At 28.5% G+C, this 70,774-nt stretch overlaps 3 protein-coding genes and 3 non-coding genes across 10 annotated transcripts; 1 reads left to right on the forward strand and 5 right to left on the reverse strand.

The window, feature by feature from the left end:
• Positions 1 to 8,865: 8,865 nt before the first annotated feature.
• On the reverse strand, positions 8,866 to 20,791 carry LOC101489365 (lysophospholipid acyltransferase LPEAT2). Its single transcript, XM_004510836.4, has 14 exons — positions 20,238 to 20,791; positions 18,749 to 18,929; positions 18,580 to 18,639; positions 17,738 to 17,901; positions 17,581 to 17,644; positions 17,411 to 17,476; positions 12,647 to 12,742; positions 11,763 to 11,807; positions 11,288 to 11,358; positions 10,283 to 10,349; positions 10,048 to 10,098; positions 9,821 to 9,931; positions 9,684 to 9,731; positions 8,866 to 9,482 (listed from the first exon to the last, which is right to left on the reverse strand). Exons 1-14 carry the CDS (start codon positions 20,648 to 20,650, stop codon positions 9,321 to 9,323), a joined length of 1,599 nt encoding a protein of 532 aa, XP_004510893.1. The 5' UTR covers positions 20,651 to 20,791; the 3' UTR covers positions 8,866 to 9,320.
• A 16,350-nt stretch (positions 20,792 to 37,141) lies between these two features.
• LOC101498806 (subtilisin-like protease SBT4.14) lies at positions 37,142 to 42,796 on the forward strand. Of its 5 annotated transcripts, none has more exons than XM_012718745.3 (11): positions 37,142 to 37,383; positions 37,560 to 37,651; positions 38,587 to 38,687; positions 38,790 to 38,933; positions 39,051 to 39,165; positions 39,758 to 40,274; positions 40,554 to 40,651; positions 40,729 to 40,953; positions 41,116 to 41,224; positions 41,340 to 41,553; positions 42,075 to 42,796. In XM_012718745.3, the coding sequence occupies exons 1-11, from the start codon at positions 37,270 to 37,272 to the stop codon at positions 42,605 to 42,607; spliced, it is 2,262 nt and encodes a 753-aa protein (XP_012574199.1). In that variant the 5' UTR covers positions 37,142 to 37,269; the 3' UTR covers positions 42,608 to 42,796. The 5 variants fall into 5 exon arrangements, with proteins under 5 accessions (XP_012574199.1, XP_004510915.2, XP_027192257.1 ...); XM_004510858.4 differs by having other exon boundaries at positions 38,590 to 38,687; XM_027336456.2 differs by having other exon boundaries at positions 37,231 to 37,383; positions 37,538 to 37,651.
• A 9,739-nt stretch (positions 42,797 to 52,535) lies between these two features.
• Positions 52,536 to 54,175, reverse strand: LOC101498461 (F-box protein CPR1-like). The gene has a single exon (XM_004510857.4). It carries the CDS (start codon positions 53,900 to 53,902, stop codon positions 52,691 to 52,693), a length of 1,212 nt encoding a protein of 403 aa, XP_004510914.1. The 5' UTR covers positions 53,903 to 54,175; the 3' UTR covers positions 52,536 to 52,690.
• An 11,543-nt stretch (positions 54,176 to 65,718) lies between these two features.
• On the reverse strand, positions 65,719 to 65,802 carry LOC113787900 (small nucleolar RNA SNORD24). The gene has a single exon (XR_003474419.1). It is a non-coding gene; the product is annotated as a small nucleolar RNA SNORD24 (small nucleolar RNA).
• A 76-nt stretch (positions 65,803 to 65,878) lies between these two features.
• On the reverse strand, positions 65,879 to 65,957 carry LOC113787915 (small nucleolar RNA R12). Its single transcript, XR_003474434.1, has one exon. It is a non-coding gene; the product is annotated as a small nucleolar RNA R12 (small nucleolar RNA).
• Positions 65,958 to 66,091: 134 nt separating this feature from the next.
• Positions 66,092 to 66,184, reverse strand: LOC113787843 (small nucleolar RNA snoR1). Its single transcript, XR_003474365.1, has one exon. It is a non-coding gene; the product is annotated as a small nucleolar RNA snoR1 (small nucleolar RNA).
• Between the last annotated feature and the right edge of the window lie 4,590 nt (positions 66,185 to 70,774).

The following is a 70,774-nucleotide window of genomic DNA, read 5'->3' on the forward strand; positions in this document are numbered from 1 at the left end:
TTCCCTACTCATTGCACATGTTCTTTAAGCTCGGCCGTCAAGGACTATAAACAAAATAAATACATCATCTATTTTCTCAACGGCCTCAATGACAACTACAATAATGTTCGAACACAAATTCTCATCATGGACCCTTTATCATCATTGAGCAAAGCCTATTCCTTTGTTGTTCAACAAGACCCAACTCTTACTCTGAGTCTTAACCCTAATTCTGCTTCAAATACCACTTCTTCTAACTCTGCTATTTTTTCTATAAATTCTGGTAATTCTTATCCTCCAAAAGATCATAATAGTCAACCCAAAGGTAGAGGTCATGGTTAAGGGCAAATTTTATGTAGTCATTGCAACAAAACTAATCATACTGTTGAAAACTGCTATTTTAAACATGGATTTCTTCCTGATTACAAATCCAAGACTCAACTCAGCAATGAATCATCTGGTGATGGGAAAAAATCACAGCTTGCAAATTCTTTTGTTAATGACTCACTCACAAAGGAAGAGTATAAGCTTATGGTTAATTTGCTAAAATCTTCTAAGGAGGCAAGTTATATCTCATCCGCTAACAAGGATAATGGAGTCGATCATAACCCTCATGTGGTTTCTAGTATTTCCAAGACAGGTAACACTTACCAACCTCAAAACATATGGATATTGGACTCTGGTGCATCAGATCATGTGTGCCCTAACATTAAAGCTTTTTTAACTATCAAATAGATTGCTCTTGTTTCCATTATTTTTCCTAATGGGAGTAATCTGTATGCACACTTTTTTGGCACTATTGCTTTCATTCTTCTTTTTACCTTAAAGATGTTTTGTTTATTCCTCAATTTCATTTCAGTCTTACATCCATTTCAAAGTTCACTTAAAATCTTAATTGCAAATTGGTGTTCTCACACAATTTTTGTGAAATTCAGGATATGGATACCAAGAGGATGATTATGAATGAGGACCTCATTAATAATCTCTACATCCTCAATATATCTCATTTCATAGTGTTTTAGATTATGATGGGGTCTATGTTTCTGTTAATACTACTCAATGTAATTCTTTTGACCTTTGGCATTATAGATTAGGCCATCCTTCTTATAATGTTTCTCAAACCATGTGTAAATACTTTCCCTATATTTCTAAAAATAAAAATCTTGTTTGTTATTCTTGTCAAATGGCTAAACAAAGTAGGCTTCCTTTTTCTTAAAGTAATAGTTTATCTTCACATGTTTTTCAACTTGTTCATATGGATATCTGGGGGACTATAAATATTGTTTCTTTGGATGGATTTTCTTACTTTTTAACAATTGTTGATGATTTTACTCGACACACTTGGGTGTTTTTAATGAGTGCCAAATCTAAAACTCGAATGCATATTCAGAACTTTAATGAGTGACTGTGGGACATAGTTTGTTATGCCCTCATTTTATGCTTCTTTAGGCATTATACATCAAAGATCTTGTGTAGAAACCCCTGAACAAAACTCAGTGGTTGAAAGGAAACATCGACATATATTAAATGTTACAAGAGCTCTCTTATTACATGCTCATTTTTCTAAATGTTTCTGGTCTCATGCCTTAAATCATGTTGTTTTTTTAATTAATCGAACATGAACCCATGTACTTTAAAACAAAACTCCCTTTGAACTTTTGTATAAATCTCCCCGAGCTTTAATAATTTAAAGGTATTTGGTTGTCGTGCTTTTGCTTCAACATTAACTAATGCTAGAACTAAATTAGACCCTAGGGCTAGAAAATGCATTTTCTTAGGATATAAACATGGGACAAAATAGTACATTCTTTTTTATTTGCACAATCGTGATACCTTTGTTTCTCGAAATGTTGTTTTCTATGAGTCAAATTTTCCTTACAATGTAAATCTACCCACTATTTGCACTAGTGACTTGATCAATCACCAAGATCAATTGTTTCTTTTTGATGTTCCTATTGATGCTCCTGTTACTAATCATGCTCCTCATACTAATTTGCATGTTAATGATTCCCTTATAAATGATAACCATGTTGATAGTTCCTCTGATACAGGGAGTAATACTTCCCATGATATTAGAACTCTTAGAAAGTCTAATAGATCAAGAAAACCTCCTAACTACTTGAATGATTATCAATGCTAGGGCTAGACAAAAACATGTGGCCCGAAACAAATGGAACCGGTCGCGGCCCAATTTCCTTAAACGGGTGGACAAGAGAGGGTATGCAGGTATGTGGGTCAACAAAAATGGGTCCATGTGGTTTATAACGGGCGGATTCGATTTAGAACTTTTGGACCACGAATACCCAGACCCGCTCGTTTCAAATTAATAGTATTATATTTTAAAATACTAGGCTGTTGTCCAAAAATCTGAGAGGATTTCCCCAGCCCAGAAAAAAAAAAAAAAAAAAAAAAAAAAAAAAAAAAAAAAAAAAAAAAAAAAAAAAAAAAAAAAAAAAAAGGCCCAAATCCAGAGTAAACCCACTTCCACCACTCTCACTTAAAATCTGAAACCCTAAAATTTTCATCTCATTACTCTTACTCACAACTCATACACTCACACCTCCACCAACTCCAGCGATTTTGTTTCGAAGCCACCATCACTGGTTCCGTCGACATTGATACCCTCCTTCTTTTTTCCTTCTCTTCATCTGTATTTGAAGAAAAGATTATGTTTCGCAAAAATGCACAGGTACATGCAACATGATATGAGTTCCTTGTTCTTTTTAATGATCTTAGTTAGGGTTTCTAAGACGTGTTTTTACTTATTCAAAGCACACTAAGATTTTTGTTAGATTTTTCATTTCTCTTACGATCTGGGTTTGAATTAATAACTTCATTTTTTTCATCTATGTTAAGGTACTGAATCTACTGATCGTATCATTTTTTCTGTGTTGGAAGGTCGTCATCATTGTGAGCAACAACAAAAAGGTTAGGGTTGATTGTATAATGGGTGTAGGGTTTTTGAATTTGTTTTCAGTATTATGATTTGTGACGTTTTGAATATGTTAAAGTTTTGTTTTTATTTTGGTTTGATTTCTGAAAGTTTATTATATAACGGGTCTTTTAGGATTTCTGAAAGATTTATCTTTTGGGTCTTTTATGATTTCTTTCTATTTTTGTTAAGTTGGGTTCAATGTGTTTCACTTAGGGTTTGCCTTGAAAGTTTTATTTTTCATTTATATGTGTATATATTTAAAAATATTTTAGGTAATTTTAGGTTTTTATGCATAATTTGGTTTGATTTATTTAATGTGATTTGGTTGGGGTTTGTTCTATGTTTAAGGTTGTCAACCCTTCATTTGTGTGAATCTCTTAAATATGTTTTTATCTTCAGTTTTGTTTGTTTTAGCAGAAAGTTAATTTATGTGTTTTTTCTGGCTAGAATAATAAATATATCATGTTACAAGAGTATATTGTTGAATTTCATGATTTTCTTATGGAAGATAAGTTTAAAAATTATTGTGTAGAAAATCTTAGATCAATATGAAAAAAAAAATTTGTTTCTTGAGCATTATCATTTAATTCAATAAATTGCATTTTGATTCTGACAATTGGATTAAATGATCTAAATACACATGTTAAGATGGATCTTTTGTCAACCATGTGTATTAATGTTTGACCAAAGCTAACAACAAAGTTTCATCAAAAAGGATGTTTGATATTGAATTCTCTTTGTTTGACAAGTGAGATTATAGTTACTACTCAGTATGTTTAAAATCTTAGTCTTGGTTTATGGATCAAGCAACAACGTCAAAAGTCCATAGTTACCTAGGTTTTCTTCAATTTCTAGATAAAATCTTCTGCAAATTGAAGTAATTTTCAACTAGTTTATTCATTAGAGTCTTAATTTGTGAAGTACTAAACTCGAAACGCCTTTAGTATATGTTTCTATTATTCTTTATATAGATCGGTTTATAAATTGAAAGCATCTTCTAATGTTTTCTTCTGCTTTTGTTTATCCTATCTCAACAAAGGTATCTTAGAAGATTCAACTAAATTCCATCGGTAAGCTGCTCGACCTATTTTACTATTTCTTTAAGGTGCGAAAGAAAACTTGGTTAATGAATTGCATAATTTACAGCAGATTTGGACTTTTTTGAATTTTTTGAAGTGACACAAACTAAGTCAAATACTGACTTTGTTCTATGACAATATCAACACAAGTTTTTTGGGATTTGTATAAACTGTTGTTCTGCCTAGTAAGTTATTATTGTTATATCTTATTATTCTTTTAAATGCCAAAATTTGTTAGTAACCAAAATTTTAAGTTAAATGCCACAACTACAACTGTTACTCTATTAGCAATCTAAACTGCCTGTTATAGATATATGTTAGCATATATTAGCATTTCTGTTATAAGCAAGAACATAAGTTTAATTTGTTATTCTTATATAATTACCTTTCTATTTCCCAACAGCTGGTGCATGATATTCCGAGACTGATTTTGTTGCAACAAGGATTATCAATAACTTGAATTTAAAAATGTGTATTAAAAAATGTGTATTAATATTAGACTTTATCTATAACTTGAATTTGGTTGAGTTGTTGTTGAAAAACTAAGCTGTTATAATTTGTTGGACTTGAAAAACAAGGATTATGTAAAACTTTTAGTTGTAATCTGTTGGACTTGAAAAACAAGGATTGTGTAAGACTTTTAGTTGTAAGTTGTTGTATTTGTATGTTATTGTATGTTATGTGAGTGTAGTTGTAAGCTGAGTTGTTGTAGTTGTAAGTTGTTGCATTATGGGAATATTATTGTATGTTATGTGAATGTTAGTAACCCAATTTTAAAAGAAAAAATGAATACAAATTTTGACTTTAAATGGCTCAAAAGTGGTCTTAGAATGGATAATAAACTACTACTTTCCTGAGAAATCACAAAAAAAATAGTTACTTATTTTGATAAAAATGTTATTGGATCAAAAAATTTGAGTGGCCCAAACAATGATTCAACCCGACTTTAACCACCCGTTTTAACCCGCGACCCATTGTACCCGCAACTCAATTTTTGTATTGGGCGAAAATGGGCTTGTATTTTTCAACCGCGGATTGGGCCGATTGGTGTTTTTAGGCCCGAACAAGCCCTACCCGACCCGTTTTCCAGCCCTAATCAATGTTATGCTACTATACTTCCCATGATATTTTGTATCCTCTTTCTGTTGTGCTTTCTTACTCAAATATATCTTCACATCATTTTAAATATATGAATGTTATTACTAATAATTTTGAACCATACCATTACAAACAAGTTGTCCAACATAATGTTTGGGTCAAGGCTTTGGATAATGAACTTCAGGCCCTAAAACAAAATAATACGTGGATCATCACCACTTTACCCCATGGTAAGAAGCCCATCAAATGCAAATGGGTCTACAAGATCAAACACAATTCAGATGGTTCAATAGAAAGGTATAAAGCTCGTTTAGTTGCAAAAGGATTTACTCAAATTGAAGGTATTGATTTCTTTGACACTTTTTCTCCCGTTGCAAAATTAACTACAGTAAGATTACTCCTTGCTATCGCTTCTTCTCAAAATTGGTTTTTGCATCAATTGGACGTACACAATGCCTTTTTACATGGTGACTTAGATGAGGATGTTTATATGGAATTACCTTCGGACATTCCATCTAACAAACATAATCAAGTTTGCAAACTTTTGAAATCTATATATGGATTAAAGCAATCTAGTAGACAATGGTTTGTAAAATTGTCGTCTACATTAATTTCAAAAGGATATATGCAATCCACTTCGGATCATTCTTTATTCACCAAGAGATTGCATAAATCCTTCACTGCAATTTTGATTTACGTTGATGATATAATTATTGCAGGAAATGACCCTCGCGAGAGCACTTTCATTAAGGAATTTCTCCATACTTCATTCAAAATTAAGGATTTGGGAGAGTTAAAGTACTTCCTCAGACTTGAAGTGGTCAGATCTAAACAAGGAATCCATATATGTCAAAGAAAATACACTCTAGATTTATTATCTAACACTGGTTTGTTTCCTGCCAATACTCCAATGATGAAAGACACTAATTTCGGCAACGCCAATGGTACTCATATGCAAGATCCATCCATCTATCGACGACTAATCGACAAGCTCATTTACTTAACAAACACAAGGCCATATATCAATTTTTCTGTACAACAACTCAGTCAACATATGAATTCTCCTTCAAACACTTACTATGAGGAAGCTATAAGAGTATTGAAATATCTCAAATCTTCTCCTGCATTAGGCATTTTTCTGTCTGCAAATTCTTCCCTCCAACTGAAGGCTTTTTCTGACTCAGACTGGGCAACCTACCCTGATACACGCATATCAGTAAGCGGGTTTTGTATATTTCTTGGGGATTCTCTAATCTCATGGAAATCAAAGAAGCAAGCCACCATTTCTCGCAGTTCCTCAGGAGCAGAATACAGAGCCATGACCACTACAGTATGTGAAATACATTGGCTGACTTATTTACTCACTGATCTGAAAATTGATTTTGTCAATCTTGCTCTACTATATTTTGATAGTCAATCAGCAAGGCATATAACGGTTAACTCCTCATTTCATGAACGTACCAAGCACATCGAGCTTGATTGTCACTTGGTCCGTGAAAAACTTCAACAAAAATTGTTCCATCTTCTTCCTATCAAATCATCTCAGCAGCTGACCGATATTTTTACTAAAGCATTGGATCCAAGTCCATTCCATTCTTTTATTTTCAAGTTGGCCTTAATTGATATATGTGCTCTAGCTTGTGGGAGGGTATTAGATAATACTTAACCCTTCCCTTAATTTGAGTTAGTATTAATCAAAATGTTGTTAGGTTGTTAGAGACTTATTATGACTTAGTTATTTTTTCTGTTTTTACAATTAGTTAGATGGATTTACCTACACCATCTATATAAGTCAGATTTATTTTTGTAAACATTTCAATTTTTCCAATAATAATAATTCATATGACATTCATTAATTCTTGCTTTTATTCTAATAAGATATGTCCATATAATTGAAAAGTTTTTAAAAAAAAGTTATAAAGGTAGAATTAGTAGATTTTGGATAGAAGTAATGTTGTTTGTTTTATATTTTATTCTCTGAATAAGATGGAATTAGTTTTTAGAATAACCACTGAATAATTTCTTTTGGATATATAAAAAATTTCCCTCACTTTTTATTATTTTCCTCCTAATATTTTTTTTCTTTTATATTAAAATTAAAATGTAAAATATTAGTTTTTTTTATTATAAATGTGTATGGGTGGAGAAAAATAGTTCTCGTTTTTTTTTTTTTTCTTTCTTAAACATTGAATAAAGGAATTTTAAAGAAATCTTAGTTCATCGCAACATCAACATAAATAAGTAACACTACATCATAATATCATAATTTCATAGCAATAATTTATTAAAATATAGTTTTTGTTGCTCTTTTTTTACTCATATAGTTTTTGTTGTTTACTCATATAGTTTTTGTTGTTAAATTGAATTGCATACAATTTTGAAAGGCCAGTTCTCTGTTTAAATTTTTAATATTACGTAAGTTACTCCATACAATTTATTTAAAATCCTCATATTCTATTAACTTTTTACAAATTAAATTATTTAAATCATACTTCAATTTAAAGTTTACTATTTTTTTTAATCATTTTTTATCACATTAAAATTTAAACTGAAATATTTCGTCATTTAACTTTTATATGATATTAGTTTCAATTTTTATCTTTTTGAAGTTGAAAAACATTAATCATTTCTTCACGGTATGTTAAATACGAAATAAATAAAAATACTAATTTAGCAATGGTTGTTCGAATTGACAAAGTTATTAATTGATAGACTTCCAAAAATTTTAAATTGTCTTTAAATTATTGTTTTTACTTTGAAATTTTGTTGAAGATAACAATTTAAAGATAATATTTGAAGGTTTAAATGCATGTGATATTTTTTATGTCACCTCAAACAGTTATTGTTAAGTGGGTGTTTTTTTTATTTTATATTCTATATACCATGAAAAAAATAACTAAAAATTATATGCTTCAAAAACAAAATAAATCTTATAAATAATAAATAGTCAAATTCAATATTACGTAAAAGATAAAATGTAAAAATTATATTTTAATATAAAATTTACTATTTAAAACATCAAATTTACCTCGACAGTATGTTTGCTTAAACTCATTAAACCTATATCTTCAATATAAAATGTTTTAAAACATTTTTAGATCCCATGGATGATAACTGCCTAGCTTTATATATTCTTCTCACAATAAGTAACACTTGTGCAAAAACATTCATTTCGAGATTCTAATATAATTTTTTTTTTTTTGTCATTTTGAGATTTCAATGTAAAATAAATATTTTTTTTTTCAAATTTACACTCTAAATAATACCATATACACTATTTTCAAAATATTGTATTTCACTTTTTGCACTTATAATAATAAGAAACACATCAATGATTAATAATTATAATTAAATAAATAAAATTACTATTCCCTTTCTTTTATTTAGTTATTTCTTAGTGTTAATGCAATAAACAAAAGTGACACATAGTAAAACAAGAGAGTAATTCAAAGCAACTAACTGTGAATCTACCGGAGAATGTATATGCCTAATGCTTCTCTCTTCTAAATAAATAGCTAAACAATCAATTTTTTCTTTAACCCTAGTCTCAGCCTAAAAAATCTTTCTAATGTAAAATTTTCAGATGTCAAATTCATCATCAAAATAAAATATTTTTATTAAAAATGAGACATTGAGGATTTTGGTGATAAACGTTGAAGTCAAGACTACATTTGCTTAAACCATTAAAAAAAAGTATCATTGGACCAAAGTTACACACAATTCAAACTAGAAGACCAAAAAAGTTTAAAGCTTTATAATATCACAAAAATGCTCTAAGACAGCAAATCACTCTTCATTAGATTCCAACACATCTTTAATAATACATAAATAATTTTTGTTACAAACACAAACGTTGGATCAAACCTTGGACCACATTGACCCCAAATATCAAAATGGTCCCTGAACCAAACAAAACTCAAATGTTGGATCAGCTTGATCACAACAAAATAGTTTAACAGAAATCTAGCTGTGTAAATCTGACTCTTTTAAAACAAGCCAGAAAACACAGATCTTCAACAAATGATAATGTTTTATATGATTAATTAATCAAGGAAAGGTAATATAAAGGAAAAAAAAAGAATTAGGCCTCGGCATCCTATACTATATGCATGTAATCCCAGGGAATCCTACCCTTTTCTTGTTTTTTTTTTTTTTTTGTACTTTCTAAAAGAACAACATCCTAAAAAGCCAGAGGTTGTAATCACATGTAAAATCCATGCATCACACATTCACACTATATCTAGCACTCCATTGCCACATGATTCCTTGGGCTGCTGTTGAGGCGTAAAAAGAGCTATGAGAAGAGGATTTTTTCTCAGGCATGAAAGAAATTCATCCTTGAAAATTCTTTCGTCATTATGGTTGTCAAATAACAAGAAAAGATCATGGACCTACAAGTATCCAGTTGATAACAATCAAATTACAAGAGTCAAAGGATGCTAGTGACAGATTAAGGGTCTGTTTGTTAAATTTTTTATAAAAAAAAAAAAAAAAAAAATCACTTTTAGTTATTTTTTATCGGTTTTTTACAAGTTTTTAAAATAAAAATCTGAAGAAAATCTAAAAACTGCTTGAAATATGAAGTTGTTTACCTCATTGTCATTCCAGCTGGGAATAACAGATTGGATGGAATCTCGTAACTGAATTAAAAAATGGAAAGAAGAAGAACCATTAAGTGTCAATCCAAATTTCTACACAAGTTGTAAAGGAAGAGTATAGTAGTTAATACTTCTTGTTCTGCGATGTAGCCCTTTACTGCACCACCGCACTCAGCAAAAGCTACTTCACAGGCTTGATGAAACCCTGGCTGCTTCATAACATGTGCAGATCCATACAAGAACTGGAAGCAACAAAACAAACATGCATCAGAAAAATGTCATGATCAACAAGAATATTTTAAACCTAAATATGCAGTTGGTAGCACAGAAACAGGGATAGATTTTTGCAAATATTCACCTGTCTGAATGTAATTGTCCCACACTTCTCCACATCAATGAATGCGAATATCTGTAATAAGAACGGGGAAGAAAAGAGAGGGAAGAAAAACTTGAGTGCAGAAAATTTTGTTTTCAAAATTACAAGCTTATGAATTTAGCATAAAACTTAATGCATAGATTATTATTAAATTCTGGATGGCTTTAAAATTTAATCCTACAATATTTAAGAAATCTTGAGCTATTTGGTAACTAACCTTTTGAGAAAGAGGACAAGCCTTGAGTCTTAAAACTCTCAAAAAGTCACGATATTGAACACGACCACTGCAAGCGGGGTATGGAATTTTGTCAATTCCCACAAGATAATATTTAAGAATTACAAAAAATTGTAGCAGTCATAAGTGAAAAAGAAAACATTAATATTTGCGGTAAGGTTTCCATCATAGGCAACTAGGTATAAGTAACAGATGAAAGCATAAATCATCAAACACATCAAAGAAATATTAACATACTATACAAGGATACTACGGTTGCTAATAATATAAATAAATAAAAAGATATAACTTGCATAAAAGCATGGGTTCAAAAGCCATTGTAATTGGACCAGAAAATTCAACCCAGTTCTTCATTTAACCTAAAAAACTAGTCGATCTCAAAATCGGTGAGAAAAAACTGGTCTGGCTGGACCAGTTATTTTTTATTATTTACATTTTTTTATAAATAAATAATTTAACCAAATAAAGGTGCAATGGCAAGTTAAAAAGACACATATACATGGATTTTTATTTTTTATCCTTTTGTGGTTTTTTTATCTTAACAGAGATATAATATGATCATTTTTTAAATAATTTAAAATTTGATACATCAATACTTCTTGAAATTGTTAATTCATTATCTAATATAAAATGTAGTATGTAATATTGAAAATATATATTTCATTATCATCAGTTCAACCTAGATCCAATCACGATTGAAGACCACTGAAAACCTTAAACCAGTGACTCCACACCAGTTCAATGACTCATCTAGTTTCAAATGTCAATGAATCGATTATCAAACTCCCAATCAATCTAGTATTCGAAACATTTAGTAATGATTTAATAATCAATTGATTATCTAGTTTTCAAAGCATTTAGTAATGATTTAACAACCAACTGTGCACCACTAAATATAATCATCAAATATAATTGTGTCTCCCCGTGTAACTGAGTACGAAAAGTTTCACTAATTAATTACTTTTTACAAGAATGTGAATGCAGTACCTGGGATCTGGATTCATAGCCAAGAACTTATCCAGAAACTCCACAGCTTCCAGGCTGCTGATATGAAATAACTGGAAAGAAACACAAAATGTTTTTTATTATGGCTGATTTGATATCACCATAAATTTAATTAAAAGAAAAAATATTAATCAAAAACAAAAAAAGTATTCAAATTGGAAATCTTGGATTTAATGGTAGCCATTCTCAAGCAATGATGTTTAAACTTAAATTAGCAATACCATATAGGCAGACCATTCCGAGAGAAAGGATGTGTCATACCACCTATCATTAAGATGCCATGTTACAAAATATTTCTCACTTTCTCTACTTATTCCTCGAAGTACAAAAGTTGACAAACACAAACAGTTGGCAATATTTCAGGATTATTGTAACAAGAGAAAGCATAATTGAGTGGCAAGAAGTTAAATGGCACATTTGAAAATTGATTCAAGCTCAGTTGTTTTTAGGGACTTACTGATTCCACCTTGGCCATTTCAACCATATAACTTGAGGGGTTCTCCTGCAGAAGTCAACAAGTTAAAATGTCAGTGACGACAAAAATAGATTGCTAAGTCATACCAAAACAGCTGAAGCATAACAATCACAACATCTATGGACATATAAGTTGGAATACACTAAGGATGACTAGAAATATTCAGCAGAACAATATCACAGATGAGAAAATACTTAATATAACCTTGCTACCTAAAATGACTATATTTTACATTTGGCTTAAATATGATTTTAGTCCCTGCAACTATAGCATTTTTTGGTTTTAGTCCCTGTAAGTTTTTGTTTGGATCCAGTCCCTGCAAATTCAAAATTTGTTGCTTTTGGTCCCTGACGGCAGCTTATTGGGCCACGTGGCGTGATTTTTGGGTCATGTATGCCCAATAAGTCTTAAGTCTAATAATCAAGATGATTAGTTTCCAAATTTTATTAGGATTGCAAGTCTAGTATTAGTATGAGCAAGGAATAGTACTTAATCTTTTGTTATCATACCGCAAACATAATTCAAAGTCATTACTTTTTCTCTTCCCCCTTTCTTATCTAAAACCCTATGATTTCAACATGCTATTTCCAAGCACAATGTTGTCAAATTGCCGTCATGGCGCTGCCATGGCACGACGGATTTTGTGCCAGCCTCCATAAACCGCAACACCTATTATATCTGCCATGTTTCCACCATCGAAACGCCGTTTATATGGCAGATTTTTCCATGCCACTGTAGCAGATTTTTTGTCATGCAAGTTTGAATTGAGCAGTGTGAACAATGGAATGCCAACAAATTTCAAAAAAGCAAACTAACAAGCATGAAGAATTAAGATATAATTGTAACCAATAACTAAAACTGCACACCTGTTTTGCTTCTTGTGCTTTCATATGAAGCATTATATCTCCATAAGAATGTCCAGTTTGGACAGTATTCATAGCAGTTGCAATAGCTTGGCTAGCCTGCATTTATCCGTATATTGATTGTTAAATAGTTGCGGACTACTCACACATGCAAGGATTAAAAATTCAACAAATCATCCAGTGTACTCATTCTTAACAGAGAAGATGCAAAAGAGATAATAGAAAACGATAAGGTAAAAAAATGTAGTGTTTACATAATATTAGGCGAGTTCTTCTCAAACTCCCTTCATCAGGTGCAACACTGCTACTCTAATTATCTCTAAAATAAACTGTTCCTAAATATTTTCTTTTCTTCAATGGCCACTCATCCAGCTCAGCATCATCATCTTGGCTTATCCCAATGTTATCTGTTATTAGCATGCTTTTGTCTGACATTCACTAACATTGAGCATTGCTAGTCTCAACAGCTGTCTAGTAGAATTTTCCTTCAAGTTTGAAAAACACTTTGCAATCTAGAGCATGGAAACTACAGGTGGCCCAACAAGGATTCTAGGATAAACTGTGATACCATCTTAAATTTTGGTCCTACATGAGGTGAGGAATGCCCAAGCTTTATAAATTCTTTAGTATCTCTAGCCAGTGTTGGACTTAGACTTTTCTACAACGAAGTTTATAAAAATCCCTCCCTTCCCCTTCCTCGCCACCAAACCAAACACCGTTAACAAACGATTCCTTGACGCCTATGGAGGAATTTTAAATTCATTTTAGTTCAAATTTATATACATATAGAACTTTCAAGAATCAAAATATTGGGGAGGAAAAACTTTGCAATTTGCATATTATGAACTAATGCAATCCAAAGTTAAGAGACTAAAATATCCAAGAAAAAAATCTGTTTCTGTTTTATATCCCTCAAGTATAGGAATTCAGTTGTATAGGAGTACTAGTAGGGATTTAGTTATATATGAGTACTAACAGGGATTTAGTTATATATGAGTACTAATAGGACTTGGTTGTTTAGTAATCTAGTGTATATATATATATATCTGATGTATTGCCAACATATTTCAATTCAATCAACATATTTTACCTAATTCTTGAGATGGTATCAGAGCTCTCGACCTTTGGGAGCCTTGCATCCGCATAAATTTGCCACCTTCACTGTGGTTTCTTTTTTTTCTGAAACCTTAGCCACCTTCATTGTGGCCCTTGCTTCCACATAAACCTACCGCCTCCATTGCGGTTTCAATTTTCCCGAAACCTTAGCCACCTTCATTGTGGCCCTTTTTGCTGCCTTCGTTGCAGCAACTTGAGATTTCTTTTTGGCCTATTTGCTACCATAGTGTGTTCAATACTCATGTCGATATTGTTCACGTCCGTTTGACCGACCTATTTTCAACGCCGTTTTCAACCAGATTGTAGATCGGCCGTTTCTCATTTCATTTTGGGGTTCACTTTTTGATCAAAGCACTTTTGTTATGGGTCATTTGAAGCTCACACGGTTTTTGCTCGTACTTTTCTGTTGCGGCATTATAGCACACTTACAGTTTGTGGATATTTTTTGGACGTTTGAAGTTTGTTTTGTTTGATAGATCAATATTTCGTCTCTAATATTGTTTGTCTACTAATTTTACGGATATGACTCGACTCAATGAAGATGAAATAGAGAAGATTAGATCACTTCTTAGTAAGTTGGAGAAACTGACAAGTACTAGTTTTGTGGTATATACAAGTACACTTCCTCTTGGTAAGTTTCAATTTTCTTTTGGACTTAATGCTTCAAATACAACCTATAACCAATATTGGATACTAGATTCTGGAGCCACTGATCACATGACACCCTTACCTGCACACTACTTCACTTATTCACCTTGCCCTAGCAACAAGAAAATATCCACAGCAGATGGTACCCTTCTAACTGCAGCAGGTCAAGGAGATGTCAAAATAAACTCATCCATAACTCTAAAAAATGTCCTTCATATTCCTAAATTGTCCACTAGCTTAATTTCCATACAAAAACTAACACAAGACCTATCATATAATTTTTTTTTTTTATAACAAATCTTGTGTCTTTCAGGACAAGAATTCAAGGAGGACAATTGGTAATGCTAGAGAATGGAATGGTCTATATTACTTGGATAATCAAAATCTTCCTCCAAATCTACTCAACAATACCAACTCTTTTTTCTAAATCAATAAGACCAATAGGGACAAGGTCATTTTGTACCACGACGGGTCATCCTTCATTTAGAGTCATAAAACAGTTGTTTCCTTCCCTCTTCAAAAAATTAGAGGTAGAAAGTCTTCATTGTGAGGTGTGTGAGCTTGCTAAACTCAAACCTGTACCTTTTCCAGGTAGTAACCAAATGAGTACTTCTCCATTCTATTTAGTTCATACTGATGTATGGGTCACTCTGTTCCAAATATATCAAGAGACTGTTGGCTTGTAACCTTTATTGATGATTTTACTCGGGTTACTTGCTAAAACAAAAATCTGAAGTCAGTTATGTGTTTGTACACTTCTTCTACATGATAAAAAAAACCAGTTTGGAGTGATTATTAAGAGGGTTAAGTCTGATAATGCCAAAGATTACTTTACTCACGGGATTAATTCTTTCTATCAAAAAGAGGGCATTATTCATGAGTCCTCATGTGTTAAAACACCCCAACAAAATGGGATTGTTCAGAGGAAAAATGGACACTTGTTAGATCAAACTCGAGCGATGTTATTTCAAAATAATGTTCCCACGAAATTTGGGGAAAGGCAGTTTTAACTGCATCATATCTTATAAATCGATTACCTTCTAGTGTCTTTGCCTTCAAAACTCCCATGGAGTCACTGTCCCTGTTCTACCCTAATGTGTCCACCCGTAGTAATCTTACTCCCAAAATATTTGGATGTGCGTCGTTTGTCCATATCCATAGTGATAGTAGAGGGAAACATGATCCTAAAGCCTTAAAATGTGTCTTTATCGGGTACTCTTTCACCCAAAAAGGCTACAAATGTTATCATCCACCATCCCAAAAATTATGTCTCCCGAGATGTCACTTTACATGAACAAGAAAATTTCTTTGGTCAAATTCATCTTCAGGGGAAGAATACAAGTAAGGAAGATGAGTCTCGTCTACTTCTTGAGTTGACTCTTGAACCAGAAATTGTTGACTGAAATTGATTTTGGAAAAGATGAAAATGACAATGATGAGACTGAAATTGATTCTGAGGAAGATGGAAATGATGGCATTAATGTAAGATATGGGAAGAATCTGGTATATACAAAAAGAACAATGGTCATTCCTGAATCTATTAACATCCAAGAGTCAAATCCAACTTTACACGAAGTATCTTATCTTGATGCTTCAAATTCTAGTGATCCAATTTATGAATCTTCCCATGCATTAGAATCAGAATTCGACACACCACCAACTTATGATGACCTCCATATCCCAATTGCCCTTAGGAAGAATACTAGGACATGTACCAACAAGCCACTCTACCTGAATACTACCACTATACCTACCTCTCTCTCTGAAGCATTGTCCGACAAGAAATGGAAACAGGCCATGAACTTTGAAATGGAAGCACTGGACAAGAACGACACTTGGGATTTTGTCTCTCTACCAAATGGAAAAAAACTTGTAGGATGCAAGTGGATATACACTATAGAGTACAAGGCTGATGGGTCTATTGAGAGGTACAAGGCAAGGTTGGTAGCTAAAGGATTTACTTGGAAACATTTACTCCGGTTACAAAAATGAGTACACCAATCGATCCAAATTTAAAGTTGAGAAATGCAGAAGAAGACATTGCAGTTGATAAGGAAATGTACCAAAGATTAGTTGGAAGACTCATATTTGTCACATACTAGACCTGATATTGCTTTTGTTGTAAACCTAGTTAGTCAATTCATGCACCAACCAACAGAGGTACACTTGCAAGTTGCACTCAGAATCGTGCAAAATTTTAAAGGAACCCCAAGAAGAGGAATTTTGTTCAGACGAAATGGAAATGTGGGTCTTGAAGCATATACTGATGTTGACTATGCAGGGTCAATTATAGATATAAGGTCAACCACAGAATATTGCACTTTTCTATGTGGGAATCTTGTGACTTGGAAGAGTAAGAAACAAAGTGTGGTAGCTAGATCCAGTGCTGAAGCAGAATTTAGGGCAATGGCACAAGGAATATGTGAGTTACTGTGGTTGAAGATCATTTTGGAGGACCTGAAGATAAAGTGGGATGAACCAATGAAACTCTATTGTGATAATAAATGTGATATTAGCATAACACATAATCCGGTGCAACACGATAGTACCAAGCATATTGAAGTTGAAAGACATCAAAAAACTCGACAGTGGCCTAATTTGCACTCCATATGTCTCCTCCCAAGACAACCTTGCAGATCTTCTAACTAAAGGGCTAAACAGCAGCAACTTTGAAAGAATTATCCAAACTGAGAATGGAGAACATCTATTCACCAGCTTGAAGAGGAGTGTCAAAATTTGTTTATGTTTTGTATCCCTCAAGTATAGGAATTCAGTTGTATAGGAGTACTAGTAGGAATTTAGTTATATATGAGTACTAATAGAATTTGATTATTTAGTAATCTAGTGTGTGTGTGTGTGTGTATATATATATATATATATATATATATATCTGATGTATTGTCAATATATTTCAATTCATTAAATATATTTTACTCTAATTCATGCGATATCGAAATCTCATGAAAGTATGTGAAAGCTATGACACAAAACAAGAATGCTCACCCTCTGACGAAAATGCACAGCGGTTTCCTTATCATCCAGAGGTGAAATGACAGGAAGATATTCTACCTGTTCAATATAAGACAAGTTATAAATTACTTCAAGAAATTAAGTTTCCTAAAAATGTGGTGGACAAACCACTGTAAAAAAATATAATCAATAGGAAAGTATACCTCAAAGAAGTTGTGGAATTGGGTGAACATCCTAAACATAAGCTGTCCCAAAGAAACATTACCCCTAAAAATATGCAAGTAAAACAGCATGAGTGATAAGTTACGCCAACAAACAGAAGTAATGAAATGACAGGATCTTCATAAAGAAATTGCTTACCAAGATTGATCAAAGTGCACATGAGGATATCGTACAATTATAGGCTGGATTGGGTACCCAGGGATAAATGCTCCAAGTTGGAAGGAAATAAGGTTCCTGCCGTTAGTCGTGGTTCCCTCTGGAAATAAAAGCACTCGAGGAAATCTATCGCAAGAAGCCCTTCTCTGTTATTCAGGTCCTTAAAAGCAGATTTCTATATCAAACAGTTTACAAAATTGATAACATGACAGATTTATATGAAGAAATTTTGTTCCAAGAATATCTATTTTTGAAACCTGTTAGTTCATATAAATTCTTGCATATTTCTATTCAGTGCCGAAAAATCAGAAGCAAATGTAATTTTACAATATGTTAAATTCTATGTCAGCCCTTAGTTTCTCTACCACTTTATATTGCCAGCTATATTTTTCATAACTTATTTACAATTTACAATCTCAACCATTTATGTAGCATGATCCTAAAACATATTGCTTATATAAATCTTTTATGAGACCAATAAAAACCAGAAATTAAAAAAAAAATGTATCAGACTCTTGTTAGTTTGTCTTATGGTGCTAGTGTGCTACAGCTTTCACTCAATCATCCTCTTCCCAAATTTTCACCAAATATATTTTAAGAAACTCTGCAGAAGATTGGTTCCAAAATAAGAGCATTAAAGGCTACAATAAGATTATGAGACTTCTGAATGAAAATAGTGTCCGAATGATAGTGATGTCAAAAGTATAATTGAGAATAGAGAGGTAAGTGAGCATCAATAGACAAACATATCAACAACCAAAGAACAGAGACAATTTTAAGATGCAGATCAAATAACAATAAGCAAAATAAAAGAAGTATTTTACCTTTATTTCTCTGACAGCCTGCTTCCTTGATGATTGTGAGAATCTGTTAACATATATAACCTGCAAAAATAAAAATAAAAAGTGGAAAAAGACATAAAATGGTTGAGTAACATATTATCTTATAATTTAAACTTTGCATACATAAAATGTTAACATGAAAACAAAATACCTGCATTGCTCTAATGATCGTGCCAACAAAAGGTATGGAGTCATGAGACTCGGATGCCACAATGGTTGGAAATAATTCATAAAAATAGAAGATAGGCTCAATATAAGATACATGATTAGATACAATAATTGGAGCAACTTCTCTTGGGGCTGGTTTTCCCTTCCGTTTTATCCAATGATAGCTGCAAAGGACAGAAAGAAACAACAATACAGATAAATTTATGGTTCTGAAACAAATTTAGATACTGCGGTGTAAAAAGAAACTGAAATCACATTCAAGGAGTAAAGTAACCAAAACCCTCATGCTCCTTTCTAGCAAAAGGACATAAACAGGGTATCTAGCTGAGGTTTATATTCATACAACATATATGCTTCATTTCCATTCAATATAACTATTTAGTATCACAAGGAAACACTGATTGTTATTCATTTAAAATGTCAAGCATACTTAATTTCATTTTATCTATTATCTATCCCTCGTTCCCCCTAGAAATATCAATTACCTGATCATAAATCAAGCGGGAGACGGACACACAAATTATATAATCTTTCAAACAAAAGCAAATTCTATCCTCCACTTACATGACTTGAACTTCCTTAAATCTCCACCTTTCAACCCTCTCCACAATCCTAAACCACTAATAAAACCAAGAACTCCATTAACTCATTAAACTAGTTATCCGCGCATTGCAATAACCAAAAGATCGCACACATCATTTCCATCAACAACTAAAAGAAAAGCAAGCCACTTCCTCAATCTTTAGCTAAAATCTTTTCCCTAAACAACCCAACTTAAATTTCTACACCATTCGCTCCTTTTTTTAATAGACAAATTTTTAGTGGTTAATTTGTCGTGGGAGTGGGATTTGTTAGTAGTAGAGATATCAAACCTTATACCTCCTACATAATACTACTTCGACATCTCAACCCATACCACTAATCTACTCCTTCATGACACACTGTTCCCTCTTCATGATGAGATTCACATCACACACAATTCACAAAACAACAAATTGGGTGAACTCAACATGCTTAATCACAAAAACCAAAAAAGCAAATCAATAAAGATCCTATATAGTTCCCTCCCTATCTCACCTAAAAACATTTGGATTTAATTTGTATACACCAACAATATAAATACTTTTTTACACATGCATCCAATCAAATCGCTCCATGATTGGATACATATGTAAACAAATTATACACCGTCAGCACATAGAAATCAATCTCAAAACATTTATCCAATCCAATCCACCACATATCCCCACACCAAAAACAATAAAACAAACATACACAAACTTAACCAAGATCTAAAATTTAAAAATAAAAAATAAAAAAAGATAAATTTCAATCATAATATGAAATAAAGTGAAGTCAATTAAAGTAAAGTAAAGTAAAGAGAGTTACTAATGAATCAAACCTAACCTAATTAAAGTAGAGAAAATAAAAAGAAGAGAGATGAAAGCATTGAATGTAGAAGGTTCTCTCACCCAAAAGAAAAAAGAATGAATCTAGCAGAAATTCTAGTGATCCACATAATATTAGACCTCCACTTAGGCATAGGGTTATCTTTGTCTTTCCAACCATGAAGTGCACACTTAGTAGCAACATAACCTATCGCCAAACACAATCCAAATATCACCAAACGAACCAAAGCTATTGGTATACACACTATCGTCTTCACCCATTCGTAAAACCCTTCAATTCCTGCTTTATTGTTGCGGAACGGGTCCAGTGTAGTTGACGATGGAACGGTCAACGGAGGATACGTATCGTTGAAACCTAACGCGCGGAAGGGGTTGGAGTCGGGACGCGCGGTGGTCGAGTTGGAGTTGGAGTCGACGGTGATGGTTAGGTGATCGGAGGTGAGGAGTGGAGTGGTGATGTTGTTGTTGTCTGCCATGAAAGTGTATCGTATACGGATGGAATACGGTTTGAATACGGTGTAGAGTAAGTTGTACGAGATGATGATTGCAAAGGGAAAGAAGAAAAGTTTGAGGAGTGGTGGTGGTGTTGTTTTTTAATGTGTTTGAGAGTGGGGTGTGTGAATGTGATGATGAGGTGGAGCATCTTTTATATTTGATTCTTTTGTTATTAGTTATTGTTTATTGTTTATTGTTTATTGTTTATAGGGTAATAGAGGAATGGGAAAGTGATATTTCGCCTAGGATCACGAGAACAAGATTGTTTATGTTCGATCAGAAAGTTGTTTAGTACCTAATATTTAATCTTTATTTTTTTATATTTATTTTAAAATTAAATTGAAAATAATATTTTTTAGATAAAATTACGCTTAGTCATTTTTTTAAAAACAAAACCCAATCCACTCACACTGTTGAAATGGGTCTTCTCATATTCCTTTTTCTCTCTTCATAATAAATAGCTTTAATATTTTTTTTTTAGAGATAAGATATTGTGTCAAATACTTTAAATTATTTAAATTATTTAAATTATTTGATTTGCATCTCTGTGGATCGTTTGAAAGGCTTGTAACCGAGTGGTGTTTAGCCTAGACACTGTAATATCACATACTTTATTTAATCGAGTTAAAGTCATATTTTAATGGTGGCTCAAAGTTAAAGATACAGATTTTTCTTATGATTTAAATTAATAGTGACATCAGTATTGTGTTATAACTTATGTGATTGGCTATTCTATGAGTTATTACAGTGGGATATTAGTTATATGCATCCATTATAAATATATAAAACTAGCTCATTAACTCTAATTCATTTTAATATAATTTATTGAGTGAAAGGCATATCACTTTTGTTTTGTCTCTATCTTAACTTTTGTGAGTCTAATTTAATAAATTATATAAAAAATAAATGAATGTTGTTGAAATATAATAGTTTAATATTATTGGCAACACTTTTAGTAAAAAAAAAAAAATCAAATGGTAGATTGAAAGTATATATTGAATACTTACGGGGTAAGTAAATAAAGTTTGGCAAATACTTCTTATAAAAGAATTGCATAGCTTGTCTATTCAAATTTTAAACTTATTTTTAAAATTTATTAGATTAAAGATCGTGGAGCTGTAATTTTACGTCCCCATCCTCACATATACTATCGAAAGCTATAATCCACTAAAAAGTCAAAAACATTAGAAATTGAATAAACCTTCACCAATTTATTTATCACTTGAATTTAATTCCTTGTTAAAAGTAGGACACAATTTGATTTTTCTGTGTGGTTCTTAACTTAAATTTATTAATATATTTTTCTTTCAATTAAAATGTATTAAAACACTTTAAATGTATTAATATAAAATTTAATACATTTTTTCCAATTAAAACAAATTATGAATTTTAAAAATTATGAATATTTTAAGATAAAAACAACACCTAAGAGAATACACTTAAATTTTATCTATTATGAAACTTTTTTGATTATTATTATTATTATTATTATTATTATTATTATTATTATTATTATTATTATTATTATTATTATTATTATTATTATTACTATTATTATTATTATTATTATTATTTTCTTTCCTAATTGAGTCCAAAGAAAAAATATGAATAATCTAGTTTGGTCTATAAAAGCATCTCTAATGAAATGTATTTTGCCTAATAAGAAGCAATACCTAAAAAAAAGATGCAATACCTAATAGGTAATTCTATCGGAGACATTAGAAAAGGACTAGCTATTAGGAGAACTTGCTATACAAATAATTTCTCTGTCATAAGTTTTAAGGGCACCACTTAATAAAATTATATAAAAAATAAATGAGTGTAGTTAAAATACAATGATATAAAATTATTGATGACTTGTTTATTAAATCGTTAGATTGAAAGTATATATATTGAATGTTTACTAGTTAAAACAAACTGTGAATTTTAAAAAATTATGAATATTTTAAATTAAAAACAACACAAAATTATCTATTATTTTTTAATGAGTTCTTTCTATCATTATTATTATTATTATTATTATTATTATTATTATTATTATTATTATTATTATTATTATCAGGTTTTATATCATATTTAATAATTTCTGTTTAAATAAAGAGAGACATTATGATTTGATAATTAACTTAGCATGGGAATCTTGTAAAAAACCACTGAATTTGGGAACTTTTTGGTTATAATTATTACACTTTTTTAATTTTTTTTTTTTCACTTTTTATTATAGAATTTATTAGTAATATATATATATATATATATATATATATACTATTTATACTGAAAATATATCATTACTTTAAAAAAGTTTTACACAAATTTATATCTACATCTACAATTTAAACAATTATTTGCATCAAATAAAATAATAAACTTGACAAGTTTTAGATAAATAAAATAATTAATGTCATTCTAATATTTTTTATTTACATCTAGAAGTACTTTAATTATTTAATGTAATAATTTTTTTAAAAGATAACTAAATCAAAATTTGAATGAAAAATAACAAAATAGCATATTAAAATATATTCTCTAACAAATTTATTTGTGGACATTCTCTTATAATGGACAATTTCTACATTGATATGAAAATATTTTCTATTAATGTTACTAATTGCATTTTCCCCAATTTTTACTAAATTGTTATATTAGATTTTGTCATTTTGACTATTTTTTCTTTTAATGTTTCTCTACTTTGTCAAAAGTCTGCATCTAGGAATTTTTTTAAAAAATATGATTCTTTTAATAATTAATGAAAGGAATTTTGCTCATATACTTGACCAAATAAATAGATTCACTATAATTCTTAAACTTTATGACAATTAGTAAATATCGATATTATTAAATTGAACGTTTTGTTTCGAGTTTAAACTGAGACCTCGTAATTATTGATTGTGTAGTGTAAAAAAGTATTACTAAGAGTAAATTGTGTTATGCAATATTAATTTCATACTTTGTTATTAACTTTTGCATAAATTTAATTTCTTCATAATATCTATTTTTTTTAACAATTATATAATTTTTTAATTGTTTGTAGGAACCACAAGCATCAAGGATTGATAAACAAACTTATTACGAATTATTTAATGGAGACTTAAAATAAAATTTTACAGGGACTATAATAAATTTTTACTAAACTGTATTTTCATATATATATATATATAGTTTTTCTGTAATATCTATTATTTTTAACAAGTATATAATTTTTTATTGTAGGAACCACAAGTTTCAAGGATTAATAAAAAAAATTATTACGAGTTTTTTAATGGAAACTTAAAATAAAATTTATAAATTTTACAGAGACTAATAATTTTTTACTAAACTCTATTTTCATATATCCATACGTGGACTTGCACACATGGATTTAATATCTTTACCAAAAAAATAATCATATTGTTTTATAAGACTATATAGATTATTAAGGCTAATTTCTAAGAAAAGTTTAAGGTGATAGGTGATTCATTAAAGGAAACAATTCTCTAATAACTAATTCAATATTATAGACACAGTGTTATGTTATTAGATTTTGAAAATTTTATTTCAATGAACGCCCTTTATTTTGTTTGAATCTTATTGAAAATATTTTTAACTTCATAGAAATTTACACTAATGTCAGTTGTTCACCAAAGGGCAAAGTAATTATACTCTTTAACCCGATAAGGTGTCTTTAAAAATTAATTGTAATATCAATGCATGGCAAATAGACTCAACAAAATTAAAAAAATATCATATACTTATTTTTGTTTTCTTCATAAATATAATTTTTTTATATTTCTACTGTCTCACATTCATATATCATAAATAGGTATGTGCAGTTTAATGCATAAAGACACTTTTAATACAAAAAATGCATAAAGGTACTATTAATTTTTTTTTCTTTTAGATTGTATAAGATTATATTTAGAATAAACTACCTTTTTTTTTTTTACTAATTTGGAATAAATTATAATATTATAATATTTAATAATTTTATTTACTTTATTGATTTTTATTTTTATTTTTATATATAAGATTAGAAGTAATAATGAAAAAACGTTTATTTTCAAACGGTCATGATATTATCAAACCAATTAGTGTCGAACCTATTTACAATATTTACCATAAAACATACACATTAAGGTCTAATCCAATGTTTCTCACTATTTGGACATTAAATTTAAAAAATTCAGCAACATTTAGAAAATTTAATAAATGAGAACTTAAATTATTATATCTTTACAATTTCTATTGTTGCATTTTCTAAATTAAAAGACATTAGATGAAAGACAAAGTCCCATAAATCTTTATTTCTATTTGGAATAAAGTTGCTAGAACCTAAATAAAAAAAGAGAAAATAAAAAGCATGTAGTATCATTATTAATTAATTTGACAAATTTATTTAGTATGCACTGACAGTAAAAAAAGTTTTACATTATTAGTAAATTACAACCATTTATAGTTGTTATTTTTGATATAGTTACGATCAAAGTCAAAGAAAAATTATTGATTTTATTATCTAACCATATTATTATCCAATCATATTATTGTAATTTCCATCATAAAGTAAATACCTAATAATATGCTCATTAAATCCATAAAAAATATCTTGCAATCATTTAAATCAAACAATTGTTATTTCATCTATCACATATATATATATATATATATATATATATATATATATATATAAATATACAAAGGCTTTTTTATCCCTATTATAAAAAGTTACACATTATAAAATGTATAAATGGCTTATTTTAGTATTAAATCCATATATATATATATAATTAATTTATACAACTGTGAGGTCTCAGTCTCATATTCAAATCTGAAACAAGATATTTAACTTATATCGATATTTATTTGTTAAACTAAACTTAAAGATCGTTGTTTAATTTTCAATAAAATTAAAAATAAACATATTTCATATAACTAGGTTTCACCATATTCCAATGATAGACATTGTATCCACATTAATAAGAGAATCAAGCAATCAAATCAGATTGCCTAATTCAAAATTTTTGATACGGTTCAAACCATAAAAAAGATTGCCTCTATATAATCATGTCTCGTTCTGGATTTTTTTATTAGAGTAACAAAATACTAAAGTGATGCACTATGAAGTCATGGCTAGGTGATGTTATTCCATTTTTAGTCTTAGTATTATAGAAGTATGATACATATTTTATGAAATGCATTGTACTTTTTGAACATAGATAAAAGTAATGGTTGTGGAGGTTCCAACGGCCAAAATAAATGAAAATTTGTGGATTTAATACTAAAATTTATGGCCTACTTTTTTGTTGTTGTTGTTGCTGAATGTATACATGACCTATTTTATAATAGCTAAGCAATATATATAGATGATGCCACTAAGTCTACTTATTTGAAAATCTTTTAGTTTTTAATCTATTTATAAAAAAAATTATCAACTGATCGGATTTAGTAGTAGAAGTAACTTATGAGAAAAAAAAACTCAAGTCTCTTTGAATTGATAAATTGCAATGTTTTTTTTTTTTTTTTAATGTGCTGATTATTGTACCATTGAGTTATACTGGAATTTCCGGTAGTTTATCATAACTAAGCTTGTCAATTTTAAATTTATAAGTTTTTCTTTTATTATCAAATGCATAATATTTCCATTTTATTCCATAATAATGAAACTTTTGGACAACAATAGGGTTAAAGATTCTCATATATAAGAGTGTTAAAAGTATCTTCAACGGTCAATTTAAAATGAGTTCATTAAATAGGATCATCGTGTCATATCATCTTGAAGTAACTCATTCATATTTTAATGAAATCAACATAGGTTCATTAAATAGAGCCCACTAACGGTCATATCATAAATGTATTATTATTAATAAATTAATAAAAAAAAAGTAACAGTTATAATTTTATTATTATTAAATTATGAAAGTATTGTTCCTTCATGAGAGAACCATGATGACATCTTGACACTACTCCAACAATAAACTCGCTAAAAATTGAATTTTACGTAACTACAAGCTGACGACGAACTTATTTAACTATCGTTGGACATACTCCAATGTACTTATTTCACGATCAATGAATACAATTACATTTCCCAAAATTCATATTCAATTATTTATTTCTCTATTATGGTATCATCTATTTGGTCAGACCACTCACTATTGAATATATTAAGAAAAATATCTATAATAATTTATAAAGAGTGATATTTTTTACTCTATAAATTGATTTTTTAAGGATATTTAATTATATATTTTTCTATTATATTAAAATTAATAAGTGTATTTTATTTAAAATTATTCTTTTATTATTATTATTATTTTACTAATTTATTTTATTATCATTATTATTATTTTTATAAAAAAAAACCTTTTATTTGACAAAATTTATTATTATTTAAAATTTTTATATTTGATAATTAAAAAATTATTATTTAATTTATAAATAAAATAATAAAAAAAATTCATACATAATTGTAAGATTCTGAAACATGATATCAATCTATAATTAGAAAAGTATTTCTATTCTATGTAAAAGTATGAAAAGAAAAATATTTCTATTGAATAATTCTATTTTTATAATATTATTGACCTGGGATCGTGATAGAACCACGTGGTCCTACCTATGCTCGGCACCACGCATGTCGACACGGTATGTACTACTGTTCTGTTCTGTCCCTCCTGACCAAATTTTCAGGTCTCGTTGCAAATTGAGTTTCTATCTTTGTTGTAAATCAAAAGGAAGGGTCCGAATAAACTAGTGTTCCAGGTATCAAAATTAAAAATATATATCGAAATGTTCTTATCAATTATTATGATTTTTAATTGGTCTTTTGTTAATTAATTCAAGTGTTTAGATGTTATAAAGTTGAGCTGATAGTTGTAGTAAATGAGTTGTGAAATAAAGTGATAACGAAGTTAGAGTTTGATTTTTACGTTTGACATAAATCTAACAATTATTAATAATATTAATATAGTATGGTTTGTTTTTTAAAAATTTAATTAAGTATTTTAATAGATTTTAATTTAGATATATCTATAATTATAATAAAGATGTCTCACATTTAAATATTAAAATGATTATTTTTCTATTATAAGATGTAGTTTATCTATTTATAAGAAAAAATTTGATCATTTTCTTTACTTTAATTATTGAAAAGAATGATAAATTATTAGATATATTAATTATCCAAAGTTCCTTTTCATAATAAACAATTCGAAATTCTTGTATACCTTGCGTTGATATATCTTAAGTCCTATTTTCTCTATTGTTTTTTAATTGTCGATTCAAAGTTTTTTATATAAACTAACTTATTAAATTTTGTTATTTTTCATAAACAATTTCATCTTTTTCTTATATTACTTTCAACTATTTAATATCTTTGCAATAATTAAGTAAGAACAATTTTAACAAAACAACATTTTATTTAATAAAATCAATAAGATGCAAATAAATTATTAGAGAAGAAGACATGTCAATTAGGTTGGAACCTCAACTTTTCACATTAATTTGCATCACCTCGAAAAAAAATATTAGTAAAAATTAATAAACATAGACAAACTTAAGGAATAGACAAAAAAAAAAACAATAAATACAAATAATAACTCATTAAAAACCTTACTAAGAAAATTTAATGAAATAAAATCTGGTGAAGAAAACAAATGTGCAATTTAAGACAAAAAGTAACTAATGAAATATGAAATTGGAAAGTTCACACATGTTTATGAAAAAATCCTCATGAGTACAACTAGAAATTGAATTCCACCAAACTAAGTCATCTATTCCAAAAGTTGCATTGGCAAGGCCATCACCACGAACATTCCCTTATTTAAAGATACGAGAGACTATGAAATCAAGCCTTTAATTAGATTTAGACAATTGAACCAACATTTTTGAAGCATCCAAGACACAACTTTGGGATTTGAGAATGCTTGAATCACCAACACAAAATCACACTCAAGCCAAAAATTAATCCATCCTTTTGAATGTGCAATTTGCACAACAAACATTGCAACAATCAACGTTGTACTGAAAGAGTTGGACATACCTATGTGTTGGGCAACAACACCTAAAAAGTGTCAGTACAATATTTGAAAGTACATGCACTAGAGGATAAACTAGGAGACCATATTGAGAATCCAATTGTGTTACACTTGATTCATTGTAGGTTTGAGCTATCCATTTGACATGTGATGTTTTGGGGGCCTTTGGAGTGTGGCAAACAACTATAAAGACTTCAATTATAGTAAACTTGGATGCACAAATACATAATCTTTTTAAAAAGTACAACTGAGAGCATACCATCTAATCTAATTATATGCATAAGAAGGTGCAAGTCCATCTTGATATTGCCGAAACGAAGCTTGTTTATGCCAAACCAAATACATCAAACGATATTAGTAAAGGTAGAAATATAAAAGGTCATTCACCTAAGAATTGCAATTGTTCTGGATAATGTCTAGCAAGTTGACTGCTAATGAGAGATTTAAAGGAGCCCCTGTCAAAGCTGAATTCAACACCATATATGAGGTGCAAATGAGCATTCAAAACATAAATTATTAGCATCCTAAAAAACATGAGTACAAAGGCTGCAACAAGATACCATTATAAATCCTTTCTTCATAAGGTTATCATCATTTGGGATGACATTATGAATGTGTTTCCAAAGGGCTAAGGACTTAGTAGAAGGAAGCATAGGAGACAAAAAGAGCTTGCCCTAACTAGCCCTCTGAATTGTAGTGGACCAAAGTGAATATGCTGCCTTGAAAGTCAAATTCAAATTGTAGTGGACAAGGCAGTTATGTGTTAACAATCTTATATTTGATGAAATAAGATTTAGAAATGATAAAACAAAAAAATATTTAAAAATGTGTTTATGAGTAGTGAATAGTTCTCACTCTACAAATTAGTTTTATAAAGTTGAATTAAGTCCAACTCTACTTCTAAAATGGGATCAGATAAACTAACTTCTAAAATATTGTTATTTATTTTTTAGAAAAAGGCAAAAAGATAAATTAAAAATTTGGCATAAGGTATCCAATTTGCATCAGACTCATATCTAATTATCTTCTACTCCATATTTTAATAAAAAATAAATTTTATCATTTTTAAAAAATAAAATCCAACATTAAGTTTTCTCTCATTTGTGTTTTGGAAAACTTCAAGTTTTATGTGATACGATTTGAATTTTCTAAAACACATTTGTGTTGTGAAATTGAAAAAGATTTTCAGAAATACAACATTTGAATTTTCTTAAACAAACTTTGTGTTTTAGAAAAATTGATTTTTTTTTTTTCAAAAATATAAAGTTTGAATTTTTCAAAATACATATGTATTTCGGAAATTTGATTTTTTTTTTCTAGAACACAAATGTTTGAAAATTTTAAAACACATTTATGTTCTTGAATTTTTTTCTAAGTTTTTCATAACTCAACTTGAATTTGGTGGGATAAAAAAAATATTTAATTTTCTTTTTTTTTTTTAAAAAAAAAAGTAAAAATGGTAGTTTAAGTAAAACGAGGGGTAGGAGTACAATTTTTATAGTAAATTTTTTCCAAGTCTAATCCTTTGTAGGCTAGAGTTTTTTGGGCAGGCCAAAATTATACAAAATTTATTTTTTTACATAAGAAAATTACTCTACCTCAAAATATAAATAAAAGTTCGTCAAAAAACAACTAATTTATGTGATTTAAAATTTGGACAAAATATTAATCAATTTTTCTTATATTTTCGAATGGAGTAATAATTTAAAATACATTATGTTCAAAACATTCAAGTTCACTAACACTAAAAATATGGTCCGAAGGAGCATTAGCCTACACACAAATTACTTATCTTTAATTGCATCTGTAAATTATAATATTGTAAGCGTAATTATATGGCAAATCATTGGGAGATCTTTTGTTAGATTAAGTTTTTATTAGTAGTATTAATCTCCAATTATTAGTATTATTATATTAATTAAATAATTAATTAATCTACTAATAATCTATTACTTATTTAAATATCTGAAAGGAGGATGTTCATAATTTCACAATTAAAATTTCTTGGACCACATTTTATATTTTTGAATTTGAAAAATCCAAAAAAATTTATTGGTGAAATGATGAAGCGTCTCTTTCATGTTTAATTCAAACATTAGATAATCCAAATCTTTCACGAAAAGAACAGCTAATTCGAGATATGTGATATATGGGTAAACTTCCAAAATATATAATTATTGGCCAAAAACATTTGCAAGTGTTGTGCTACTGCCGGTGAAGCAGAAGAATAAGGGCAACCCCACATTTCCTTAATCTTTCTAGTTTTGAGCATCTATTTTTCATCCATTTATGGGTTGGGAGGTGTATTATGAGGATTTGGGGAGATAAAATGGCCTTTTTTTGTGTGTGTGTACATTACTATACTTAATATTTTTTGTTTTGAAAAATTTATCCTCTACCCTCATAATTTTTTTAAAATGTCAAAATTTCCCTCAAAGTTTTTTTTTGACTATTCCACAAAATCCAGATTTAATTTTTTCTCTCACAATTTTATCATTTTCGGAGATGTAAAAAAGATTACCGGTAGGTACAAATTTTTCAGAAAACGTTTTTTAAAGATTTCTGGTACACAACCTGTTTCTAAAAAACTTTTTTTAAGTTTTCCGGTACAGAAGGTTAATACCGGAAAACTTTAAACCAAGATTTCCGGTACAAGAAGGAAAAAGTGTGTACCGGAAAACTTCATTCACAAGTTCTCCGGTAAAGAAGGTAGTTCCGGAAAACTTCATTTCCAAGTTTTCCGGTACACACCTATTTTTTTATTTTTTATTTTTTTTATTTTATATTTTTTAAAATTTTTAAAATTTTATTATTATTTTTTAAATGTTAACTGATATAGATAAACCGCTACTATTATTGGATAAAACATGCGTCAATACTTCAAATATTTTTGACACATATCAAGTATGAATAATTATAATTAATATTGTAAAAATATATTATTATGATTAATTATAATTTATTTTATTTCAGATATTTGATATAAGGGATGCTGTTGTGAATTAAGCTAAATATATCGGTATAAAAAATAAAGTTACCGTTATTATCCGAAGATCAGATATAGAGACATGAGAGAAAGGAAGAAGAAATAAATTAATATTAGGTTGTGACAAAGGAGGGAAATACAAGTGTGCAACTAGTTCAACTGGAAGTTCAACAAAAAAATGTGATTGTCCTTTCAAGCTTAGATCAAAACCATTAAAAGATGGTTCATGATGGACAATTAAAGTAATTTGTGGAATTCAAAACCACGAATATCTAATACTTTGGAGGGACATGCATTTGTTGGACTCTTAGATGAAGAAGAAAAAAATCATGTTCATGACTTAACAAAATATAATGTTGCACCGAGACACATATTACTCTCATTGCAAGACCGAGATATGAACAATGTTACTAAGATCTCACAAATATATAAACAGAGGAGTATGATTCGATTGCACGTGAGGGGTAATAGAACAAAAATGCAACATTTATTCAAGTTAATTGAAGATGCAAAATATGTGCGTTGGAATAGAAAGCGTGAAGACTCCGATGTTATGAGAGATAGTTTTTGGACGCATCCATATTCAGTGAAGTTGTTGAAGTTGTTTCCGATTGTGTTGATTATGGACAGTACCTACAAAACCAATAAATACAGAATGCCGTTACTTGACATTGTTGGTATGACATCAACAGAAAAGACACTTGTAGTTGGACTTGCTTATTTGGAATGTGAGCGGGAAGAAAACTTGTGTTGGGCATTAGAGAGGCTAAGAGATTTGTTTGTTACACAAAACAAATTTCATAAAGTAATTGTGACAGACAGAGATCTTGCATTAATGAATGCAGTTGGTATTGTATTTTCATATGCTGTTAATTTGTTTTTTCGATTTCATATCAACAAAAATGTTGGAGCAAAATGCAAGCAATATGTCTTACAGGATAGACAAGAGTCAGTATTGAACATGTGGAAAGATATTATGTATTGCAGTGATGAAAAAGAGTATATCATGCGCTTGCACATGTTTAAAAAATCATGTGTCGATAATCAAGTGATTGTTGATTATGTGAAAGAAACTTGGTTGACTCGTCATAAGGAAAGGTTTGTTTAAGCATGGGCAAATCAAGTGATGCATTTGGGGAACACAACGACTAACAAGTATGTAATGTGACTCTAAAACTTTGATTTTGCAATTTTATTATATATTGTTGAATTTCTCAATGGTGACAATTTATATGTAATGATAGGGTTGAGTCAGCTCACTAGAAACTGAAGTTAATGTCAGAAAACAACATAGGGTGATATGTGTAAATGTTTGGAGGCTATAAACAACATGATAAGGTTGCAACATGAAAAAATCAGGACCTCATTTCAGAAAATTTTCTATGATGAAGAACATGAACACATAAATCCATCTTATCAGAGATTGAATACATTTGTATCAAGAGAAACTCAAAGACATATTGCTGAAGAATACGAGAAAGTTGAGTGTGTGGATACTGACAAATCTGTATATGGGTGCTCTCTCAAAAGGACATAGGGGTTACCTTGTACTTGTGAATTGACACAATATAAATTGATGGGTGAACTAATTCCTCTAGATTTTGTGCACATTCAATGGAGAAAATTAAACATGGAATGTGAACTCACTCAAGACACAAAAAAGTAAGGGTTTCATCTTGTTACACTCTTCTCTAACAAATAGGATTTATGTACTCATGACAAAGATAGAAAAGATATAAATTAGAGAATAATTACAAGAAAGATTTGATTCTTGATAAAACTGTTCCAATGGTGTTAGAAAGGTCGTCTTTGAGTTTCTATGCTAGAACACAACTCTCCAAACTTCCCAATAGTAAAAAAGATCCCTAAAAAGTGAAAAACACATTTATAAACATTCATCCGCGTGCCATGCGTCCCAGGTGCGGAATTTGCGCTTCAGGCGCGCCTCGACAGATTCAAAAGGGTGGAAATGCGCCCTAGGCGCAGTTGTTGCGCTTCAGGCGCACAACTTCTTTAGTTTGACGTTTTCTACATATTTCTCCTCTTTTGAGTCTGAATTTAGTTCCAGTGTCTTCATGAAAGTTGGAGCTATGGATCTTAGCATTCATTTGCATTTGGTTTGACTCCAATTGAACATCTACAACTCCATATATGACTGAAATACTCCACATAGGTTATGTTGATTTCTCACCAAAATTCAGAACTACACTAAAATAAAGTAACAACGCAAAACTACAAAAAATCTCTACTTAATCAAGGAAATAAGAACATAAACACTTCATTAAATCAAAGAATTAAAATCAACAAAATATAGCAAATAACTCCTTAAATTAACAAATTGTTAAAGATATTTAGTTCTTTGATGCGTATGCTAGAAAAAGACATAATAAAATATAAACTATATAAGAATAAGATAATATATGATATATAAGATAGTGACAAGATAAACATTATCATATTCTCTGTTTGATGCACACATGCAACATTATAACATTTTATTTTTTGATGTATTTGATACACATTTCATCATGATATGATATAATATATATTATATTTAAATAACAAAATTACCATTGTGAACAATTACATATTAGTTTTTTTTTTTAAATTAACTTATTATATTTTAAATATTATATATTAACAAAAAAATTAAATAAGGAATGAAATAATTTTATATTAAAACTATCCATTGACAATACTAAATAAACAATTTAAATTTTAAAAATAAAATTTTGAGTAACCAAATAATTATATTTTATTTGTTAGAATGTAAATAAAGATATGATATATATTATATATAAATGGCAAGAATACCTTGTAAACAAATTATATTTATTTTAAAATTTCAATTAACTTTCATATTGTTATAATTGTAAATACTAATGTGTTAAATCATATAAAAAGACAAAACTACCCTTGTGTAAAATCATAAATATTTTTTAAATTAATTATTAATATTTTAATTTTAAGTTTAATATCAAATTCTATTAACTATTTTTCTATTTGATTATATTTACATTTTTATATTTTATAATTTTTTTATATTTATATTTTATTATATTTCAATTTATATTTTATAAGGGTAATTGAATAAATTAATGTTTTTATCCTATTCTGCTGATTTCTAACCCAACTCATATTCAAAATAAAAATTTCAACTAGAGAGACATGATAAGATTAAATTCTGAATTAATTTATCATATCATGTTGATTGATTAAACACTTGATTCAAACATGATATGATAACTTATTTCTATCATGTTCGTCAAACGCACCCTAATAGTTTTCTCACCCAAATAAAACAACATTTAAGTGGTAGGAAGTAGGAACACAATACACTATTTTCTTTTACCACACTCCTAATTAGGGGTGACAAAGGTATGTCGACCATCATTCCATCAAATGGGAAGGGGTGTACTAACTTAGTTATGCGAATTGAAACTTCAACTCCATCCTATCCTTTGAACACTTGATTCAAATATGATATGATAACTTATTTCTATCATGTCCGTCAAACGCACCCTAATAGTTTTCTCACCAAAATATAACAACATTTAAGTGGTAGAAAGTAAGAACACAATACACTATTTTCTTTTACCACACTCCTAATTAGGGGTGACAAAGGCATGTCGGCCATCATTCCATCAAATGGGAAGGGGTGTACTAACTTAGTTATGCGAATTGAAACTTCAACTCCATCCTATCCTTTGAACACTTGATTCAAACATGATATGATAACTTATTTCTATCATGTCCGTCAAACGCACCCTAATAGTTTTCTTACCCAAATAAAACAACATTTAAGTGGTAGGAAGTAGGAAAACAATACACTATTTTCTTTTACCACACTCCTAATTAGGGGTGACAAAGGCACGTCGGCCATCATTTCATCAAATGGGAAGGGGTGTACTAACTTAGTTATGCGAATTGAAACTTCAACTCCATCCTATCCTTTGAACACTTGATTCAAACATGATATGATAACTTATTTCTATCATGTCCGTCAAACGCACCCTAATAGTTTTCTTACCCAAATAAAACAACATTTAAGTGGTAGGAAGTAGGAAAACAATACACTATTTTCTTTTACCACACTCCTAATTAGGGGTGACAAAGGCACGTCGGCCATCATTTCATCAAATGGGAAGGGGTGTACTAACTTAGTTATGCGAATTGAAACTTCAACTCCATCCTATCATTTGATGGATTGCAGGCCGACTTGTTGACACGACAATGAAAAAACAAATAAAACATGATTTTTAAGTGAATTGGTCTATCAAAACAAAAACCACAAAATTAGTCAACTAAAATTCAACGCAATTGAATAATTATTATTAGATAAGTAATAAAACTCTAAGGTTATTGGAATGTACCGAGAAAACGAGATAATAGTGGTATAAATAATGACATAGCCAATGAAAAATAATTAAAAAAGAAAGATTTTTTAAATTGACCTAATGGACGCCATTACGCCACACTATGTTACTGTCTCGTTTTTCAGCACGTTAAGTCGATCAGACTAACTTAAATGGTAGGATCTAATCTTTAACTCGTTCCCACCTACGATATCCTGCTAAACGAGTTGGTCCCACAAGTTCAACCCATTTTGTCACTTTATTCCCAATAAAACACTCTATGTGCTTTTACCTATAAAAAACTGCAGAGCATCTCCCATCACACGTATCACATTTTAATTTCAAAATGTGTCTAATTTGGGTTTAACTTCAAGTTATGCCCCGTTGAATAACAAATAATATATACAAGGTCATATCATGCTTGCATTGGAATTTAAGGAACCGGGCGGTCCTTAATACAAGGGGTTCTTTGTTTTTAAGCATTGTATCTCTACTTCACTTGATAGTGATGTGCCTTACAGCTTCTAAGCTTCTTAGACTCTTCCACTTCTCATCAATTCATTATTGTGTGACCATTTACCACCTAATAAAACTATCTCATGAAATGAATCTTTAGTAACATTAGTACTAATAAAGACTAACACCAAATAAAATGAAAAATTTAAAAGGATAAATATCAAATGTAGTCCCTAAAATATTTGGACTATATCAATTTAGTCTCCTACATAAATAATATTCTAAAATGATAAATCAAATTACTCCCTTCGTTGGTATTGCAGGGATTATAGTGATATTAAATTTATAATGTCGAAGAGTTGTTTAAAACTAAGTGAACGACAATGTTAGAGATATATTTGATATCACATCTCAAAAAAAAAGATGACCTGATTAATATTTTACAACTATAGATATCATTTTGTAATATTGATAATGTGGAATACGAAGTTGAGTATTTACTCAATTGAAAATCAGAATGTTAATACAAGTTCCCCTTGAAGAAGCAACATTAGGCTCTATATGAGAACATTGACTGTGGTCAAAAGAAGAAATAATTTAAAGTTCTGTAATCTGTCTTACAAGTTTTCCATACCAAAAACATCAATGAATTATTTGTGTGGAATAAGCAAACTAGTTGAAACATGTTTTTTACTTATCCTTTCTTTTCTAGATTTCTCATGATATATATAAACCTATGCTTAGGGATCCTATACTGTTTATCCATATGCTAATGCATTATATATAAGTCTAGCATGTCAATGCTAATTATGTATTTTCAGAAACTTACTAACACCTATTCTCTTCTTTGGCTTCCATTACTGCTGATTCTATTAAGTAGTGTTTCAGTTAATGGTGTTGAACAAAAGGTAATAAATTTTTTCTCAATCTTCATTCCTTACATTAACTAAGATAAATTTGATTTTCTTTCAAACTTGAGCTATCTCCTAACATGTTAGTTTTTATGTTTTATTATTCTTAGTTTTTAGGTCCTTAAAAGTTTATTTTTGCCTATTCACTTAGGCATCATTTGAATTGTTTGCAGGACTTTTACATTGTTTTCCTAGGAACTCATTCTGTTAGTAGAGAAGGAGCAGTAGAGACTCATTTAAATATTCTCTCAACTGTTAAACAAAGGTAGTCTATTTAATTTGTGAACATTTTTTCCTCCACATTTCAAGCCTAAAATTACATAAAACTAAACATTCCCGAAACAGGGGAGATCGTTTACATTAGACTAAGTGCAATCACACAAGTGAGTTGAATATCACATTTTAACCTAAAACTTTAAGCCATTGAGTTTATGGGTCCTCTCGCTTAATATGTTGTTCAATCTTCACTTTTTTAAGCAATGTAGGACTTCTAACTCACATTTGCTATACAACATTAATAATATGAGAAAATGAAATAATGGAGTGTAACCACGTGTATTGTGTTAGATACCGATATATGTCAGACACTTGACACACCTTCAATCTAAAGTGTCGGTGCTACGTGATAAAAGTGACCTATCTAGTTTGTATTAAATCAAATACTTTAAAATTAAAGGAATTATCTCAATTAAGGCTGTAAAAAAACAACTCAACCACTCAAACGAACAAAAAAAATTGAACCATGGGTTGGTTCGATTCATGAACTTTTTGTCACAGTGTGGTTCAATTCGGTTTAATGGTTCTGTTTTTTGATTCTTTTTGAAACACTTCTAATATTTAATTTAATTTGATTCTGATTTTGATTTTTATTTTTTTTACAATTCTAATATTAATTAATAGTAGCAATTTGGTATAGTTCGGTTCACAGAATAAATTCAATTTAAAAAGATAGAGCTAAGTTTTTTATAAAGGTAGTTTCGGCTCATAAATATAGAGCTGATACACCGAACCATTATACCAATTCAATTCGGGACAAACATTTAACGGTTCAATTCGGTTTTAACAAACTGTTATAATGGTTCATTTCAGTTTTCTTCCCAAATCGAACCATGAACAGTCTCAATGTAATCTTACAGAAATTTATTTCATTATTTTGTTTTCATTTGTGACCCTTTTTGGTTTTAATCTTTGTAAACTTAGCAGCCATCATGAAGCCAAAGAATCCATAGTATACAGCTACACAAAGAGCTTTAATGCATTTGCTGCTAAACTATCTGAGGATGAAGCAAATAAGTTATCTGGCATGAGACCATTTTTCTCTTGCTCCTTTATATTTGTTTGAGTTGTACATGCAACATATTTAGTCATTTTTTATCTTTTTTTGTTTTGTTTTGTATGTGTAGCCATGAATGAAGTACTCTCAGTATTTCTAAATCAGTACCGCAAGCTACACACAACAAGATCATGGGACTTTATTGGATTACCTTTGACAGCGAAGAGAAAACTGAAATTAGAGAGTGACACTATTGTGGCTCTTTTGGATACAGGTTTATCATACCTTTCTTCTCATTTTCATTTTCTTTTTAGTATTTCCTTGTTCTTTATGATAGATTTTGTGTAATGGTATTTCATGAATTGTTTGTGTTTCCATATTTGGGATGTAGGAATCACTCCTGAGTTTCATAGCTTCCATAGCTTCAAAGATGATGGATTTGGTCCTCCACCTGTTAAATGGAGAGGAACTTGTGACAAATATGTTAATTTCTCAGGCTGCAATAAGTAACATCCTTATCCTTATGTACACTATGTCACTATATGACTATATATTTAATTTGTGGATTTAACATATAAATGGTAGTGTCAAAAGTCCCACATCGGATGAAATATGGACTGAAAACGTGTTTTTAAGTGAGGTATTTTTCACATTTCAAGTCAGTTTTGCAGGGTTAAGTTAGGTCTAACCCAAAATTTAAGATAGTATCGGATCCTATCCAAGATATGTTGGACCACCCGCTATCGAGAAACTTAGGTCACACATCAAACGTTTAGTCCTAGGCGTAACAGAAGGTGTGTTGAGAGTCTTACATCGAATGAGATATGACCTGCAAATAGGTTTATAAGTGGGAGACATCCCATCAAATAATTAAAACAGGATATTGAAACAGTAAAACAATAAACATAATTAATCATCTAATAATTGAATTGACTACTGCTATTTGGTGTTAACCATTTATACTAAGTGTTGAAAGTATATAAAAATATGGTTGCATATAATAATTGTGGTGAAAATGTAAGCTTTAGTATGGCTTACTTGTGTTAACATTATGTATTACATTCTCCTTGGCATCTACACTTGATGAAAAACTTGAAGTAAGATCATTGGAGCCAAATACTTCAAGCTAGATGGAAGGTCTGATCCATCTGATATATTATCTCCCATAGATGTGGGAGGAGGGCATGGAACTCATACAGCATCAACAGCAGCAGGAAACCTTGTACCAAATGCAAGTCTCTTTGGATTAGCCAAAGGGACTGCTCGCGGGGCAGTTCCTTCAGCCAGGTTGGCAATTTACAAAGTCTGTTGGAAACAGGATGGATGTGCTGATATGGACATACTTGCTGCATTTGAGGCTGCTATACATGACGGTGTCAATGTCATATCTGTTTCCTTAGGTGGAGAAAATGCAAACTATCTGCAGGACACTCTCGCGATTGGCGCATTTCATGCTATGAGGAAAGGCATAATCACTGTGGCCTCGGCAGGAAATGATGGTCCAACTATGGCAACTGTCGTAAATAATGCGCCTTGGATTGTCACAGTAGCTGCTAGTGGCATTGATAGGGACTTCCACAGCACTATAGAGTTGGGGAATAGAAAAAATGTTTCTGTAAGTTTTTTTTATTAATTTTGGCAATCACGTGTTAACCAGAGTTATTTGACCATAATAACAGAAGACTAGTTTTATTGGAACAATCTACATCATTGAAGTAACTTTACTTTATTTAATAGTCTTATTTTATTTTATTTCAATTGAGAAGACTATTTCAGTAATATCACATTCATGTGTTCATATGATTTTAGTTATAACCAATCTAACATCAGTGGCTTGTTAAGAAATACTGTGATGAAGATAATGTGTGTGTATATAACATTGAGAGTTATGCAGGGGCTAGGAATAAGCACCTTCAGTCCAAAACAGAAACAATACCCTCTTGTTAATGGGGTCGATGCAGCGCGAGACGCTTCGAGCAAGGAAAATGCTAAGTAATTTTCGCGTAGTTTTTCAATAATACCTGACTAAGTTTTCATTGTTAACAAAGAAGATTTTGATGCATTGACAGGTTCTGCTTGGAAGATTCCTTAGAGCCAAAAAAGGTGAAAGGAAAGATTGTTTACTGTAGATTTAAAACATGGAGCACTGAAGCTGTTGTGAAAGCAATAGGAGGCATTGGTACTATAGTTGAATATGATCAATTTCTTGATGTTGCTGAAATATTCATGGCTCCTGCTACCTTTGTGAATAAAAGCACAGGTCAAATTATTACCAACTATATACAAACTACAAGGTGAAACATGTTCTTTGTTCTCTAAAAGACCTTTGAGGTCTTTAATTGGTACTTACTAATCGTTCTTAAGCAAGCTAATAATTGAATATTTGCTATAACCAATAATTTTTTACTGGCTTATTTAATAACATAGATTTGACATAAATTTATTGTTCAACAAAGATCACCATCAGCAGTGATAGATAAGAGCCATGAAGTAAAAATACCAGCTCCATTTGTTGCTTCTTTTTCATCTAGGGGTCCAAATCCAGGATCTCAACATGTTTTGAAGGTGCCAATAGTTGCTAATTTTCCACCATTTTGTACTTTGTGGATTTTTTGTGTCTTTTACTTCTGGCACATTGACCCTAAAGCTAGTATTGTGCTCAATAATCTCTTGGATGCAGCCTGATGTAACAGCTCCTGGCATTAGCATCTTGGCATCATATACACTCAGGACATCAATTACTGGTTTAGAAGGGGACACCCAATTTTCAGAATTTACACTAATGTCTGGTACTTCAATGTCATGCCCTCATGTTTCTGGAGTAGCAGCATATGTGAAGTCATTTCACCCAGATTGGAGTCCTGCTGCAATCAGATCAGCTATAATTACAACAGGTGAAAAATTAAAGATTATCATTTTAACTTCCTATATATAGTGTTTAGTTGATTTTTTTCATCACATCCAAAATCAACAAAACTCTTTCTGTCTGCGGGTTCGGTAGCTAAACTGGTTTGTGCTAAGGATTAGAAGAGTCGGTAGATTTAAAGTATTGGGGTTCAAACCTTGAAATAACAACTAATATATACTCCCACTCTTACAAAATATAAGCAAAATTAACCACTTACATATTTACTAAGATAATTAGTTATTCACTTTTATTCTTGTTAACCTCATTTAAAAGTCAACTTCACTACATAAATTACCCCCTCATCTAATTTAATTGCATAGAAAAAGGGGACATTAAATGAAGGACATTTTTGGTGTACTATCATTAAATAAGATGAAAAGAATCACTTTTTGCTTAATGTTGTTACAGAGGAAGTACTAACATTTGTATAAAAAAAAAAACTTTATGTCTCTAGTCATAACTTGTTGTGTTTTGAGATAGCTTAACTTGTGTACACTCTTTATCAAGCTAAACCTATGAGCCAGAAATTTAACAAGGAAGCAGAGTTTGCTTTTGGTGCTGGTCAAGTTAACCCAACAAGAGCTGTGAACCCTGGTTTAGTCTATGACATGGATGACTTTGCTTATATCCAATTCTTATGCCATGAGGGATATAATGGTTCCACTTTATCAGTACTAATTGGTTCTCCTATAAATTGCACCTCTTTGCTTCCTGGAATTGGCCATGATGCTATTAACTATCCCAGCATGCAATTAAGTGTGAAAAGCAACACAGAAACAACAATAGGAGTTTTCAGGAGAAGAGTTACCAATGTAGGTCCTGGACCAACTATCTATAATTCCACCATCAAATCTCCAAAAGGAGTGGAAATCACAGTGAAGCCAACTAGCCTCATTTTCTCTCATACCCTGCAAAAGAGGAGCTTCAAGGTATCAGTGAAAGCAAAATCTATGTCAAGCATGCAAATTGTATCAGGCTCACTTATTTGGAGAAGCCCCCGTTACATTGTTAGAAGCCCTATTGTTATCTACAGTCCATAAAGTTATAACTAGCAGTGGCCAAAATCAAGCTTGTAGTATTATATTCTTTCCATTCTTCTGCTTAATGTTTTCATTTTGTTCATCACATAGCTCTTGATTTGTTGGAGTGTTTACTTGCATTTGATCCTAAGATAGTTGAAAAAGGTAATATTGAATACACTAAATTAACTAGTGTTATCTTTATTTTCATATTTTTACTTCAACAATTGTTATAATTTCTTTTGGGGATTATCTAAGGGTAGATGTCATATATATATATATTATTGGGCGGATCATTCTTCAACCCAACCCAAGTGGAACCCACTAAGTTTTAGAATTATTATTATTAAAGAAAAAAAAAAGAAAAAAAAAAAAAGGGAACAAAGTGATTTATTGGACTTGGTCCATGTGAAAGGATTTTTTTGGGGTTGAAATCCATAATAAAATAAAAGTGAACAGTGTCGTGCTTGAACAAGGAAAAAGGAAGAAATAGGAGGCAGCGAGTAACAAGAGAAGAAGAAAAGAAAATTGAATTATGGTGATGGTAATATGTGTGTAACAAACTTGTTCCGTTTGATCTACAATTTTAGTATGTTATTTCTACCATTGAGTTTGTTTTTTTAATATACCGTCTTAGTAGTTTTATGTTATCTAAGAGTTACTTTGGAAATTACTTTAGAATATTCACTTTAGTGGAATGTTGTTTATTATTTGTTTGATTTCCACCTTCTGTGATAGCTATTGTTGATTGATGTTCCTTAGTGTTACTAGAAATACTTTAGTGTACCCATTAATTATTAATGTGAAAGTTTTGTTACGGGATTAAGTCTCGTAGTTTTTATTCTCTCAATTTGAAGAAAGTTTTCTACGTTAAAAATTGTACATGTTTGTCTCATCTTTAATTTTCTTTCAATTATTGTTGTTATGTGGAATTATATTTTCTACTTAGCCATTTATGTGCATAGGATGAGGGGAAAATATTCAGCATTATTGAGATAGTTATATCTAATTTTTCCAATAAAGTGGTCTCAGAGCTCAGTTCGTTTGGTTTGTGCATTTAAATGGAGGAGGAAAATAAAGGTTTGAATATGATTAAACTCAACTATCCTAATTACACACTTTGGAAGACTCTCGTGAAAACTATGTTATACAATAAAAATTTGTATGATCCTATTGAGGGTGACACCGCTGAACCCGAAGATAAATTTGACGTTGACTAGAAGAAGATGAGTAGAAAGGTAGTGGCCTTGATCAGACAGTTGTTGGATCTGAGTGTATATCCACATGTTGAAACTGAAATAAATGCTAACAAGATGTGGGAGAAATTAAAATATTTTTATGAACGAAAGAATGTGCAAAATAAAGCATTCTTGATTCAAAAGTTGATGAATATGAAATACAAAGATGGGGATTCAATGAAAAAGCATTTAAGTATTTTTTAGAATACAATGAATCAATTGACAACAACAAATATTAAATTAGATAGTGAGTTGCAAATGTTGTTATTGTTGAGTTCCTTGCATGATAATTGAGAAGTCTTTGTTGTGATATTGACCAATTCAGCTCCAAGTGGAAAGTTGAAAATGTCAACAATTAAAGAGAACATGTTGAATGAAGAAGCTCGAAGAAAGGAACGTGATTTTATTGGTTCTTCCTCAAAGTCAGAAACACTAGTTACAAAGTCACAGGGGAATCTCGACACTTCCATAGACGCGACAACTTTGAAAGTCGGAGCAAGTCAATAAGCAAGTCGATGACTAGAAAAGAAGTGATATGCTACAATTGTGGTAAAATACGTCACATAAAAAGAAATTACAGGTTCCTTAAGAGAGATCAATCAAGGGAAAAAGATGAAGACAAAGAGAAGAAAAATGATAAAGATACAACATCAGTTGCATTTGTTAGTAATGTCTACATTGTTTGTGATGATAATTCTATAAACCTTGCATGTCAGGATTCAACTTGTATTATTGATTCGGGTGTCTCATATCATCTTACTATTAGCATGATTTCTTCTCATCTTACGATGTTGGTGATTTTCACACAATAAAAATGGGAGATGAAGGAGTATGTAAAATTATTGGCATGTGAGATGTTTTGGTGGAAACTGGGAATGTAAAACTGAAGAATGTTAGAGAAGTTTAATATGAGCAATTACAAACTAGCCAATATTCCACTTGCTACTCATTTTAAGTTGAATTCTAAACAATTTATGTAAGTGAGAAAGACAAAGAAGAGATGAAGAAGGTTTGTTATGCATCCGCAGTTGGTAGTTTGATATATGCTACGGTATGTATGAGTCCAAATATTGCTCATGTAGATGAAGTTGTTAGTCGATTTCTCTATAATCCTGGTAAAGATCATTGGGAATAAGTAAATCTTAGATACCTCGGAGACACTTTTAAAGTGTGTTTATCTTTTGGAGGTGGTGAACGGGTGTTATATGGCTACAAAAATGCAAATACCGCAGATGATTTTGATTCTAGGAAATCCACTTCTGGTTATATGACGACTTTTGTAGAGGGAGTTGTGTCTTGGCAATTAAATTTACAAAAGTGTGTTGCTTTATCTACTAGAATTAGACCTCAAGTAAGATAAGTTTGTGTTATTCTAGCAAGAATCTGAATTTTCATAGAAACTCGAAGCATGTTGAGGTGTGATATCATTGGATTCGATATGCACTGGAAATAAAGTCATTTTTAATTGAAAAGATTCATACCAATTAGAATGATTCAGATGTGATGATGAAGACCTTAAAAAAAGATAGGAGTAGTAAATAGAGAGAGGGAACACAACAATATGAAGAAGAAATAAATAGAGTCGTGCAAACTAGCAAAAGAGATATAAACTTGGTCCCGGTAGTAATAGATGTGTAGCAAACTTGCTCTGTTTGGTCTACAATTTTAATATATTATTTCTACTATTGAATTTATTCTTTTGATATATGGTGATACTAGTTTAGAGTTAATTTGGAATATTCATTTTTGTTAAAGATTGTTTATTATTCTATGATTTCCACCTTTAGATGATAACTATTATTATTGATTGATGTTTCCTAGAGTTACTAGGAAAACTCAAGACCATAGTTTTACTAGACTAAGATCTATGGTTTTTATGATATCACTTTGAAAAAAGTTTTCTATGTTAAAAATATGGTGTGTCTGATAATTAATTTTTTGCTAATTGTTATTGTTGTGTGAAATTTCATCTTCTGCTTTGCATTTATTTGCATAGATGAGAGAAAATTATTTTTGTATTATTGAGATAATTATATTTAGTTTTTCCCAACATTTTTGGAATATGTGTGAGGTGTTGTTTTCATAGGCCTTGAATGTATCGACATTACAAAAATATCTTAATATCTCTTTTGTTAGACATCTTGGTCCGACAATGTGTCTTAAGTTTTTCAGTTTTATCCACAAATATATTTCTAATTGATCACTTTTTTACATAATATTACTAATGAAAGCGATTTGGAAATTTATTTGCAATTTTTGATATATTAAGAGATTATAGTGACAACATTTTACACATTTATGGATTAAAATAATTATTTACTTAGTTATTTTTTTTAATTTTTTTTAAATACGAAATATTTATTTGGTTAATTGATAAGAAATGATATGTATAAGGTTGTGTTTTATATAAAAATAAGAAAATAAATTAATTTTGTTACTTATAAAAAAGTTCATTGTATTGAGTAAACAAAATTAAGTTCATTGTATTTTTCTTATGATAGTATTAACATATCACTGTGTCACATTTAGAATATTTATGTCTTACATTATTTGTCATTTTATAATTATAATAATGATTTATTTTCCATGCTATCGTTATTATTTATGAAAGTAGTTGTCAATAGAGTATTACAATAATCTAGGCATAATGTAAGATAAAAATCATAATATAGATCCTCTATTTTCTATTAAATGTCTCATTTATAGTATATATTTGTCTCAATATTTATCTTTTTATATTACTCCTTCTACTTTAGAATGAACGTTAGTTTAGTAAAAAATGTATCAGAATAAATATTATTTTTAGTTTTTATTATATATTTTTTAAATTATATATCTTCTAATTAATATTATGTATATTATAACTAAGAGAATTATATTCTACTTTATATTTATGATAAAATTAATACTAATAATTAATAAAGATACTAATAATTAATAAAGATAATTTGATAAAATTAATGTTATTTTTCATCTATTTATTGTCATTTCTTAACATGTGTGCAATAAAAAAGAAAGTAAAATTCATGTTAAGTGGATGGAGCAGTAATGAGAAATTAATTATTTTGTTTATACTAATATACCCTTATTTGTTCTTATTTTAAATAATTAAAATTTATTTTATTATTGAAATCAAAACCAATATATTTAAAAAAAAATATTAACAGATTAAATGAGACACTTATAATGAAATGGATGGAGTATTATTTTGCAATGAAATTGATATAAGTAGTCAATTTTTCAAAGATGTTTGAATTACTTTAAAAGAAATAGTATGATAAGAAGATAATATTTATTATCTAGTATATCTATTTATATCTCTCTGTAAAAATATTATTAACAAAACTATAGTTAGTTAATGATACATTGAAATTTGAAAGAAAAAAAAAATCTTTCTACATAAAAGACAATTAAAAATGAATGAACTAGTAAATTTTTGACAGAATTATTAATTAATTTTTTTAGGTTTGACTTGGTCTAAAAATAAAACAAGGACAAAAAATAAAAATAGGACATGGACAAGATACAAGTGTGATTGGGTTCGGGACACCCTCCTCGTCCTATTCTGAAATACATTAACCACAAATGATTATTGTTTTGTTTTACTTTATTATTAATTCCATAATTGCGTATTTACATTTCATTATTATTATTATTATTATTATTATTATTATTATTATTATTATTATTATTATTATAAAATAATATTGGTTTGATATTACTCTTGATTAAAGAGTAAAACTATTAGGTGGTGAAATATCTATGGATTTAATAAGTAGTAGGTTACTTATTTTGATTAAATGATTTGTATTTTGTAAGATAATGTTATGAGTTATGAATTGACAAGTGGTAAGGTGACTTGCTATGAGTTATTTTATTTTATTTTTTTCAAAACTTTTTTTCAAGAATTACTAGTTGACATACTCAGTCTCGTCTTATTTTGTCATGTCTTTAATGAACCTGCAACTAATCGAGTTTGGTCGGGTTAAGGCACATATTATGGCTTAAAAATTGTTCAGATCAAATATTAAAACCAAGTAAGAGACACACCAAATTCGACTTAATCTATCATTTGTACACATCTAACCTGAAAAGACTTGAAAAATAAACTTTAAAGAGGCAGAGGGAGTTTTAATTTATCTCCATCCATAACATAACATTAATCTTTTATCTATCTATTATATATATTTAAAACAGACCCCCGAATGCCACCTAATTATATTTCATCCACCTATTCAAATATTTCCCACATCAGCCAAAAAGCTGATGTGGACCTCTCCTCCTTTCTCCCCTCTCAAACATGCTTTCAATCCTTCATCTCCTGCAATTTTCCTCCTTCACCGACTTCTTTAATCTCTTTAATCCATATTTCTCATCTTCCTTCCACAATTTCTTTAATACCTCCAAAATCTATTTGATAATATTATTTTATAATAAATTTATAAATTATAAATTTATTTTACAATTATTTATAATAAATTTATAACATAAATTATTTTACCATTTTATAATAATTTATAATTTATATTATTATCAAATTATTTTATAAGTTATTTTATAATAAATTTATAAATTTTTCTATAATATTATTAGTCATTTGTAATAATTTATATTATTAGTCATTAAATTCAATGGAAAAAAACCACCTAACCACTCATAAATATCGACATAAATATCTTCATGGACAATTATATTATTCCACTTATGGTGTTCATTTATAATTTCCTTTAATTTATGTCAATCCATTTTTAGTAACATTTTATACAATAAAAATATATATTCTATTTGATAAAAAATACACAAATTTATTTAAAATTATAATATATGAATATATTAAAAATATAATTAACAAAAGTTTACTATAATTATTTATAATAAATTTATAATTTATAAATTATTTTACAATTTGATAATAATTTATAATTTATAAATTATTTTACAATTTGATAATAATTTATAATTTATAACTTATATTATTATCAAATTATTTTATAAGTTATTTTATAATAAATTTATAATAAATTTATAAACTATTTTATAATATTATTTTTTAATATTATTAGTCATTTACCAATGGTAATAATTTATATTATTAGTCATTAAATAAAAAAACCCACCTAATTACTCATAAATATCGACATAAATGTTCTTATGAACAATTATATCATTTCACTTATTGTGAGTAATGATTTTATACGTTAAAAATTAAATTACTCATTAATGTCAATCCATTTTTTTAGTAACACTTTATAAAATAAAAATATATATTCTATTTGACGGAAAATACATAAATTTTTTAAAAATAATCATAAAACACGAATATATGAAAAATTATTAAAAAAGTTACTTCCAATTTTTAAAATCTATCATCTATTATATATATTTAAAATAGACTCCCGATGTCACAACAACTTATTTTTTTTACAAAATTTTCATGAAATATATTCAATAATTTTTTTTTACAATAACTTCTCATGCTCGCAATTAAAACATCATAATAATAAAACAAAAAAATTTAGACTACACTACAATATAATTCAATATTAATATTTTTTTAAAATAAAAAATATTAAATAGTAAATCATATTTATAAATTTTTACATCTTATTTTTGGGTTTGTAGTTTACATTTTATTTCGGCAAATAAATAAAAATACTATTATATGTTGAAAAATAAATTAACAATCAAAGTACAATGAATCAAATAATTATCCTATATAATAAGTTATCATATGAATTTTACAAAATATTTTAAAAATTAAATTAGATGATTGTGATAAACATGATTTTTCCTCATTTTAAATTTCCTAATCATATTCAATTATTACAAATCAATAAAGTAATATTATAAGATAACTATATTTATAATACATAAAATATTACTTATAAAACTTATAAAATTATTTTACAATTTGATAATAATTTATAATTTATAATATTATCAAATTATTTTATAAGTTATTTTATAATAAATTTATAAACTATTTTATAATATTATTTTATAATATTATTTTATAATATTATTAGTCATTTACCAATGGTAATAATTTATATTATAGGCATTAAATTCAATAAAAAAAACCATCTAATCACTCATAAATATCGACATAAATATTCTTTATTTAATCTTACTTTTATGAACAATTATATTATGAGTAATGATTTTATACGTTAAAAATTAAATTTTTCATTAATGTCAATCCATTTTTTTAGTAACATTTTATAAAATAAATATATATTCTCTATTTGACAGAAAATACATAAATTTATTAAAAATAATCATAAAATACGAATATGTGAAAAATTATTAAAACGTTACCTCTAATTATTAAAATCTACTATCTACTATATATATTTAAAATAGACTCTGATGCCACAATAACTTATTTTTTTTTTATAAACTTTTGATGAAATATATTCAATAATTTTTTTTTACAACAACTTCTCATGCTCGCAATTAAAATATCATAATAATAAAACAAATAAATTTAGACTACGCTACAATATAATTCAACATTAACATTTTTTAAAATAAAAAATATTAAATAGTAAATCATATTTATAAATTTTTACATCTTATTTTGGGTTTGTATGTTACATTTTATTTCGTCAAATAAATACAAATACCATTATATGTTGAAAAATAAATTAACAATCAAAGTACAATGAGTCAAACAATTATCCTATATAATAAGTTATCATACGAATTTTATAAAATATTTTAAAAATTAAATTAGATTATTGTAATAAACATGATTTTCCTTCATTTTAATTTTCCTAATCATATTCAATTATTACAAATCAATAAAATAATATTATAAGATAACTATATTTATAATACATAAAATATTACTTATAAACTTTATAAAATTAATTAATTAATATCCGCGCAGCGCGCGGACCATAATTTAGTTATATATTATAAAGCAAAAAAATCTAAATAAGGAAATTTTTTTTTCTTTTTATTTCATTAATAATAATAATAATATTAGTAAAATTGGTGAGTTCCAATTGAGGAGTGAGCCCACCCAACAATTTTCACGTGTCACTCTTATGTACATTCAAATTTCTTCTCATTTCAACTCTTTTATTTTTTTAACTTCAATTCAAATAAATAATAATAATTAAAATATACTAATTTTTCAAATTTTCATAGGATCATTTTTGTCGTAAAATTTCCAAGTAGGTATAGTCATATTTTCTATAACATATTTGTAATTATATCATAAAAAAAATATTTTTTTTATTGTTTTGGTATGTTTAAAAAGTCAAAAAATGACAAATAAAAAGAAACAAAGGGAGTATAAAGCAAGATTAATTTTTTTTTTATTACAAAAAAGCAATGTTAATATATAATAAAAAATTTCGAGTGTGTACTCATAGTGATTTTAATCCAGTCCATTTCATATTTAATATTTTAATTAAAAAAAAACAGTAATCTAACATATATCAAATATACATTTATATAAATGAATCAACGTAGCTAAATATATTATTTATATATTTAATATTTAATATTGGTCTAACGCTATAAAAACAAACATTAAATTTGTAGGTCGTGGATTCGATCGTTACAAATGTCGTTGGAAGAAAGTAAATATAAATAATCGTACTTGAACTTGTACCGATAATTTGAAAAATACCCGTACTTAGACCAATACCTTCGTGTGTATCAATCTGAATCCCTCCAAAACCCTAATCACTTCAAAATCTGCGTTCAAAATCTCCCAAAGAAAAGGGCATAGAGTAATCAAATGAGAAATAGTTATAACCAAGAACCGGAAACACGCATAAATAACTTTTAAGTGATCCTTAGTAGGTAAATGAAGATTATCCATACAATCCTGCTTTCAACTATTTTCAACGTCAAAAGATTATCTATACCAAAGTCTCAGTTGTAAGATTGCAGGTGGTCTAAAAATTCACATCAAACCATTATACCATATTTTATGCTTTTTTTTTTTATAAGAAATTATTGGTAAATTTCTTTTAAAAAAATTGAGAAAGAATTTTTTATATTAATCAAAGTGGACATTAATAACCTTGATGTTACAATACTAAGCTCTTACCAATGGACTAACACATCAAATATTGGTAAGTTAATCGTTAATAATGTCAATTTTTCTGAAATTGAATCCTAGACATCATCTTATAACTCATTTTTTATCTTTCAATTCACCATACTTAAAACATCAAACACTTTGCTTAACTGTTGAAGAACTCCAACCAAAGTGTGACAAATAGAGAGAGTTTTAATTGAAAACCGGTTCCAACAGGAACAATTGTATTGGTTTTTTTCTGATCGTTTTCCTGGTTTTTTTTTTTCGTTTATTTATCTTTTTGTATTGTATGAATAATTTTTAAACATTTTTGCACAAGAATACACAATGGCTTATAACTGAATATGGATTATCAAGATTTGAAATACCTATTTTAACTAGTAATGTGATTAAACCAAATAATGTCAATGACATCTTATATGATTTTTTATACATCATTGTAACTTAAATGGAAATAAAAAAAATCTAGAGCTGATGAGAAGAACAACAAAATTTAAATAGGATGCATACAAAAACATTGCCTTCCATAAATCAATTTTCAACTGTTATAGCTTATTGAAAGAAGCTGCTAGATTATAACAGGCAACAAATATAATTTGGTACTGCAAAAAATTACCAACAAAGGAATACAAAGTTAAATAAAAGTCACAAATTTGAAGATCATTCAATAATTGAATACGAATTTGTTGTTTATTCATTGAAGATAAATATTACATACGCAAATGAAACATTACCAAATAACATTCCTTCAATTGGGACTACAAAATCTAATAACCATATCCCTAAATCTCTTGGGACTACAAAAACTTAATTATTCATTCCTTCAATTGGAAGAAGAATTTCCTTGTAGGTTATGACCTGTGGCACATAAATCTCTATTTCCTCAAATCTTTGGGTACTTAAATCAAACTGGACTAGATCATTGTCTTTTGTAGTGAAGAATAAATAACTCCTCTTCCCTGATCCAATAGGACGCCTAATATAAGTTAAGGGTCCGACAATGAAGAGTTTAGTCCAAGATTCCTGAACACCAAGTTCACCCAAAATCCATATATGAAAATATTTAGTTTCGTCATAGCTACATATGAAAGCAGCAGACCCATTCAACACCATAAGATCAAATTCGATCCAATAGTTATATATCGTATCTGATTCTAAGGGTAAATTTGTTGCATAGAATTTCTCATTGCTAAAGTCAAAAGTTAACATATTCCTTTCAAACCCCAGCCAATGACTCAATTCATTCAAGTTCACGAGAGACCTACCTGGCCAAGGAACAGGCATATCGACCACATCGAGCTTCTTCCAAGAGTTACTTTTGAGACTATATATCTCCCAGAAAGGGTCATACATCTCTACTACTCGTCCCTCCCATAAACTTTCATCACCATATATATCACAAAATTCCCAAAAAGTGCTATTCTTCTCAGGCACATAAACCCAATTACCTTCAAAGTCTTCAGGATATTGGGCATACCGAATCAGCTTATAGTCATCTCTAACACGATCATAACCAAATGCCTCAGGACGATGATTAAACTCAATGTCATCATATGGTTGAAGGCTATGAGGAATGATCTTAAACTCCCCGGTAGCAGGGTTCCAGAATATAGTTGTTGAGTCATTGTCAGTACCTTCTTGGTGGAGACAAAGAATGCCATTAACACTAGCAGAACCCAAAATTTCAATATGTGAATCATTCTCTTGAAAAGGAGATGGCCAGTCTAATCTTACCATATCCTCAAACTTATCACTAGAAAGCGTGTACATCGTGTTGTGATTGCCAAAGGCAATCGTCCGTGTCCTTTCCTTTAGGAGGAGACACGTCATGTTGTCTTCGTCCTCATCATGGTTGGATATGAAATTGGTGCGGAACATGTTCATGAAATCAGGGTTTTGGAATAAAAGAGACCATGATTTTTGAACACATGTGAATCGATTGAGGGATTTAATAGACAATTTGGACAATATAGAGAGAGCAAGGTCGTTGGGTATGTGGGAGGTTTTTACAACAGCCATGAATTGAAATTGCTATCTCCCTCGACTTGAGAACAATGCAGCACAAATAGTGAAATTAGTTGAGTTGAGGATGAGCAAAGCAAATGTTCCGAACTGTGATATATATATTTTTATTCTTCCAAGCTTTTCCATTTTTGGTATATCTATATTTCAAGAGTAAATCGATAAATTTGTCATTGAAATTGTAAGTGTTGGTTCAATTAATCATCAAATTTTGTAAAGTGACAAATACAACATCGAATTGTAAAATATCAATAAAATAGTTCTTCCGTAAACTTTTATGAAATATTTAAATTTCATAGGAAAATTACTTCACGTTGTGATGACATTGATATGAAATCAACACTCATGAATCTAGTATTTAATTAACATGTCAGATTTTGATTACTATTTTACAATTTCAAGATTAATTTGACTGACATTTATATATTAAAGAATCAATTTACCTATTCACTCTTAAATCAATTATTTACTTTCTAATTAACTTGTGGTTATCACTATATATATTTATATAAATATCAAAATTAGAAAAGAAAAAAAATCAACATGCATGACCTTAAAAAGAAGTGGGTTGGTTGATAAGTTGATACATTGAATCAACACTGTCAAGTCATCAATTTATATATACTTTATACATGAAAGATACTAAGTTTTGGTATATATAGTATTTTTTTTTTACTTTTTATTTAAAATATTCTATTTATAATTTTTTTAGTTCTTTCTATTTATAACCTGTTACTAAATAAAAAAATATACTAAATCAAATAACTGATTATTTCCATTTTTTTATTTTTGATATATATTTTCTAATTGTATTGTGGAATATTTATTTCCTTAGATTGATAAGAAATTATATATATAAAAGTTTGTGTTACATAAAACAAGAAAATAATTAACTTTGATGTTTTACGAGGTTCATTGTATTTTTCCTATATACTATTGACTTATCTTTCTGTCCCACATCTGGAATATAGTTGTCTCTCACATTATTTGTTATTTTATAATAATAATAATAATAATAATAATAATAATAATAATAATAATAATAATAATAATAATAATTTATTCTATTTTGTATTTAAGATACGGAGAAACACATCAATAGTTAATAAAAATAATTTAATAAAATTATTATTATTTTTATTTTATTTATTGTTATTTTTAATGTATAAAATAAGAAAAACAACAATCATTGTGAGGCACATGAAATACGAATAAAATTTTAATGATTTATTTCCACTTATTATATATCAATCAATCTAACTACTCCTTTAACTATTACTAATAAAGATTTTTTATTAATTAAAACTTAATTTATTATTGAAATCAACACTATTAACCATTTATTTTTATGAATTATGCGCAACTGAAATGAGATATTAGTGTTTTAGTTGAGGATGTGAGGAAGTTTGGTGTAGATATTGGTTTAAAACTTAAAGGTTCTAAAAACGATTTGATTAAAAAAATGGCTAACATGGTGAGGGATTTTGTTGGTACATCGCTAAGATCATTGCCCAATTTTGTTGTTAGATGGTTCAAAACCATTTCGTAAATATTAGGTTGATTTTGATGGGTATCATGACTCATGAGTTTGAGGGTATGTTTTCAAGGAGACAAAAAAGGGTCTTTATATAAGGAGCTGTCTACTAAGTCTCCAGAACAATTTGGAGCATTCTGTGTAAATAATGCAATTCTTAGTATCATGGTGGATAAGGTGAGAATTGGAAGAAGTGGAAGAGTTAGATGGTTTTTTTTAACCATTTTGATAATCACTTTAAATCAAAAGGGTTTGATAGTCGTGGTGTGGAAAAGATGAGGTTAACGAGACAGAAAAATTCACACAAAAATTTTAGTCTCGAGAAAGTTATAAATATTGATTCAATTGTTGGATCGTCAAAATTTATATTTATAATTTATAATAAATCTAATTTATTAAAATTGAATTGTCTAATCGTTAAAAATAAAAATTCTAAATAAGTCTATTTAGTTAAGATTAAATTGGTGGATCGTCTGATCATCGAAATTAGAATTTCTAAGTCATATTGAATTTAATTTCAATAATCTGACGATTCAATCTTCGCTAATTAGAATGGCTATGACTTAAAATTTATATTTCAATGATTCATTGATTAAATCTTATTTAATTAGATTAATTAACACATCAAAATTTAAATTTCAACCATCCAATCAAGTAACATAGCATCACCCTCTCAAAAACTACTTTAGTGTGTGTTTATAGTTCTGAAACTATTTTGAACTAGAGTATAACCCGCACGTGTGGGATATATAGACTTTACCGTATTAATAGTATTGTGAATAAGATTTTAGAATTTCAACTATAATATAATTTATTCATTTTGTTTGTAGAGTATTTTTTCCAAGTGAGTTTATTTGAGTAATTATTAAATATGAGTTGACAAACACACATGTGAGAATATGTAAAATGTTTTGCATAGTGAAGATCATCCTACAAACAAAATTCATAAATTATATTTAGTGATAAAAATCTTAAGTATTTTAATAAATATTAATATATGTAATTATCTACCGCAAAATCAGATTAGTCATGCTATTTTTTTGTGTTGTCAAATTTAAATTTATTGTCAAAATATTTTTAAAAAAATATAAAAATGATTTTGTCTTTTGATATTCATTTCATTATAACCTTGTCAAAGAAATGACAAATCTAAATTCTAATATTTTGAGTATGAGACTTTTATACAACATGACTTGAGAATTTTCACAAACAACTCGTATGTACGGTTGAGTAGAGGTAAAACAGATGTAGAAATTTAAAATTGGTAGTATTTTTACAAAAAATTGACAATATAAAACATCTTCGTAAAAAAACGACAATTAATTTTTTAATCTAAATATTAAACATTATTCTTTTATCTATAAATAATAAATAGTTTTCTCCCAAAAACACAATAATAACACTCATATAAAATTCTAGAGAGGTGTTCATCCAAGTTTTTTATGTCAAAACGGATATTCATCCAAGTTCCACATCAAGTTGCATATAGAAAAAAGTAGAGAGGTGTTATAAATATAGATAGTTTAAGTTTTATTCATTACATCAATTCTAGTCCTTTATGTGTAACGGGGAGTGAGGGTGTGCTTCCATTTATGTGAACATTTTTATTTGAAGATTTTTCCAACAATTGCATCAGAGTGAATCTTCTAATCAAAGGTGGAAGAGAAGTAGTGTGTCGTACCATTTGTTTGATGCACAATCCAAGACTATACGAAGAAAAATTGAGACTTTAGATGAAGAGAGGATATATTGTGTCAAAGTGCGTTCAAAATTTCACATTGAGGCAAGATTATGTGAAAAAATGTGAGCCTTTTGATGAAGAGAATGTATATTGTTCTAAAGTGAGTATTCATCTAAGTCTCACATCAAAGATAGTGAAAAAAAAAGAAGTAGAGAATTATAGTAAATATAGATAGTTAGTTTAAGATTTATTCATCACAACAATTCTAGTCTTTTTTGTGTAATTAGGACTTAGATAAATGTGTGTCATGAAAGTATTTTCTCTTGTGGAGATTTTCCTAACATATTTTCCTCCTCATTAAGTTGCTTGTTGGGAATATTTTTTTTTGGGAGATTAAGAGAAGAAATGGATTTGTAGAGTAAATTGGTTTGTGGTTTGAATATAATGAGTTTATATGTGTAGAAATGTGCTTATTTAAGGACTAGTTTTCATGAAAAGTTATAGTAAGATTAACGATGTATGCTTGATTTTAAGTAAAATGATCTTATTTAAGTTTAGTATGTTGTTAATTAATACAAGTTTGGATTCAAGTTTTGGATGAGAGGAATGGTAGGAAGTGAGAAAAATGCATATATTCAAGTCGGGAAGTAACGTCTTAAAGGATGATCTTTGTTTTTTTTTTTTTTTTTTTAGATTTTTATTTATTTTTAATATATTATTATTATTAGAAGGAACATTGTTAACTTATCTTGTTGGATCCCTGGAACAATACTAATAAGAATATTAAGAAACCTCCTATTTAAGGTTCATTCCGTCAAATATGAAACATGTTATTCTTATGTATATTTGTTGAGAAAATTTCGCTCAGAACAAAAGACTATCTCAAGTGTTCTCTTGCCTACACACTTGCTTTTAGATGAGACGATTTATTTATAGAAAAATAATTTGTTTTCTTCTAAAAATTATTAATACTTCACAATTCTAATAATCTTTAAAAATTCCAATTTCATTATTCTAAGCTGAATGAATGTACATATCTCATTAATGATCAAATCTATAAGACTTTGAAATATAGTTGCTTGTTGGGAATATTTTTTTTTGGGAGATTAAGAGAAGAAATGGATTTGTAGAGTAAATTGGTTTGTGGTTTGAATATAATGAGTTTATATGTGTAGAAATGTGCTTATTTAAGGACTAGTTTTCATGAAAAGTTATAGTAAGATTAACGATGTATGCTTGATTTTAAGTAAAATGATCTTATTTAAGTTTAGTATGTTGTTAATTAATACAAGTTTGGATTCAAGTTTTGGATGAGAGGAATGGTAGGAAGTGAGAAAAATGCATATATTCAAGTCGGGAAGTAACGTCTTAAAGGATGATCTTTGTTTTTTTTTTTTTTTTTTTAGATTTTTATTTATTTTTAATATATTATTATTATTAGAAGGAACATTATTAACTTATCTTGTTGGATCCCTGGAACAATACTAATAAGAATATTAAGAAACCTCCTATTTAAGGTTCATTCCGTCAAATATGAAACATGTTATTCTTATGTATATTTGTTGAGAAAATTTCGCTCAGAACAAAAGACTATCTCAAGTGTTCTCTTGCCTACACACTTGCTTTTAGATGAGACGATTTATTTATAGAAAAATAATTTGTTTTCTTCTAAAAATTATTAATACTTCACAATTCTAATAATCTTTAAAAATTCCAATTTCATTATTCTAAGCTGAATGAATGTACATATCTCATTAATGATCAAATCTATAAGACTTTGAAATATATTCATCATCCTTTTCCAAACATTGGAATTCCACACTTTAAAAATTTTCATTGGATTCTATTATTATTTCTAAGTACATACTACAAATACAATCATGTATTATTAATGACACAAAGCTTCTTTACGAACTTAAAAACTATTTAGATACTAGATCTTGAATCTATGGAAGCATAAAAACATATATATGTAAAGTAATATATTTTACTATTTAAAAAAATATATATTTATTTAAAAATTTAAACTAAAATATATTTAGAATTAACCAAGAAAATAATTTTGTAATCATAACTACTAAAAAAAACAAAACAAAAAATCAAACTAATCAGATATATGTAACTAAAAGTGTAGCCTAGTAGTATAAATTATAATGTTAATGAGGCAATAAGAAGGAAGTCTAGAACTTGATCCTTGCTTCTAACATTTTTTCTATCCTCTGACAAATTAACTACTAATTGTTTTTCTCACTTTTGTTACACGATTTTAGAACACCGGTCTTAAGAGAGAATAATTACTTTCAATTTCAATAAATTGATGCATTTATCATTATTTGAAATGCAAAGTGAAAGATACTGCCCTGAGAATAATGCAAATAGTGTTAAGTAGATTATACAATGGAAAAATATCAATTAATATTACATTTAAAATTGAAATAGTACAGACAAAAAAGAAAAAAAGGAATTGAAAAAGTAGTTCATTTTGAGACAATGTTTAAATTACTCATTGCGGCTTGTTGTACACACAATAAAACATTTAAATTTTCTATTAAAAATTATAACACCAAATTCCAAAACCACTAATCTTTACAGAAGAGATCTAAAAAATAAGAAGAATCCAGATCCATTAACTTCTAACCATTTTTACATTTAATTGAAAGATTTATGTATGTTGAAACTTAATTGCACACATGTTACAGAGGCAACGACTGATCAATTACTACTTTATGCAATCACTATAAATTAAATCAAATCCAATATTCCAATTGCAATACCTTCAAATTAAGAGTAAAACAATCTACATATGAAAGATATTTTATCATTAATTTAGATGGATTTGTTTTTTACATCAATTTAGGTGGATTCATTACACAAACTACAAATATGGCTTAAATATAAGAAAAATACTAAGAGTGTCCTCTAAGGATGTTTTTTTTAAGTTAAAAATTTATCGAAAAGAAAATCATAAATAAAATTGGGGGGAGATAGACCTAACTAGGGAAAAAATATGACAATTTTTTTTCAAATGATATAGGTTTTTCAAATGATGTAGGTTTTTCATCCTTCGGAAAAAAATTATATACTATAGTTTTATTCTGTGTATTATTATTAACTTTTGTCCTAAAAATTACCTTCGTAGAGGCTTTTTATTGGCTATAGACCGACATTTTTTGCTAGCATATGTATCTTTAAACAACCCTAAATACCTCAATATCACCAAATCATCACTACAACAATTAGTGAATTTAACTAGGGCCAAAAGCCCTAAGAAAGACAAAAAATCATGGGAAAAGGAAAACTTGCGAGGCCAAGGCCCTTAGGTATGCTGATGGTCGAAAATCATTCATAGAATTTTAAAAGGGGAATCATACTTAAGGTCAAAATCCTCGCAAGTGACCTAGGGCCAGAGGCCACACATGATAGTTATGGACAAGACCCTCACAAATGTTACGTAACAGGAACACACACATGGTTGTGGCCCTAGCTAATTACTGTCAGCAAAAGTTTCCTAAGGCTCAAGCACTCATTGATTGTAGTCAACAAACCGTTTCCTAGGGATGTGACCCTCGTAGAATAAATGTGTCAGTCATATTTCGAGGGTTTTGGCCCTGATAGATTAAAGATGTCAATATTTTCCTAGGGCTCTAACTGTTGCAGATTAAAAGTGTCAGTATTTTCTTAGGGCACTGACGTTCACTAATAATAGGTATAAGACCATTTCCTTGAACAATGGCCCTAACAAATAATCACAAAATTAAAAAAAAAAATTGATATTCATAATAAAATTATCAATTATATAATTTTATTTATTAAAATTTATTTGTTTTAAATGATTTATTATTTATTTTAAATTTAATTATTTCATTATAATTAAATAAATTTATATAAATTTTATTAAATTTTTATTTTCAAATTTAATACATTTAAAATTATTTTTATTTTAATACACTTAAAATCATTTACTATTTATATTTTGAATCAATTTAATATATTTTAATGAATTTAATATATTTTAATCAATTTAATATAATTTAAATTCGAATTTAATTTTTTTAAATGATTAATGAGAAGAAAATAAATTTGAAAATGAAGATAAATATAATAAAAACTTTAAATAATATCCAAATATTCATAACAAAATTTAATGTCCCAATAAAAAAAATTAATTATCTCCATAATAATCTATATTTCCACCCTCATTCTGATTGTTGCTGAAATTTAACATATCATTTAATGAAATTATCATGAACAAGATTCAAGGTATTGAGACTAAAACCAATTACCATAAAGTCTTTAGGATATTCAACACTCTGCATCAACTTATAGTCACATCTAACATGATCATAACCAAATTCCTTAGGACGATCGTTAAACTCAATGTCCTCGTATGGTTGAAGGCTAAGAAGAATGATCTTAAACTCGGTTCCAAAATACAATTGTTGGTTCATAGTTATTGTGTTTGTAGAGACAAAGAATACTATTAATACTAAAAGAACCCAAAGTGTCAATATATGAGTGTGTACAACACATTGTGTTTGTCAAAAGGATCCTCTATGACCTTTCCTTTAAAAGGATACATGTTATGTTGTCGTCTTCATCATCATGTTTAGATATGAATAAAGTTATTTGAAATATAATATTTTTCTCTGTTTCTCCTTTTCTTTCTTTTTTTTCTTTTCTTTTTTTCGAGTGATCATAATATCATATTATAAGTGGCATTCATTGACTATCATATTAAGGGTGTAACAGTTTTCTACGGTTCAGTAGAAATTCGATACAGTTTGCCTGAGCTATTTTATCCTAGGGATTTTGTGGTTGATAGTCTGCACAATTTGGGCACCAAACGTCTTAAAGAGAGCGATCTAGTTCGCAAATCAACCCAGTAACATATTTAGTGGCATAAATTTATTTTGAAACTCAAAAAACAACGTGTTTAGGATATGAAAAATTGCAGAACTTCAAAAGAATTTTGGAACAAAAGAGCCATGATTTTTTAACACCTCAGAATCGTTAGAAGGATTTTTCAGAGGCAATTTGGAAAGTATATGTTAAATATGTGCGAAGTACTTACTTGCTTATTTGTTATTGCAGCAGCCATGAAGAATAATTATTTTCTCAAGGATTATAATGGATTCGTGAATATGTCGATGTTTTTATAATTATTTTTAAATGTATTAAAATTATAATAATATCTAAATATATTTTTTATTAGTTATTTTTGTGCTAAAATTTGTCATTAGTTTGTCGGTTAAATCTACAAATATATTTTTTATTGATCAATTTTATTCCATAAAATTGTTAACTAAAGAGATGTTCCACATAAATTTTGAAAACATTGATATAGATTTTGTATGAATTTATTTGATAATATCATGATGAAATATTAATGACACAAAACACTTGTTTAATTTTCACTTCAATGACTATTTTATAATTATATTAATAATATTATTATTAATTTTATTTTGATTATTTGATATTTTAATTTTAATTATTAAAATTATTTAATTTTAAATGATTAAAATACTCATATCATGTACATATTTATTTTATTTTATTTTTCATGAAAAACTAATCTATCATGTTTTTTATATAAAAAGACTAATGTATTCTTTTTCTTAAAGAAGATTTATGTATTTTTCATAAATAAATTATGTTTAAGTAAATATTATCTTGTTTAGAGTTTAGAGTTTAAGATTTAGTAAATATTATCTTAGTGAGACTTTTCCATTTTTTTACAATACTTCACATATAACTTTTTTTATACTTGATATTAAAATAAAAATGATTAGTTTAATAGATTAATGAAAAATTGTAACCAGTCAATATAAAATATATTTGGTCTTAAATATTTGATTTGTCACTATAAAGTCATGTTTCTTTCATTTTCGTTCTTATACGTTTGTTTTGATTTAAATCCTGTAAGTTTAATTTAGCGTAGTACACATCTACATAAATCAACAAAATCTATATTTTGGAAGACCAAACATGTTTCTATTGAAAATAAATGAAATATTAGAAAGAAAAGTATTTCACAAATGAGTCTTAACAATGAAAAGCCCCAAATTAACAATCATGTCAACACATTGATTATCTTCTCCAAAATATATGAGATAATAAATCTCATTCTTTGAACCATCTCAAGACAATTAAATTATCTATTTCTAATAGACCAAGAAACAAGAATATGATTCTTGGAAGTCATATTTGTCAATTGAGATTTAGAATCAATCCATAGAAAGTGTCACCCATTCTTGTATGTTGTTTCAATAAGAACCATAACTGTCATAAGCTCATCATGCAACGCAGTTGTAATTCTCAAATTCAAAACGAAACAACCTATGGAAGCAGCATAGTTGTTCCTAAATATACCTCAACAAGCAGTAGAATTATGACAACAAGAAACAGTTCAATCAGTGTTACATTTAATCCAATAATCTTTGGGAGGATTGCAAATCACTTCCTTGATGTTAGAAGCCTTAGGATGATGAGTTTTAACCTAAAAGGACATGAGAATTTGAAATTCTTGCATATAAATTATAGATTGTGCTAGAAGTGTGATTGTCAAATAAAGATACATTAACAATAATTATGATGATGTTAATGTGAAAACCAAGACTCTTTTGACTTTAAAACGGGTTTGATTTCTACAATACTAAATAGTATCAATAGTAAAGCGAATTGTTGCCCAAAAAGGCTAAAGTTAGTAATTAATTTGTTATGTTAGTATTTTGTTCCTCACCTAAGTTTGAACTTGAGTCCTCCACTTCTTTAACCCTTACCTCAAACCAATCAAGTTACTCACCCACCCGTAATCAATAATAAGCTTCTTTAAAGCAAAAAAAACACCCCAATTTATTTAATCTCAAACCCCGATGATCCTCGCAATCAAAATTAGGAATAGTAACATTTGTCAATAAGGCAACCAACTATCGATAATTATGTAAAATAATAGAATGAATTTTTCAATTATCGTCTTGACTGAAATGATTGACAATCGCTCATTAATGAAATTGCATATCGTTATTAATTATTTATTTAATGAATATTATTTAAATTTTATTTTGACAGTGGTGCTATTGTGTTTATTGCGAAGAGTTGTTGTTTGTATGCGTCAAGTCAAACACTACCCAACATCAAGTTAGTATTTAGTGCATTTTAAATATAGATTAGTAGTTTATATAATTATAATTAAAAAAATATATATATGGTTATAAAATATTTTTAGACTTAATATTTAATTTTTGAATGTAGAATATATTATTTTTAAAATTGGGTATAATATTACTTTTAAACTTTAATATTAGTAAGATTTGTTAAAAAAAGTACTAGTAAAATATTTAATTTGTGAAATTTATACTAAAATTAAAATGAAGTTATTTTTTAAAATGTTGATGACGTGTAATTTTTTTATTATAGTTATTTTTGGTATTATGATTTATTATGTTAGTAAAATAGAATTTTATTAAGAAATTGTAATTTTTTTAGCAACAAAATAATACTTATGAAAAAAATTATAATAATGATCTAATTATAAAATATGTAATATTATAAATATAAATTATTTTTATATTATTTTTAAAATACATAAAAAGTTCATCATTCAAAATGTTAGTAGATTTGTCCAAAAAAAAATTAAAAGTTATGTTGTTTACTTAATATTTGATAAATAAAAATATGAAACAAATGTAAAACTTATTGATTTTAAATTAACTATTTAAAAAAAATATATTATTAAAATTAATGATATTAATATTTGTTTTTAGTCATTAGACCGAGTTATAGTTGTGTTCGTACAAAAATTTATATACTTTTACCTTCTTTATTTTTGTTTATAAGGACTTATTTTATGAAAAAGTTCATTAAACAAATTTTTGAAAAAGTTTATAAAAAAGTTCTCTATTTTTAATTTATATATATATATATATATATATATATTCTCTATTATTATTTATTATATTGTTTGTAAATGCTCCCTTAATTTACATATAAAGTATGTCATAATTTATTATTTAGTAATTTGTAGATATTAATAAAAAAAATAATGCTTTTGAAAAATAAAATAATTTATATATAAAACATCGACTATTGGTGGTGTACTTAAAACAAATTGTAATTTCAAATCATGTTGGCTCTAATATATTTAAACAATATTTGCTATATTTATATTTGATTTGAATGAATTTATTATACATTATTATTTAATTAATGTTTTATTTTATTTAGTAGTAATAATTTAATTAATATTAAGATTATATTTTTATTTTTATATATAATATTTATTTTAATTTTAATTTTAAAATTATATTAATATTATTTTTTTAAATATAATATTATTTTTTAATATTAAATTCAAATTTTATAAAATTAATTTTTTTTAATAATGTCAGGCATATTTTATGGCCAGTTTTGGCCGCCACAAGCAGTTTTGGCCGCCACAAATCAAAGTAAGCAGTTTTGGCCGCCACAAATCACAAGTAGCAGTTTTGGCTACCACAAAGATATAAATCACAGTTAATTCTACATGTAGAATGTTATCAATTGTTATATCTCACAACTGAATCAATACACAATACAAGCAAAAATGTGTAATAAGGAAGCCTCAGAGATCTTGGTGGTTAAGAATCATCAAATGAAGGAATCTCCATCAAGAGTAGCAAATATTGTATAGCATCACAGGCTCAATCCTCAAAACACTAAAATTTAGATAAAATATTATAAAATACAGTTAAACATACAAACAAAAGTTTGTCCATGATGTGGTCAGAAGTAGCTGATTTTAATATCATATATGAATAATATCAATGATATTCCGTCAAATTTATCATCCTTCAACATCATATAAGAAATAGTAAAATTAAAAATACAATATAATTGTATATTGTATTCAAACAAAACATAAATATTGCGTAATGATAAGAGCAGACAAATTATTCAGAACAAAATAAAAATGAAAAAATTGGAATAAAAGGGCTCAGAGAGTTGCTTTATGTGCTCAACAATGAATCTTACGATTCATCTCATACAAGAGGTGTCAGAATATACAGCACTCATCATCATCACCATTTTTCAAACAGAAATTAGACAAAAACTAAAATGAATTTTGAATGAAAAAATAAAACGGAAAATGGCTGCCGCTACAACTATGAAACTGAATGCGTATTGGATTTTGAAAAGTTCAAATAGGCTTGCGGCTTTTATAGAGTTTTTGTTAGGGTTATTTTTAGTTTAGAAAATACGCTATACGTTTTGGGCTTTTACAGGCCGGGTCTTATTGTTAAAAAAAGGATCGCAAATTATTTTTGAAAATTTTAGCACGTACCCTCGCTGTTGTACCCATACATCTAAAATATTTTTAAGATATCAATTTTATTCTTGAAATATTTTACTATTTTACAAATTAAATTCACTTTTTTATATATAAAATTTCTCATCCAGAAGGTTGAAAATGTAATATTTGTCGGTACAGAAGATTGAAAAAGTGTGTATCAAATTTTTTTAAATGTTTAAAAAGTTAAAAATGTAAACTACCGGAAAACTTTTCATAAATTTTCCGATAAACTTTTCTCAATATCTCAAGTACACGTCTACTTTTAAAAAAAAAAAAAATTATTTTGTTTATTTATATAAATTTTAACAAATTTGAATAAATCGCTACTATTATGTGATAAAATATGTGTCGATACTATCAACATTTTTGACATAGATCAGGTATAAATAATTATAATTAATATTAATATTGTAAAAAAAATTAATGTGATTAATTATTATAATTTATTTTATATTTTACTTCAAATCACAAGAAGTTGTTGTGAATTGGGTTAGGGAAATTGGTATCAAATGAATTTGGGAGATTGTATCAAATGGGTTAGGGAGATTGGTATCAAAAGTAGAGTGATAGTTATCATCACTAGATTAGATAAAGAGACATGAGAGATAGGGAGGAGAAATAAATTAATATTAGATTGTGATAAATGAAGAAAATACAAACGTGTTAATAGTTAAACTCGAAGTTCAACAAAAAAGTGTGGCTGTCCTTTCAAGCTTAGATCAAAACCATTAAAAGATAATTTAGGATAGACAGTTAAAATAATTTGTGGATCAAAACCATTAAATGTGTTAATTTTCTTTGTCGATTTCATATCGACAAAAATATTGAATCAAAATACAAGCAATATGTCTTAAAGGATAGACAAAAGTTAGTATTGAATATGTGAAAAAATATTATGTATTGTAATGATGAAAAATAGTACATTATGTGTTTGCACATGTTTGAACAAGCATGTGTTGATAATCAAATGTTTGTTGATTATGTGAAAGAAACTTGGTTGACTCCTTACAAGTAAATGTTTGTTGAAGCATGAACTAATCGAGTGATGCATTTGGGGAACACAGCGACTAACATGTATGTCATGTCACTATAAAACATGGAATTTGTAATTTAACTATATATTTTTGGATTGTTCCATGGTGACAATTTACATGTAATGATAGGGTTGAGTTTCTCATTGGAAACTAAAGTTAATGTTCGAACACAACATGAGTGATATGTGTAAATGTTGGGAGGCTATGAACAACATGATAAGGTTGCAACTTAAAAATTAATGTGATAGCAGATGAAAATTGTGGCTATCAGACTATTTGCATCATTGGTTGAAAATGATAAAGAGTCTTGGTCTTTGGTACACCATAGTTTAAACTAGAAGATTGTTTCTCATATAAGTTCATATGATATATTGTTCTCATGACGCATTAGAGAAATCAGTGATTCTTTGAAGATAACAAGTTTGAGTATTCAACCCTTAGATAAATGGATGTTCATATGTGTTATGGGTTATATTATAGCAACAACATATAATATTATTCTAATCATGTTTGGTAAAACATTTTTTATGATTTTCTTTCCTATGAAGGGTTCACATTGAAAATCGACAACTAATGATCGTATTATATATATATTAGTTTTGTCGACTCAAGTCATTGAGTTTAGGTAAAATAATGTTATTTTTTAAGTAGTACTATTTTTTTAATCATATTTTTAATGATTGTCTTTCATGTGAAGGGTTCACATTGAAGATCGACAACTAATGATCGTATTATATATATTAGTTTTGTCGACTCAAGTCATTGGGTTTAGGTAAAATAATGTTATTTTTTAAAGTAGTACTTATTTTTTTTTAAGCATAAAATTATTTATTATTTCAATCAACTTTATAGTTAAAGATGAAAGACTAATTTCCAATGTCAAACATTGCACCAAGTTGAAAGAAATTTTGCACCGAGGCAACTTCTTGGTCAATAACATATACAGTACACCTACAACAGTGTGGTATTTCTTAGGCAATATGACACATGTTACACAAGATCCACCGAAATAACTCATAGATACAATGTCATTAGATCAAAATTGATTTTGCATGAACTACAATACTTTAAAACTTATATAAAATCACTTGTTATTAATGCATTTTGGTTACTACTTTTTGTTATATTTTATCTTGTATTTTGTTTAGTTGTTAACTTATGTTGTTTATCACAAATAAAATAATAAAATAACATTAGAAATTACAAACACGATGTTCATCAAATAAAGTAATAATATAAAGTAATGAAATAACAATAAAACAACATCAAAAACTACAAAAACGTTATTCATCATAAATAACAGTATATAACTACTAACAAGTGTTATGAAACGCTAAATATAAAGCTCTATAAAAGTAATTATACATGTCATCATCTGTATTAGCACCATATACCTCCAACCCCCGCTGTAAAAGATCAACCACCTACTGTAGTGTAGATGACTATGAACTACAAGTTTGTGCAGCGGTGGTCGGGACATTAAAATTTGGAAAATAGAGTACACCATATGGTCGCACTAAAAGTGGATGGGATACCTTGTAAACCACTCCAACTATCCATCCTGACACTCAAATGGATATGTAGCTGAATGTTAAATATGATATAGTTTAGTGACAGAGACCATATATCCCATCAATTCCACATTTGCATTAGATAATCTAGAAAGAACTAGAGGTGGTGATGGTGGAATATGTTGAATATATCAAAATGGTCTCAAACACCTCTCTGGTAAATATGTCACTATTATGATGCAAAACCGGAGGTGGCTGGTGTATAATATGATATCATCAAAGGGAATGACATCCCTACGATTCTCCCGTAATCTCCATATGACGTCAACATGTGTCAGTGCATCTATCATATGTCTATACTCAGAGATTTTGTAGTTGCCTTATTTATAGCTCCATCTATTCATTAAGCCAACGCATTACACGTCAGCACCTGGTTACCTCTTTTACAAATATTTGAAAAATATTAGTAAATCCAACATTGTTTTAAATAAAAATAAATTAATTAAAATCATAACAATTAATGATAAACATAAAAATTAATAAATAAAAATCATAGCAATTAATGATAAACATACAAATTAATAAATAAAAATCATAACAATTAATAAATAATCATCATAAATATTTAATACATGCAATAGAGACATATACCCACCCAATTGCTTGATGTTGTAACAACTGACATCTCAGAGGTAGTCGTAAAGGACTACGAGTGCAACCGTACCTCAGACATATCTATCGGTACCTTCCAAATATCTAAAATATGAGAGGTACTTTGCATCAACTGATGTATGACTCTTATCTACGAAAATAGTATTCCCTACCAAATTAAACAAATACATCCTAACAACACAATGAAATATCTTTGTTGCACATTGTCTTTTGAATATCTCTTTCAACCAATCCAACTTGTAGTGCGCACACATTGTCTTTCTCGTTTCCTCCTATATCTCATCAGCCGACACCCATGATAAAGTTATGGTAAGATTACATGTCATTGTTTTATCTAGATCGGGTGGTGGACTCTATAAATCACCTATAATATGAATGTCTAATAGATTTGCAACATCTTCCAAAGTAATCGTCATTTTACCAAATAAAATATGAAATGATGAAGTATCATAGTGTCATCTCTTTACAAATGCAGAAATCAGGTTGTTGTCAGCCAGCTTCAGACTACCCCATCATAGTGGAGCTAATCCAGACAAATTCATTCACGTCTTTATAACTCGCGGGAATACTTGTAGAGTAAATTGTTGCAGCTTCTTTCCATGAGCAACTATTCTCAACATTAGTTGTTCCTGCGTACAAAAAAAATATATAACATTAAAATTAAATATAGAGCAAAAATAATAATTAAGATGAATATTTTTAATGCATCATAAATAATAATTAATTTAACATACATGACCAAACCACAATCTGGGAGAAACATGATACTGGTATCATGTAAGGACATACATATCATATGGTCATCTAGGATACCGTGTAAGCTCCATCTTTTGTTGTACAACCTCCTCCTCCTATATAGCCTCAACGTACACAACAACACCAGGGTCCTCTATGATATTGTGTAAGTTTCCCCTATTGTACAGATCCCTCCTGCATATGATCCTCATGTTGTACATCCTCCTCCTCCTAATGTATAGCCTTATTTGCACAACAACATCACCCTCTGGGTTAATAGGTATATGACTTTGCTCTCCTTCATCATCGTCTTCCACTATAAATTACAGTCTCATCTGGGATATTGTGGGTCGAATCTTTTTCAGAAGAGC

This window comes from Cicer arietinum, chromosome 7 (assembly GCF_000331145.2).
Source record: "Cicer arietinum cultivar CDC Frontier isolate Library 1 chromosome 7, Cicar.CDCFrontier_v2.0, whole genome shotgun sequence".
Classification (NCBI taxonomy): Eukaryota; Viridiplantae; Streptophyta; class Magnoliopsida; order Fabales; family Fabaceae; genus Cicer; species Cicer arietinum.

Excerpts from the sequence above, each read along its gene's own strand:
- LOC101489365 (XM_004510836.4), bottom strand. The coding sequence starts at position 20,650 with ATGGCAGACAACAACAACATCACCACTCCACTCCTCACCTCCGATCAC. Across the intron at positions 18,930-20,237 it reads TTCATTCTTTTTTCTTTTGG|CTATCATTGGATAAAACGGA; the intron begins GTGAGAGAACCT and ends TGTCCTTTGCAG. Across the intron at positions 11,359-11,762 it reads AAATGGCCAAGGTGGAATCA|TTATTTCATATCAGCAGCCT; the intron begins GTAAGTCCCTAA and ends GTTTCTTTCCAG.
- LOC101498806 (XM_012718745.3), top strand. The coding sequence starts at position 37,270 with ATGTCAATGCTAATTATGTATTTTCAGAAACTTACTAACACCTATTCT. Across the intron at positions 40,275-40,553 it reads GGAATAGAAAAAATGTTTCT|GGGCTAGGAATAAGCACCTT; the intron begins GTAAGTTTTTTT and ends AGAGTTATGCAG. Across the intron at positions 40,954-41,115 it reads AACTATATACAAACTACAAG|ATCACCATCAGCAGTGATAG; the intron begins GTGAAACATGTT and ends TGTTCAACAAAG.
- LOC101498461 (XM_004510857.4), bottom strand. The coding sequence starts at position 53,902 with ATGGCTGTTGTAAAAACCTCCCACATACCCAACGACCTTGCTCTCTCT.